Here is a 59,006-nt window from a genome sequence, read left to right as displayed (position 1 = left end):
GGCTAGGACTATAACAAGGTTTAAAAGAGAACTAGATAAATTCATGGAGGTTAAGTCCATTAATGGCTATTAGCCAAGATGGGTAAGGAATGGTGCTCCTAGCCTCTGTTTGTCAGAGGGTGGAGATGGATGGCAGGAGAGAGATCACTTGATCATTACCTGTTAGGTTCACTCCCTCTGGGGCACCTGACATTGGCCACTGCCGGCAGACAGGATACTGGGCTGGATGGACCTTTGGTCTGACCCAGGATGGAAATTCTTATGTTCTTAACTGGGGTTATTTAGTCTGCAGAAGAGAAGCGTGAGGGGGGGATTTGACAGCAGCCTTCAATTACCTGAAGTGGGGGTCCAAAGAGGATGGAGCTAGGCTGTTCTCGGTGGTGGCAGATGACAGAACAAGAAGCAATGGTCTCAAGTTGCAGTGGGGGGGCCTAGGTTGAATATTAGGAAACACTATTTCACTAGGAGGGTGGTGAAGCACTGGAATGGGTTACCTTGGGAGGTGGTGGAAACCCTAATATTCTATGATTCTAAGATGAAAGTGTCCCAGATCTGGAGGGGGAAATAAATGAACCCCAAAGCTCTGTTTGAGCTTTCTGAATTTAAATCCCTGTTTCCATCTATTGGTAAAATGGCTTCTGGACTTTTTCCAGCCAAGTCCAGAACATTTGGACATGGGCATATTTTGGCTTTGGTTTGTTTTTGTTTGTTTGTTTCTTTCTTGCATTATGACGCTGCTAAAACTTTTGTAAATGACACAACCAAGTAATGAGGACACTGAGAGAATTTCTCTCCTGTGTGAAGGAGTCTCTGATGTCCAATGTGGTGTTAGCTCCAACTGAAGCATTTTCCATGCGAAGGATATCTGAAAGGGCTCTTTCCTGTGTGTATTTGCTGCTGCTTGATGCCATGAGAGCACCAAATGAAGATACCCCCACATTCAAGCTCTTTCTTCTGTGAATTATCCAATGCGGAATAATGTATGAGTTCAGACTGAATTTTTTCCTGCAGTTATTGAAGCTTTTCCCACAATCCAAGCATTTATGGGTTCTCTCTCTTGTGTGGACTGTCTAATGCAGAGGTGGGCAAACTATGGCCCGCGGGCCACATCCAGCCCGTGGGACTGTCCTGCCTGGCCCTTGAGCTCCCGGCCATGGCGGCTAGCCCCCGGCCCCTCCCACACAGCCTCAGTTCGCCGTGCCGTCAGTGCTCTGGGAAGTGGGGCTGCAACCTCCTGCTGGGCAGCGCGGGTGCAAGAGCCACCAAGTATAGTGTATTAAATTGTTCCCTGTAGGAACGTGCTACTTACGGAGCACCAGGACTGACAGCCATAAATAGTACACTATAAATAGCACATTCCTACAGGGAGCAATTTAATACACAACACCCAAGTAGGGAAAAAGCTGTGCCTCCCCAAACAGCCTGGCCCCTGCCCCCATCCACTGCCTCCCACTTCCCGCTCCTTACTGGCTCAGACCCATCCAACCCCGCCCCAACTTTCCCCCGGGACCCCACCATCTATCCAACCTCCCCTGGCCCCTGACTGCCCCCTGGGACTCCGTGCCCCTTATCCAACCCCGCTGCTCCCCATGCCCTTACCATGCCACTCAGAGCACCACGACTGGCAGCCGTAAGTAGCACATTCCTATGGGGAGCAATTTAATACACTACACCTGCCCTCCATACAGTTTCGGAACCCCGATGTGGCCCTCGGGCCAAAAAGTTGCCCACCCCTGGTCTAATGTGAAGCAAGGTTTGATCTTCAAATGAAACTTTTTCCACTGTTGAGGTATTTATAGATTCCGTACCATGTCAATTCTCTGATGACCTGGGATTAAAGCTTTTTTCCCACCATCCAAGCATTTATGGGGTTTCTCTCTTGTGTGAATTGTCTGATGTCTAATGAGATGTGAGTTCTGACTGACACTTTTCCCACAGTGGATGCATTTTCACAGTTTCTCCCCCTTGTGGGTTCTCCCATGCTTAATAAGGTCTGTGCGCTGACTGAAGCTTTTCCCACAGTCCAAACATTTACAGGGTTTCTCTCCCATGTGGCTTCTCCGATATACAATAAGCGTTGATGAGTCAGTGAAACTTTTCCCACACTGAAGGCATTTATATGGTCTGTGTCCAGTGTGGATTCTCTCATGGCTAATAAGGACTGAGCACTGGCTGAAGCTTTTCCCGCTGTCCAAGCATTTATATGGTTTCTTTCCTTTGTGATTTGTCTGCTGGGATGTGGTTTCCTTGGGATCCTTGCCTCCATCCCAACATTCAGTGGATTCATCCACTTTCTTTCTTGGGAAGTTTCCCAGCTTTCTCTCTGAACTGTGCCAATTACTCCAGATTTTTCTCTGTTCCAAGCACTGGGGAAAAATTCCCTTCAGCTGTTCTCAAAATGGTGCCATGCAATTCCACTTGCTCAGGACCTTGCTGCTGTGGATTCCCCTCCTTGTTCTCACTCACTGTCTCATTATCTACTGGGGGAGAAAGAGAGAATCGAGGCAGGAGTCATTGCCTGGGCTGGTGAAAAGGACAGAAAGGGGAATAGCACAGAGGAAAAACACAACACAATAACTGTTGGAAGACTGAGAAATTGGATTCTGCCTCCACATCCCATCCTAATGCTCACAGGGAAGTTGCATCAGGGAGAAAACTCCTGAGAGCTAAAAGGGTGGGTGGGAAGCCATGAGCGATATCTGCCATGGTGACATGACACCTGCTGACCACAGCCTGACCTGGGTGGGATGAGGCAGAACTGAGGGTGCTCACACCACATTTTGGGGATTTTCAGTTTTTTCCGTCATTTGCCATATAGTTTGTGTCAGTGTCACTGACTCTTCACCTGTGCGGGTGCTTTTTGGGATCTTCCTTTCCTCAGAGGCCTGGAGATCCTGTGTGACAGATTTTTGCTACCAGTCTGCCTGGGGCCACAGTTGATCAGGCTGGGGCCACAGGATCTTTTTTTGGGGAGGAGATGACAAGGCACACCAAGTGTCTAAATTTTAAAGCTTTATTGATAAAATAATAAAATAACAGCAGAAAGCAGTAATGCCCAAAGCCCTAACCTACTTTCATACTCGCCCACATACAACGCAGACTGGCCAAGTCTGAGTGTGAAGTTAGAAGAAATGGTGGGGAAAGGTGGACAGGAGTGCTGTCCTGGGCCCAGGCCGTCCAAGGATCTGCTGTGCTCTCCAAATTGTTCCAGCTCTCAGGAAGGTTTTAAGCCCTGGGCTCCTTTGGGGGTGTTCCATTCCGCGCCCTCTGTTCCTAGTGCTCTTTGTGCCAGTCCAAACTGGCTTTCTGTGGTCTCCTTGACTTTCTCCAAAACACACCAGCTAGACTTTGTTGTGGCAACAAAAATGATTAGGGGACTGGAACACATGAGTTATGAGGAGAGGCTGACGGAACTGGGGATGTTTAGTCTTTAGAAGAGAAGAATGAGGGGGGATTTGATAGCTGCTTTCAACTACCTGAAAGGGGGTTCCAAAGAGGATGGCTCTAGACTGTTCTCAGTGGTAGCAGATGACAGAACAAGGAGTAATGGTCTCAAGTTGCAGTGGGGGAGATTTAGGTTGGATATTAGGAAAAACTTTTTCACTAGGAGGGTGGTGAAACACTGGAATGCGTTACCTAGGGAGGTGGTGGAATCTCCTTCCTTAGATATTTTTAAGGTCAGTCTTGACAAAGCCCTGGCTGGGATGATTTAGTTGGTGTTGGTCCTGCTTTGAGCAGGGGGTTGGACTAGATGACCTCCTGAGGTCCCTTCCAACCCTGATATTCTATGATTCTATGATTCCTCTGTGCTGGTCTTCACTTGCCTCGCTTGTTATGGGCTGGCTTTACAGGTCTGTGTCTGTTCAGTTGAATCTTCCTTTCTCACAATTGGTCTGTGGATTCCAGGCCCCCCTCTTTCTTGGCCGGCAGCAGAGAGTCAGATGTGTGCTGTGGCCTTGAGCTAGCTGGAGTTAGCGTCTTATCTTCGGACTGAGCTTGTTAGTTGCACTATTGAGTTAACCCGTTCTCTGCTTTCTTCTTTCTTCTCCCCCTCTCTCGGCCTCTCGTACTCCTGCAAAGGAATCTTCCGTTCCCCACTCACACACCTTTGACCCTCCCCAAAATGCTTTGCAATGGTAGCAACAGCGTTAGCAATATACAATGCTGATCTCTTTCCCAGGGGACTCCCTGAGAGAGGGGACCTTGGGGTGTAACACCAGGATCCACAGCTCTTCCCCTCCTTCCAGCCGGGAGGTCAGGTCAGGTTTTGGAATGGGGAGTACTGCTCAGGGGTGAAATCGGGCATGATCAGAGTGCACTGAGGATTGGTGGAGTATTTGTCACAATGGGCACATCTTGAGTTTAAACTGACCCAGCTGGGAACATGGTCACTGAGCCCCCTTGGGAGAGGCCAATGACTGGACAGGGGGAGTTGTCACACCCTCACTAGGAGTTTCCAGGATCTGTGGGCTCTGGGGAACTTGCTGAAGCACACACAGCTCTAGTGTTAAACCCCTGCCTATGTCTAAACCTCCAGAGCCCTCCTCACAGATGGCGCTAGTCCCATGAAGGGAGGTGCACAAAGATCCTGTCTGAGTGAGAATTAATGCAGAGAGGATAATACACTGCTTCTGCCCCGGTGAAAGCTGGAGGGATGGGGTTGAATTAGCATGTCCATTCGGTCCATGACTCCCCTCTCCCATTGAACAATGTATGGAGGTGAACGGCTCTCACACTGGAGCTGTGGAAAATGAGACCCATTTCCCCTCTAATCTAACTGACCAGGGAAGAACCTGACCAGATGCAGAAATGAAGGCCCTATGGCTTCAAACAGCTGAGGGGTCAGGAATCCTTACCCAGAGAGGTCACAGTCTCATAATTCTCCTGCATGATGTCCCTGTAGAGGGCTCTCTGACCGGGGTCCAGCAGAGCCCCCTGCCCCTCAGTGAATACATAGCCACCTCCTCAAAGGTCACTGGCATCTGAAACGGGTGTTCCCCACTCAGTGACTGCTGCCCCAGCCACAATCCCACTATTCATGGGGGGAAGAAGCACAAAAATAGGACAGCTCTGGGAGGGCCAGAGGAACAGAATCCCATCCTGCTCTGTTCCAGGGAACAGAGAGAAGACAGAGGAGGGCAGGGTCTTCTCATGTACCACCCAACTAGTAGGCACAGGCTGATATGGGAAGCAGAGCTCTGCAAAAGGAAACAAGGACAGGAATCCCAGCACCTTCCCTTTGTATTTCACTGCAGTCTCTGCCTAGTGGGTTCAGGCTCCAGCAGTCTGGTCTGTTTTCCCAGCCCTGTCCAGGGGGGTTGTTTCCTCTTTCAGAAATGGGGGAATGTTCACCTCCCTCCTCAATGGGCCTGTTCATAAATCAGGCCCTCGGCATGTCCCAGCGGGTTAATCACACTCTGTCCCCCTCCATGCATCACCCTGTGTATTTCCTGCTCCTCCTCTTCTACAGCAACCTTCTCCGGCAGCTCCAACCAAAATCCTCTACCTGAGCTGGATCCACCACAGCCATTTCCCTTGCCCATCCCCTAGGAAGATGGGATGATCTGGAGGAAAACGTGGTCGTTATTCTGCAGCCTGTCAGAGTGAGAAGAGCAATCGGGGAAGTTTCTGAATTAGCGTTAGTCCATTTCACACCCTGATTCCCTCCAGGCTCTTTCCCTGCAGACAGACACTCCAGAGTCTGCCATGCCGGGAAAACCCTCAGTGATGTTATTACAACACAGACCTGACCCCTCCCATCGGGACACTTTTATTGCTCCTCCTGCCTCTTCCAGTCTCTACTCTCTCCCTTCTGCATGGAAGAACTGGTTACTGTCCTGCTATTCCTGTGAACGTTTCCTCTCCAATAGCTACTGCCACTGCTAACAGGAGTGTGAGTCTGGGCCCTGGTCTACACTACAGGGTTAGGGCGAATTTAGCCCCGTTAGGTCAATTTTATAATGAATGCGTCTACACAAGCAACCCTGTTCTGTTGACCTAAAGGGCTCTTAAAATCGACTTCTGTACTCGTCCCCGGCGAGGGGAGTAGCGCTAAAATTGACCTTGCTGGGTCGAATGTGGGATAGTGTGGATGCAAATCGATGTTATTGGCCTCCGGGAGTTATCCCAGAGTGCTCGAATGTGACTGCTCTGGCCAGCACTTTGAACTCCAATGCACTAGCCAGGTACACAGGAAAAGCCCCGGAAACTTTTGAATTTCATTTCCTGTTTGGTCAGCGTGGCGAGCTCAGCAGCACAGCTGACCATGCAGTCCCCCCAGAATCACAAATGAGCTCCAGCATGGAGCGAACGGGAGACACTAGATCTGATTGCTGTATGGGGAGAAGAATCTGTGCAGGCAGAACTCTGATCAGAAAGAAGAAATGCTGATATATATGCCAAAATCTCACAGGGCATGTTGGAGAGAGGCTATAACAGGGACACGCAGCAGTGCCGCGTGAAAGCCAAGGAGCTCAGGCAAGCCTACCAAAAGACAAAGGAGGCAAACGGTCGCTCTGGGTCAGAGCCACATACATGCCACTTCTATGATCAGCTGCATGGCATTCTAGGGGGGGGACCCTACCACTACCCCACCACTGTCCATGGAAGGGTAGTGGGGGGAATCTCACACAACATGGAGGAGGATTTTGAGGAGGAGGAGGATGCGCAGCAGGCAAGTGGTGAATCTGTTCTCCCCAGCAGCCAGGACGTTTTCATCACCCTGGAGCCAACACCCTCCCAAGGCGGGATCCCCGACCCTGAAGGTGGAGAAGGCACCTCTGGTGAGTGCACATTTGTAACTACAGTACAGGGGTTAAAAGCAATTGTGTTTAATGTTTGATTTGCCCTGAAGAATTGGGATGCATTTGCGGTCAGAACAGCTACTGGAAAAGTCTGTTAACAAGTTTGGGGATGGAGCGGGAATCCTCTAGGGACATCTCCATGAAGCTCTCCTGGAGGTACTCCCAAAGCCTTTGCAGAAGGTTTCTGGGGAGGGCTACCTTATTTCGTACTCCACGGTAGGACACTTTACCACGCTAAGCCAGTAGCAAGTAGTCTGGAATCATTGCAGCACAAAGCATGGCAGCAAATGGTCCTGGGTTTTGGTCACATTCAAGCAACATTCAGTCTTTATCTTTCTGTGTTAGCCTCAGTAGAGTGATATCATTCATGGTCACCTGCTTGAAATAGGGGAATTTTTGTAAGAGAACAATAAAAGGACCCCATTCACGCTGGGCTGTTTGCGCTTGGCTAAAAGGGATCATCCCATAGCCACGTGGCGGGGGGGAGGGGTGAAGGGATCATCCCAAATAGCCACGTGGAGGGGTGGGCGGAGGGGTGTGCTGCACATCCACCTGAAAACCGCAGCCACTCCTTTTAAATGGCAAATCCAACCAGCATTGCTTGCTATGGGAAAGGAGGACGCTGCAGTTTGAAAACATTCCCACATGTTATGAAGGCATTAGAAGCCCAACCCACGTATCCTTTGGCTTACCATGGCTGCCTGGAAACCGAATTCTGTTGCCCAGCCGTGTGTGATGTGCCACCATACTGGCAGGCGCTCAATATAAAAGGCAAAATGCGACCTTATACCTAAAGCACATGTGCTGTCTACTGTGAATTGCTTGATTCACTGTGAAAGAGTCTCCCTTTTGTTCTCAGGAATGTATCATCTTAAATTTTATTCTCCCTTTTTATCCCCCTGCAGGGGCAAATGTTTCTATGCTCCTCCTATCATCTCCGTCCCTGAGGTTATCGCAGATTAGAAGGCAAAAAAATGCACTCACAATGACATGTTTTCCAAGCTCATGCAGTCCTCCTGCACTGATAGGGCACAGCTGAATGCATGGAGGCATTCAGTGGCAGAGTCCAGGAAAGCATTAAGTGAGCACGATGAGAAGAGGCAGGGTGCAATGCTGAGGCTAATGGGGGAGTAAATGGACATGCTCAGGCATCTGGTGGAACTGCAGGAAAGCCAACAAGAGCACAGACCGCCACTGCATCCACTGTACAACTGCTTGCCCTCCTCCTCACCCAGATGCCTAAGAACACGGGGCGGAGCTCTAGCCACTCCACTCCAGAGGATGGCCCAAGCAACAGAAGGCTGTCATTCAAACAGTTTTGATTTGTAGTGTGGCTACAATAAGCAATGTGCCCTTGTCCTTCCCTCCTCTCCAACCCCACCCAGGCTACCTTATCAGTTATCTCCCTTTTTTTTTTAATTAATAAAGATAGATGGCATGGTTAAAATGCCAACTGGAAATATCAAAATTCTCTTCTCACTTTACTGAATCCTTACTAGCTTCAATGAAAAAATGGGGCAAAAAATATCTGTCCGAACTGATAACTTTCTCATATATATGTACACACACATATACACACACCCTGATCCTAGATATCAATTCCCACTGTCAGAATTTTTCCCCATGAATGCTCCAACCCCGGAGCACCCACACAGTCGGCACCTATGAGTACAGAGATCCCAGACTGTCTCCCCTTCCCCCTGTTACTAGGAACCAGAGCTCTGCTCCCAGGGAGTGGCACACATGCAGAGACAGTGAGACCTGCCGCCATCCCTCTCCCCAGGGAACGATGCTCCCTGTTGCAGCCTATGGGCAGGGGCAGGGGGATGCCCCAGGCTGCTCCCAGCTGGGCTGGCTGCAATTCCCTGCATTGGGAAGAGGGAAGCTGGCTGCGAGCTCCCATGGTTTGCAGTAAGTGTGAGGGATTGTGGGTGGGACAGCAACACCTGGGTAGAGAGAGGGGGGTGGGACCCGGAAGAGGGCTAAAGGGGGCATGGGGCTCTGAGAGCCAGAGGGCAGTGAGGGGAGAACAGGGATGTGTGAGGGGCAGAAGGGGGTGAACAGGGATCACAGAATCATAGAATCAGGGTTGGAAGGGACCTCAGGAGGTCATCTAGTCCAAACCCCTGCTCAAAGCAGGACCGATCCCCGACTAAATCATCCCAGCCAGGGCTTTGTCAAGACTGACCTTAGAAACTTCTAGGGAAGGAGATTCCAGTGTTTCACCACCCTCCTAGTGAAAAAGTTTTTCCTAATATCCAACCGAAATCTCCCCCACTGCGACTTGAGACCATTACTCCTTGTTCTGTCATCTGCTACCACTGAGAACAGTCTAGATCCATCCTCTTTGGAACCCCCTTTCAGGTAGTTGAAAGCAGCTATCAAATCCCCCCTCATTCTTCTCTTCTGAAGACTAAACATCCCCAGTTCCTCAGCCTCTCCTCATAAGTCATGTGTTCCAGTCCCCTAATCATTTTTGTTGCCCTCCGCTGGACTCTTTCCAATTTTTCCACATCTTTCTTGTAGTGTGGGGCCCAAAACTGGACACAGTACTCCAGATAAGGCCTCACCAATGTCGAATAGAGGGGAACGATCACATCCCTCGATCTGCTGGCAATGCCCCTACTTATACATCCCAAAATGCCATTGGCCTTCTTGGCAACCAGGGCACACTGTTGACTCATATCCAACTTCTCGTCCACTGTAACCCCTAGGTTCTTTTCTGCAGAACTGCTGCCGAGCCATTCGGTCCCTAGTCTATAGCAGTGCATTGGATTCTTCCGTCCTAAGTGCGGGACTCTGCACTTGTCCTTGTTGAACCTCATCAGATTTCTTTTGGCCCAATCCTCCAATTTGTCTAGGGCCCTCTGTATCCTATCCCTGCCCTCCAGTGTATCTACCACTCCTCCCAGTTTAGTGTCATCTGCAAACTTGCTGAGGGTGCAATCCACACCATCCTCCAGATCATTTATGAAGATATTGAACAAAACCGGCTCCAGGACCGACCCCTGGGGCACTCCACTTGATACCGGCTGCCAACTAGACATGGAGCCATTGATCACTACCCGTTGAGCCCGACAATCTAGCCAGCTTTCTATCCACCTTTATAGTCCATTCATCCAGCCCATACTTCTTTAACTTGCTGGCAAGAATACTGTGGGAGACCGTGTCAAAAGCTTTGCTAAAGTCAAGGAACAACACGTCCACTGCTTTCCCTTCATCCACAGAACCAGTTATCTCATCATAGAAGGCAATTAGATTAGTCAGGCATGACTTGCCCTTGGTGAATCCATGCTGACTGTTCCTGATCAATTTCCTCTCCTCTAAGTGCTTCAGAATTGATTCCTTGAGGACCTGCTCCATGATTTTTCCAGGGACTGAGGTGAGGCTGACTGGCCTGTAGTTCCCAGGATCCTCCTTCTTCCCTTTTTTAAAGATGGGCTCTACATTAGCCTTTTTCCAGTCATCTGGGACCTCCCCCGATCGCCATGAGTTTTCAAAGATAATGGCCAATGGCTCTGCAATCACAGCCACCAACTCCTTTAGCACTCTCGGATGCAGCGCATCCGGCCCCATGGACTTGTGATCGTCCAGCTTTTCTAAATAGTCCCAAACCACTTCTTTCTCCACAGAGGGCTGGTCACCTTCTCCCCATGCTGTGCTGCTCAGTGCAGTAGTCTGGGAGCTGACCTTGTTCGTGAAACAGAGGCAAAAAAAGCATGGAGTACATTAGCTTTTTCCACATCCTCTGTCACTAGGTTGCCGCCCTCATTCAGTAAGTGGCCCACACTTTCCTTGACTTTCTTCTTGTTGCTAACATACCTGAAGAAACTCTTCTTGTTACTCTTAACATCTCTTGCTAGCTGCAACTCCAGGTGTGATTTGGCCTTCCTGATTTCACTCCTGCAAGCCCGAGCAATATTTTTATACTCATCCCTGGTCATTTGTCCAATCTTCCATTTCTTGTAAGCTTCTTTTTTGTATTTAAGAGCAGCAAGGATTTCACTGTTAAGCCAAGCTGGTCGCCTGCCATATTTACTATTCTTTCTACACATCGGGATGGTTTGTCCCTGTAACCCCAATAAGGATTCTTTAAAATACAGCCAGCTCTCCTGGACTCCTTTCCCCCTCATGTTATTCTCCCAGGGGATCTTGCCCATCAGTTCCCGGAGGGAGTCAAAGTCTGCTTTTCTGAAATCCAGGGTCTGTATTCTGCTGCTCTCCTTTCTTCCTTGTGTTAGGATCCTGAACTCGACCATTTCATGGTCACTGCCTCCCAGGTTCCCATCCGCTTTTGCTTCCCCTACTAATTCTTCCCGGTTTGTGAGCAGCAGGTCAAGAAGAGCTCTGCCCCTAGTTGGTTCCTCCAGCACTTGCACCAGGAAATTGTCCCCTACATTTTCCAATAACTTCTTGGATTGCCTGTGCACCGCTGTATTGCTCTCCCAGCAGATATCAGGGTGATTGAAGTGTCCCATGAGAACCAGGGCCTGCGATCTGGTAACTTCTGAAAGTTGCCGAAAGAAAGCCTCGTCCACCTCATCCCCCTGGTTTGGTGGTCTATAATAGACTCCCACCACGACATCACCCTTGTTGCTCACACTTCTAAACTTAATCCAGAGACTCTCAGGTTTTTCTGCCATTTCATACTTGAGCTCTGAGCAGTCATACTGCTCTCTTACATACAGTGCAACTTCCCCACCTTTTCTGACCTTCCTGAACAGCTTATATCCATCCATGACAGTACTCCAGTCATGTGAGTTATCCCACCAAGTCTCTGTTATTCCAATCACATCATAATTCCTTGACTGTGCCAGGACTTCCAGTTCTCCCTGCTTGTTTCCCAGGCTTCGTGCATTTGTTTATAGGCACTTGAGGTAACCTGCTGATCTCCCCTCTTTCTCAGTATGAGGCAGGAGCCCTCCCCTCTCACGTGCTCCTGCTTGTGCCTCCTCCCGGTATCCCACTTCCCCACTTAACTCAGGGCTTTGGTCTCCTTCCCCTGGTGAACCTAGTTTAAAGCCCTCCTCACTAGGTTAGCCAGCCTGCTTGTGAAGATGCTCTTCCCTCTCTTCATTAGGTGGAGCCCGTCTCTGCCTAGCACTCCTCCTTCTTGGAACACCATCCCATGGTCAAAGAATCCAAAGCCTTCTCTCTGACACCACCTGTGTAGCCATTCGTTGACTTCCACGATTCGACTGTCTCTACCCAGGCCTTTTCCTTCCACAGGGAGGATGAACGAGAACACCACTTGCACCTCAAACTCCTTTATCCTTCTTCCCAGAGCAACGTAGTCTGCAGTGATCCGCTCAAGGTCATTCTTGGCAGTATCATTGGTGCCCACGTGAAGAAGCAGGAAGGGGTAGCGATCCGAGGGCTTGATGAGTCTCGGCATTCTCTCCGTCACATCGCGAATCTTAGCTCCTGGCAAGCAGCAGACTTCTCGGTTTTCCCGGTTGGGGCGGCAGATAGACGACGACAGTCCCCCTGAGCAGAGAGTCCCCAACCACCACCACCCGCCTCCTTCTCTTGGGAGTGGTGGTCGTGGAACCTCCAACCCTAGGACAGTGCATCCCATGCCTTCCAATCGGCAGAGTCTCCCTCTGCTCTCTTCCCTCAGATGTATCATCTGGTCCACTCTCCGCATTGGTACCTGTGGGGAGAACATGAAAACGGTTACTTACCTGTATCTGCCCTGCTGGTACATGGACGTTCCCCTTTTTTCTTCTGGAGGTCACATGATGCCAAATTTCTTCACCATCCTTCTGTCCCCGATGTGCAGCCTGCTCTGAATCTTCAGAACTTTGTGCCAGTAGAAGCCTATCCTGACATCCGTCCAGGAAATCTTCAGTTTCTCTTATGCAACGCAGGGTCGATACCTGTTGCTCCAGACCTTGAACCTTCTCTTCCAATATGGAGACCAGCTTGCACTTTGTACAGACAAAGTCGCATCTGTCCTGTGGAAGAAAGACAAACATAGCACATCCAGTGCAGGTCACAACAGCTGAACAACCCCCATCCATATTACCTTCCTTCTACGAGCTTCCTCAGGAGTTGTAGTAATTACTCAGAGAATCCGGCAAGATGCAAGCCTCAGTGGGCTCTCCCCAGGCAAACTCCTTTTGTTCGCTGCTCTGCTGGTTCACAACTGACTGGCTTTTTATACAGTCAGGCCCACTTAAGGCTCACCTGGAAAAAAGCACACCCAGTTCCCGCCCTTTTCAAACAACCAATCAAGCACACATGTGTGAGGGGGTGAACAGGGATGGAGGGGATGAGATGGGGCCATGGGGATGTGGATCTGCTGAAGGGAGGCTGAGGGAATACATAGAAATCAGGGAGCGGGGGGAGAATTCCGGGGCTCAGGGGAACAGAGCTGGAATAGAGGGAAACTCTGAGTGGGGGGATAAAGAGAAGGAAAGGGGGGATGTGGGGAGAGGGGACTGTGGGGAGGCTGGAGGGAGAATATGAGAGCAAGCAGAGACTGGCTGGGGAAGGGAGAGCCAGAGGGTAGGAGAAAGAGAGGGATCATAGAATATTAGGGTTGGAAGAGACCTCAGGAGTTCATCTAATCCAACCCCAGGCTGGGGAAGGGAGAGCCAGAGGGTAGGAGAAAGAGAGGGATCATAGAATATTAGGGTTGGAAGAGACCTCAGGAGTTCATCTAATCCAACCCCTGCTCAAAGTAGGACCAACACCAACTAAATCATCCCAGCCAGGGATGGCAATGTTCCTACTAATACAGCCTAACTTGGATTGCACAGCAACAGAGTCACTGCAGCGACTGCAATTCACTTTCTGCTGCCAGGCCTTAGTGACCCCCAGGATCGCTCCACCCCGCGCCTCCTTGGTCCTAGTGAGATCAATTGCACTGGGCTTTGGCTGTTTGTGTTTGTCTTCTATTGCTATTTTTAATTAATAAAGATAGATGGCATGGTTAAAATGCCAACTGGAAATATCAAAATTCTCTTCTCCCTTTATTATCACAAGTTCACTGCCCAGTACTGTATATGAACTTGGTAAAGTTGTTGCTAGTGTACTAGGCACTAGAAATTGATGTGAATATATTCCAGTTATTATAGAGCATAGGTGCCAAGTTTCTAATCTGCTGGAGGGTGCTCCCCCCGGCTCTGTCCAGGCCTCGTCCCACTCCACCCCTTCCCCCAAATCCCCATCCCCACCCTGCATCTTCCCCCCCCCCCGCCCCACCTCTTCCCCGCAGAGTTCCGCCCCCTCCCTCGAGCGCGCTGCACTCTCGCTCCTCCCCTCCTCCCCTCTTCCCCCCAACGCCTCCTGACACCATGAAACAGTTGCTACGCAGCAGGCAGGAGACAATTGGAAGGAGGGGGAGGCGCTGATTGGCAGGCCCCGGGGGCAGGCAGGAGGCACTGAGAGGAGGGAGAGGCATCCACCATTTTTTCCCATGGGTTCTCCAGCCCTGGACCACCCACGCAGTCGGCACCCATATTACAGATACATCCCAATCTAGTACATAGAATCATAGCATCATAGAATATTAGGGTTGGAAGAGACCTCAGGAGGTCATCTAGTCCAATCCCCTGCTCAGAGCAGGACCAGCCCCAACTAAATCATCCCAGCCAAGGCTTTATCAAGCCAGGCCTTAAAAACCTCGAAGGATGGAGATTCCACCACCTTCCGAAGGAACCCATTCTAGTGCTTCACCACCCTCCTAGTGAAATAGTGTTTCCTAATATCCAGCCTAGACCTCCCCCACGGCAACTTGAGACCATTGCTCCTTGTTCTGTCATCTGCCACCACTGAGAACAGCTGAGATCCACACTCTTTGGAACCCCACTTCAGGTAGTTGAAGGCTGCTATCAAATCCCCCCTCACTCATCTTTTCTGCAGAGTAAATAAGCCCAGCTCCCTCATCCTCTCCTCATAAGTCATGTGCCCCAGCCCCCGAATCATTTTTGTTGCTGTCCGCTGGACTCTCTCCAATTTGTCCACATTCTTTCTGTAGTGGGGGGCCCAAAACTGGAAACAATACTCCAGATGTGGCATCACCAGTGCTGAACAGAGGGGAATAATCACTTCCCTCGATCTGCTGGTAATGCTCCCACTAATGCAGCCCAATATGCTGTTAGCCTTGGCACACTGTTGACTCATATCCAGTTTTTCGTCCACTGTTATCCGCAGGTCCTTTTCTGCGGAACTGCCTCTTAGCCAGTCAGTCCCCAGCCTGTAGCAGTGCATGGGATTCTTCCGTCCTAAGTGCAGGACTCTGCACTTGTCCTTGTTGAACCTCATCAGATTTCTTTTGGCCCAGTCCTCCAATTTGTCTAGGTTGCTCTGGACCTTCCAGCATATCTACCTCTCCCCCCAGCTTAGTGTAATCCACAAACTTTCTGAGTTGCAATCCATCCCATCATTGAGATCATTAATGAAGATGTTGAACAAAATTGGCCCCAGGACTGATCCCTGGGGCCCTCTGCTTGATACTGGCTGCCAACTAGACATCGAGCCATTGGTCACTACCCATTAAGCCCGACGATCTAGCCATCTTTCTATTCATTCATCCAATCCATACTTTTTTAACTTGCTGGCAAGAATACTGTGGGAGTCTATATCAAAAGCTTTGCTAAAGTCAAGATATATCATACCCACAGCTTTCGCCATATCCACAGAGCCAGTTATCTCATCATAGAAGGCAGTCAGGTTGGTCAGGCATGACTTACCCTTGGTGAATCCATGTTGATTGTTCCTGATCACCTTCCTCTCCTCCAAGTGCTTCAAAATGGATTCCTTGAGGACCTGCTCCATGATTTTTCCAGGGACTGAGGTGAGGCTGACCGGTCTGTAGTTCCCCCAAATCTCCTTCTTCCTCTTTTTAAAGATGGGCACTCTGTTTGCCTTTTTCCAATTGTCAGGGACCTCTCCTGCTCACCATGGGTTTTCAAAGATAATGGCCAATAGCTCTGCAATCACATCAGCCAACTCTCTCAGCACCCTAGGATGCATTAGATCTGGACCCATGGACTTGTGCATGTCCAGCTTTTCTAAATAGCCCATAGCCTGTTCTTTCACCACTGAGGGCTGCTCACCTCCTCCCCATACTGTGCTGCCCAGTGCAGTAGTCTGGGAGCTGACCTTGTCTGTGAAGACTGAGGCAAAAAAAACTTCAGCTATTTCCACATCATCTGTCAATAGGTTGTCTCCCCCATTCAGTAAGGGTCCCACACTTTCCCTGACCTTCTTGTTGTTGCTAACATACCTATACAAACCCTTCTAAATATTATGGTACATACAGGCAGAGTTGAGCTACATAAGCATAGTTTTCTTTCAAGTCACAAAGCGTATTCATTAGCTAATCAGTATGTTTACATCTCATGCCACTGTAGCTCCATAAGCAGCTGTTGGCCAATGTCAGTCGACAAGATCACTGGGTGATGTTTGGGTAAGTTTAGATTGTTCATGGCAGAAAGTGAAAGAGTTAAAAGTGCAAATGGATATCTGAAATTTTTTGAAAAAATCAGTGCCAGAAAATGACCCTGAATGTGATACAGAGATGGTTCCGGAGGAGCCACTTGCTGCTAAGAAAAGCAGAACATGGAAGAGAGAAAAACAAACATTGCAGGATCAGTGGGAAACTCAGTTTCTTGTGTTTCTGAAGCCATCTGATTCCATTTCTGAGCAAGTTGCAGTGTGCCCTCTGTGTAAGAAAGAAATTCATCAAATTAAAATTTACGTAACACAACATCACTATAGCACTCATGCAGGGGAAGTGGAACAGAATTCCCATGGTGAGTTTCAGAGGCAAAAACTGTTACGTGATGCAAAAAACGAACTCGAAAGACAACAGAGATGACTCAGAGATTTTTGGAAGAAAGCAGATCAGATGATACTATTGTCATTGTTATTACTTCTTTGGACTGATTTTTTTTTCTATGTTTGTGAATGAGAAATAAATTTTGAATATATTTCCATATATGTTTTTTCATTATTATTTGGACATTTATTATGAAAAAGCATTTTTAAATTAATTCAGAATTGTTGTACAGACATCCACCTTTTACCACAAAAGCAAAAGAAACAACTATAAAAAAGACAAGAATACGTGTAAGCCTTCTGCCTGTTGGAATTGGCAGCAACAAGGGCCGAGTTCAATATCTAGGGGTTTCTCTTCAACAATACAACACAAAACCACCCAGTAACCTGGGACAATTACATACCACCCTTTGGATACCTCTAAGAGGCAATACTTCCCCTCTCGCAAGCAGAGTCTGAATGTAGAAAAGAAACTTTTAATAAAAAGAGGGAAGTAACTCGGCATTAATTTGGGAAAACACCGCAAAAGGGTTCATAACATAAACAATGAGCAAAAGACCCACTTCCAGGTAAGTTGGGTAGTGTCCTTTTTCCTCAGGTTCTTAAGGCCAGCAACCAAAAGTACTTTTAACGTGCCCATCCCTTCTCTGCACCCTACTCACAGTTGTTGTCCTTGGTCACTGCAGACTCAGAGTCCAGAATGGCATCTGCAAAGTTCACCTCCTACCCTGGGTGGAGCGGGGTTGGGGAGGGGGGGAAGACGGCCCTTTACTCGCTTCACTGCCCAGGCACTCACTTGCTGCTACCCTTTTCCAGCTGCCCTGCTCAGCACTCCACTCCTCTTCACCAGCCAATCAGAGCTCCACTCCTCTTCACCACTTGCCCTGCTAGCCAAGCACTGCACCATGCCTCCCTGCTGGCCAATTACTGCCAATGTCAACTGTTAGTGAGGGAGCCTCACTGCTGGTGCACAATGGGCAGTCTCTTATATTAGACACACTGTCCCAAAGCAGGTCTAACACTGAGACTTAGGTATCGCTGATTTCAGCTCTGTGGTAACTAACAAGACTCTCAGTTGAGCCTAAATTAGCTCTGTTATTACACATTGGAAAAAGGACCAAATGGTATCTAAAACCCACACCATCAAGTACAAATACCTATCCCCACCTTTCCTGCCTCACTGGGCTTGTCTCCTGCCTAGTGAGTGTTGTTTAGTTGAGAGTGAGTCCCTCAACTGAGATATGCCAAGTACAGTTCTGCTGCCCTTGATTCACACAACAAGAATAACAACACTTTATTACTCCTTCCCCAATAACAAGGAGACTGGGGATCCAGCACCAGCTAAAAGTGATCATTTGGGCAAGCAATCCCATCATGCTGAGCCCCTAGGCAGGGTGGGTGTGACCATGCAAATGAGATCAGCTTCTGAAGTCCTCTTCCACTGCTCATCACTAGACATCAGGGGAGAGCTCATTCAAACTCTGCTTACACATGCAAAACATTTTATTTGTGTTTCTATTGTGTTTAGGTTCAGTAAAGAATAGAGACATCACATTACATTACTTTTACGTTATAATAATGTACTTTTGTATTTTTATTATTGAGTCTGCAAAAAAAACCCACTCCATAAATAAATTACAATGATTTGGACATGTATATGTGCATATTTATTTGTTTTCCCGAAAAGTAATTAAATATTTTAAGAAAAATTGTCAGAGTGGCCACCAACAAGAGCTGGTGGCTGCATTCTGAGGCCACCAAAATATTTGTTGTTAGAACCGCTGCACTAGGCCATGCTCCTTCCCCAGCAGCACCTTGCCCTGATGAAGTAAGGACATTAGGAGGGAAAGACTCCGTGGTAAGGATCCCAGACCCAGCAGGAAGATGAGGTTTCCCATGGGATTCTGAATTCCCATGTTGCTCCATGAGGGATTAAAATCTGATGCCAGCCTGCACTAGAGGAGATCACTGCAAGACATCTTGAGTCACACATAAAAGGGCTCCAGACAGCACAGGTCCATGCCAAAGACATGAGGGATTAGACTGGATTGCAGCAAAACTAACCTCTGGACGGTGCTGACCTATGTAAATGTGAACTGTTCTAGTGTGTATGTGGGCAAGGACCAGCCAACGTGGATCTATTAGTCCTACCATGCAGCCTTTGGAAGCTCCCCAAATTCACTGCTCCTGGAAGCTTTGCTAGGAACTGTGGGGTAGCTACACAGAGGCATTGCCACTGAAAGAGTTTAGGATAGCACTTGGTCAAACCTTAATCATTCCGAACACAAATCAGCACCTCTAATGGAGTTTTCCCCAGGGTTTAATCCAGTTCAGAAAACTACCTAAGGCTAAAGTTCAATGGGAGATGGACCCCTTTGAGATTCCCAGCCCATATTTTCAGGCCTGGTGGCTTCAGGGATTTGTATCACTTTGTAAATTAAACTTTCACAAAAATAGGTTAATTGATTCCCCACTCTCACCCTTAAATCAAACCACTCAAATAATTTCTGTTTCTTCAGGAAAAGATCCAGGCCCATTTGAAGATGTGATGAAGTGGGAGATTTTCTTGTTTTTTTTCTTGTTTTTTTAAATGGTTTGCATGTTGAGGGGGTGGGACTCAGTTTCCCTGAGTATTACTGGTTTAACAAGGTGATGGGGGAGGGAGTTTGTTATTACAGAGGACCAGCAATAGAACTTGGGACCCCAGCCAATGGCCGGGAGAATGGATACCCCAGCGACTGGTGACCTGGTGACCAGGAGGCCCAGCTCGGGAATCATAGCCGGTTCTGGCCAGTGGGAGGGCAATGGACTGTGGAGAGAGGACCTCGGTGACCTGATCAGCCTGTTCCAGTCAGAGAGGAACAAAGGACAGCTGGGGGGAAAGGAGGCCCAGGCGACCCTTTTTATCTGGACAGAAGACAAAGGAGAGAGGTGGGGCTTGGGTGCCGGTGATATCGGATGGCCAGCTGGAAAGCACGGGGTCTCTGGACTGGAGAGAGAGAGCAGACAGAGCCCACCTGGATGAAGGGGAGACTTAGATGGACTGTGCTGAAGGAGGCCAGGCCTGAGGGCCCTGAGAGTTTTCTATGCTTTGTTCAGACGCTCAATAAACTCTCCTGTTTTACACTGGCTGAGAGTTGCTCTGGCCTAGAGAACAGGGTTGCATTATTCCCTCTAGGAGTGGAAGCCCCGGGGGTCCAAAGCGAGTGGACTCCCTGAGGGGACCCATGGCAAGAAACAGGTGTGCTAAAGGCTCAGAGAGGTGCTGTTCTAGGAGGCGGAGGAGCTTACCCCCCCCCAGAGAGAGAGTGGACCCCCAAGAAGGGCTGTCACACTGAAGGGGGTTCCCCCCAGGGACTGTACGGGGCCAAGAGTGGGCACAACCTGTGAGTCCATGACAACATGGTAGCAGAGGATGGTTCGTGGATGTACCCTGTAGACAGTTGGCTACGAGTGCAGGTGCTTTGCAGTGAGTGGCTGCCAGGGATAAAATGAGGGAATTGAAGGAACCAACATAGAAATGGCCTATAAGCAGCTCCGTAAGAGGGAGGGCTGAGCGTCGGGAGGCTCACTAAGTAGCAGCTGATGGCTCAGCTTGTAGAGAATGACCAGTCTGAGGAACAGGCTGCAGATCCTAGGGGGGCTCCCAGGATGCCCGGAGAGCCGGGGAGTAATCATGGGGGCAGTCTGTGAAGCAGCTGGGAGTCTATCAGACCCAACTCCCAAGTCGGCAGTGCAGGCCCCCAGTCAGGTTTCTCCTTGGAGGAGTTGCAGAGACTGGAGCTGGAGCTGAAAGCGAAGGAGCTGGAGAAAAGTGAAAGCACAAGTTAGAGTTGGAGGAGAGGCAGTTCAAGAGGGCCTGCCGTGGGAGTGAGTGGGGAAGGGCTCCAAGATGCCCGTCCTGTGGGGAATCTAGACACCAAACTGCTGCCCCAGTTTAAGGAGGGGGGAGGGATATTGATGCCTACCTCACAGCCTTTGAGAAGGCTTGTGATCTGAACCAGATTGACACCGCAGACAGACTCTGCTGTCTAATCCCCCTGCTGGGTCCCAAGGCCATGGAGCAGGGGTGGGCAAACTTTTTGGCCTGAGGGCCACATCTGGGTGGGGAAATTGCATGCAGGGCTATGAAAGTAAGGCTGGAGCAGGAGGTTGGGGTACAGGAGGGAGTGTGGGTGTGGGAGGGGGTGCGGTGTGCAGGAAGGGGCTCAGGGCAAGGCGTTGGGGTGCAAGAGGAGTGCAGGGTGCAGCAGGGGGCTCAGGGCAGGGGGTTGGGGTGCAGGACAGGTTCAGGGTGTGGGCTGTGGCCTGGTGCTGCTTACCTGGAGCAGATCTGGGGTGGCAGCGGAGCGCAGCAGGGCTAAGGTGTGCTCCCTGCCTGCCCTGGCCCAGTGCCACTCCCGGAAGCGGCCGGCACTGTGTCCCTGTGGCCCCTGGGGGAGGGGGAGGGCAGAGGGCTTCACGCGCTGCCCTCGCCTGCAACTACATAAGAACATAAGAATGGCCATACTGGGTCAGACCAAAGGTCCACCCAGCCCAGTATCCTGTCTACCGACAGTGGCCAATGCCAGGTGCCCCAGAGGGACTGAACCTAACAGGTAATGATCAAGTGATCTCTCTCCTGCCATCCAGCTCCACCCTCTGACAAACAGAAGCTAGGGACATCATTCCTTACCCATCCTGGCTAATAGCCATGAATGGACTTAACTTCCATGAATTTATCCAGTTCTCTTTTAAACCCTGTTATAGTCCTAGCCTTCACAACCTCCTCAGGCAAGAGTTCTACAGGTTGCCTGTGCTCTGAGTGAAGAACTTCCTTTTATTTGTTTTAAACCTGCTACCCATTAATTTCATTTGGTGGTCCCTAGTTCTTATATTATGTACCTAGTACCTCCCCTGAAGCTCCCATTGGCTGCGCTTCCCCATTCCCAGGGAGTTGTGGGGGCGATGCCTATAGGCAAGGGCAGCATGTGGCACCTTCGCCCCCCCACCGCCCCTAGGGGCCACAAGGACATGGTGCTGGCTGCTTCCGGGAGCGGCGCGGGGTACGTGGCGCCATGGGGGTGTCAATCCCGTGGGCTGGATCCAAAACCCTGACGGGCCGGATCTGGCCTGCGGGCCATAGTTTGCCCACCCCTGCCATAGAGGCATTCAGCCAAATGGATGGTATTGAGATGGGGGACTATGACCTGGTCAAACAGGGTTTGCTGCTGAAGTTTGAACTGATCCCCGAGGTGTACAGGAAACGATTCTGGGGTATATGCAAGACCTCAGGTGTCATCTACAAGGAGGTCACCAACCTTCTGGGGGAATATCTCCGTAAGTGGGGGAAGGGTGCAGGGGCCACTACTGTCAAGGACGAGTATCACCTGGTGGGGTTGGAGCAGCTGTATGACATCTGCCCTCCAGACCTTATGATGTGGTTAGTGGACCCGAAGCCTAAAGATCTTCCCCGTGCGGGGGCACTGGCGGATGAGTTTGTGGACAGCAGATCAGGGGAGGAGGGAGACCCACACTGGGGACTCAGAAGGATCCAGAGACCTCTCAAAGGTGGGACTCCAGGAAGTCCAACTCAGGGGTGCCTGTGAAGGCCGGGTGGAACCTAAAATGTAATTACTGTAGCCAAAAAGGACACAAGGTGGCACAATGCCTGAAGATGAAGGAAATGGCAGCCAAGCAGAACCCGCAGAGTATCAACTGGGTACGAGCCCACCCTGAGGAGCCACCAACAGTCCATGGGGGTTCAGTTGACCCAGCTGTGCCAGGGGGAGGGGACCGCCAGGCCAGGCCAGCAGGGGAAGGTGGAGCTCCAGGTTCAGAGCACCAGTACTCAATCCACCAGGTGAGCGTGTGACAGACCATTGAGGTGGTGGGGCGGGGGAAGGAGCGTCCAGGGGTTCTGGAACATGGGCGCAGAGGTGACACTGATGCGGCCTGAGGTGGTGGACCCAGACCAGCTAGTGCCCAGTGCATACATGACCCTGAGGGGAGTGTTTGGGCCACCCGTCAAGGTGCCTGTAGCGAGGATACACCTGAAATAGGGGGCTAAAGAGGGACCCAAAGAGGTTGGGATGCACGACCACCCACCTACCAAGGTGCTAATGGGTAATGACTTGGAGGACTGGCCAAGTGGCACTCAGAGCACCCTGGTCCTTACCCGGAGCCAGAGCCAGTGGGAGATGTGGGACCTCCTGAAGTGGGGGGACCAAAGCACCGAGGGTAGGGCTGGACAGGACTGGGTCGGAGCCTCCGTCCCAAGGTGGGAAAACTGAGGCACCACCAACCAGGGCTGTACCCTCATACCTAGCAGCTGAATTCCAGCTCCTTAGAGAAGCTGAGAGCCCTTGCTGCCCACAGCGGTGCAAGATCCCAGGAGAGAGATCTCAGCCGGGAGAGATTCCTGTGGGAGAAGGGATTCCTGTACCGGGAAAGGGCTGGTTCGGGGCAAACTGAACCTTGGAAAGCCAGGAGGCAGTTGGTGATTCACCAGAGGTACCGCCACAGACTGTTGTATTCGGCCCTTGATATTCCCTCTTCAGGGCATCAGGGCATCCGGCGCACCAGGCAGAAGGTTGCTGCAGAACTTTTACTGATCCGGGGTCTTTGATGGAAGAAAGGTAGGTAGCAGAATACGGACCCTGGACTTCAGGAAAGCAGACTTCGACTCCCTCAGGGAACTCATGGGTAGGATCCCCTGGGGGAATAACATGAGGGGGAAAGGAGTCCAGGAGAGCTGGCAGTATTTGAAGGAATCCCTATTGAGGTTACAGGGACAAACCATCCCGATGTGTCGAAAGAATAGTAAATATGGCAGGAGACCAGCTTGGCTTAATGGTGAAATCCTTGCGGATCTTAAACATAAAAAAGAAGCTTACAAGAAGTGGAAGATTGGACAGATGACCGGGGAAGAGTATAAAAATGTTGCTCGGGCATGTAGGAATGAAATCAGGAGGGCCAAATCGCACCTGGAGCTGCAGCTAGCAAGAGATGTTAAGAGTAACAAGAAGGGTTTCTTCAGGTATGTTAGCAACAAGAAGAAAGTCAAGGAAAGTGTGGGTCCCTTACTGAATGAGGGCGGCAACCTAGTGACAGAGGATGTGGAAAAAGGTAATTTACTCAATGCTTTCTTTGCCTCTGTCTTCACGAACAAGGTCAGCTCCCGGATTGCTGCGCTGCGCAACACAGCATGGGGAGTAGGTGGCCAGCCCTCTGTGGAGAAAGAGGTGGTTAGGGACTATTTAGAAAAGCTGGACGAGCACAAGTCCATGGGGCCGCATGCGTTGCATCCGAGAGTGCTAAAGGAATTGGCGGCTGTGATTGCAGAGCCATTGGCCATTATCTTTGAAAACTTATGGCGAACGGGGGAAGTCCCGGATGACTGGAAAAGGCTAATGTAGTGCCAATCTTTAAAAAAGGGAAGGAGGAGGATCCTGGGAACTACAGGCCAGTCAGCCTCACCTCAGTCCCTGGAAAAATCATGGAGCAGGTCCTCAAGGAATCAATTCTGAAGCACTTACACGAGAGGAAAGTGATCAGGAACAGTCAGCATGGATTCACCAAGGGAAGGTCATGCCTGACTAATCTAATCGCCTTCTATGATGAGATTACTGGTTCTGTGGATGAAGGGAAAGCAGTGGATGTATTGTTTCTTGACTTTAGCAAAGCTTTCGACACGGTCTCCCACAGTATTCTTGTCAGCAAGTTAAAGAAGTATGGGCTGGATGAATGCTCTATAAGGTGGGTAGAAAGTTGGCTAGATTGTCGGGTTCAATGGGTAGTGATCAATGGCTCCATGTCTAGCTGGCAGCCGGTATCAAGTGGAGTGCCGGTATCAAGGGTCGGTCCTGGGCCGGTTTTGTTCAATATCTTCATAAATGATCTGGAGGATGGTGTGGATTGCACTCTCAGCAAATTTGCGGATGATACTAAACTGGGAGGAGTGGTAGATACGGTGGCAGGTAGGGATAGGATACAGAGGGCCCTAGACAAATTGGAGGATTGGGCCAAAAGAAATCTGATGAGGTTCAACAAGGACAAGTGCAGGGTCCTGCACTTAGGATGGAAGAATCCAATGCACCGCTACAGACTAGGGACCGAATGGCTAGGCAGCAGTTCTGCGGAAAAGGACCTAGGGGTGACAGTGGACAAGAAGTTGGATATGAGTCAACAGTGTGCCCTTGTTGCCAAGAAGGCCAATGGCATTTTGGGATGTATAAATAGGGGCATAGCCAGCAGATCGAGGGACATGATTGTTCCCCTCTATTCAACATTGGTGAGGCCTCATCTGGAGCACTGTGTCCAGTTTTGGGCCCCGCACTACAAGAAGGACGTGGATAAATTGGAGAGAATCCAGCAAAGGGCAACAAAAATGATTAGGGGTCTGGAACACATGACTTATGAGGAGAGGCTGAGGGAACTGGGATTGTTTAGTCTGCAGAAGAGAAGAATGAGGGGGGATTTGATAGCTGCTTTCAGCTACCTTAGAGGTGGTTCCAAAGAGGATGGTTCTAGACTATTCTCAGTGGTAGAAGATGACAGGACAAGCAGTAATGGTCTCAAGTTGCAGTGGGGGAGGTTTAGGTTGGATATTAGGAAAAGCTTTTTCACTAGGAGAGTGGTGAAACACTGGAATGCGTTACCTAGGGAGGTGGTAGAATCTCCTTCCTTAGAAGTTTTTAAGGTCAGGCTTGACAAAGCTCTGGCTGGGATGATTTAATTGGGGATTGGTCCTGCTTTGAGCAGGGAGTTGGACTAGATGACCTCCTGAGGTCCCTTCCAACCCTGATATTCTATGATTCTATGATGCTGTCTAATAGTATTGCAGGTCCTGTGACTCCTGCCAGATGGTGGGCAAGGCCTGGGATAAGTGTAAAGCAGCTCTAAGACCTTTGCCCATCATAGAGGAGCCTTTCCAGAAGGTGGCTATAGACATAGTGGAGCCCCTCAGCAGGACGACTTGGTCAGGGAAGAAATACATTCTGGTGGTGGTGGATTTCACTATACGCAACCCCAAGGCGGTGGCCTTGTCATCTATTGAGGCAGACACCGTGGCAGATGCACTTCTGACCATTTTAAGCAGAGTGGGGTTCCCCAAGGAGGTCCTTACAGACCAGGGGCCCAACTTCATGTCAACCCTGCTCCAGTGCTTGTGGGAGAAGTGTGGGGTCCGACACACCTGGGCTTCGGTGTATCACCCTCAGTCCAACGGGCTGGTGGAGAGGTTCAATGGGACCCTAAAGATGATGCTGAAAACATTTATGGACCAGCACCCGCAGGAGTGGGACAAGTATTTACCCCACCTGCTGCTTGCATACAGGGAAGTGCCACAGGAATCCACAGGGTTTTCCCCATTCGAGTTGCTGTATGGGAAGAGAATGAGGGGACCCCTGGACTTGATGAGGGACGAGTGGGAGAGTAAGACCTCTCCCAATGGAGAATCAGTGGTGGAGTATGTACTGGCCTTCCGGAAAAAGCTCACTGAGCTCATGGGCTTGGCCAGGGAAAACATAGCCAGGGCACAAAGGAAGCAGAAGGTCTGGTATGACCACTCAGCATGCGCCCGCTCCTATGTTACCAGGGACCAGGTGATTCTTCTCATCCCCATGAGGAAGAACAAGCTGCAGGCTGCCTGGGACGGCCCATTCAAAGTCATCAGACCGGTAAATGAGGTGAACTATGTAGTGGAACTGTCCAACCGGGCACACTACCACCAGGTGTACCATGTCAACATGATGAAGCCATACTGGGACAGGGAAAAGTTGGTGCAGGCTGTGTGTGGGCAGTGGTAGAAGGGAGAGGATCCCCTGGTGGGTCTCCTCCCTGAGGTTGGGGCTGACCCCTCACTGGAATCAATTCACCTCTCAGACCAGCTAACCTCTGCCCAGCAGGCTGAGATCAGAGGAATGCTGCATTCATACCGGCAGCTGTTTTCCAACTGACAGGGGCTCACAACAGGAGCCAACTCTCTCATCAGGTGTTCCCCATTCAGGGTCACTGGTAAAGCAGCCCAGGACCTGGAGAGAGAGGTCAGAGACATGCTGGCTTTAGGGGTGATCCAGCCATCCTCCAGTCCTGGGGCCTCTCCCGTGGTGCTGGTCCCAAAAAAGGATGGGTCGATCCGGTTCTGGGTGGACTATCGGAAGCTCAGTGCCATCACCGTGTTTGATGCCTATTCCATGCCTAGGACCGACGAGATCCTAGATAAGTTAGGGACTGCCGGGTACCTCACTACCATGGGTCTCACCAAAGGCTACTGGCAGGTGCCTTTGAACCCAGAGGCCGGGGTGAAGTCTGCCTTCACCACCTCAATAGGGATCTTCAAGTTCCTGGTCCAGCCTTTTGGCCTCAAGAGGGCACCTGCCACCTTCCAGTGCCTGATGAATCAGTTACTAAGTGGGATGGAGGACTTTGCTCTAACATTGATGATATCTGTGTATTCAGCCAGACCTGGGAGTGTCCCAGGTGAAGAGGGTGCTGGGTTGCCTCCGGGATGCAGGACTGACTATAAAAGCTGGAAAGTGCAAGGTGGGGATGGCAGAGGTGTCATACCTGGGCCACAAGTTGGGGAGCGGCCATCTGAAGCCAGAGCTGGCCAAAGTGGAGGCAATCAAGGAATGGCCCGCTCCCCAGACTAAAAAACAGGTCCAGGCTTTCATTGGGATGGCGGGGTACTACCAGAGGTTTGTGCCACACTCTAGCTCCCTGGCATCTCCCCTGATGGAGTTTTGTAGGAAGGGCAAGCCAGACAGTGTGGTCTGGACCGAGCAGCCAGAGGGATCTCTGTGCACTGAAGGAGGCACTCATCCAAAGCCCAGTGCTGGTAAACCCAGATTTTAACAAACCCTTCCTGGTGTTCACAGGTGCCTCCTTCCCGTGGGTCATCATCCTGGCCACCATGGATGGAGAACACCATCCTGGTCACCATGGATGTAGAAGCCCTTTACACCAATGTTCCACATGAGGATGGACTACAAGCTGTCAAGAACAATATCCCTGATGAGGCCACAGCACACCTGGTAGCTGAACTTTGTGACTTTGTCCTCACCCACAACCATTTCAGATTTGGTGACAACTTATACCTTCAAGTCAGTGGCACTTCTATGGGTACCCACATGGCCCCACAGTACGCCAACAATTTTATGGCTGACTTAGAACAACGCTTCCTCAGCTCTCGTCCCCTAGCGCCCCTTCTCTACTTGCACTACATTGATGACATCTTCATCATATGGGCCCACGGGAAGGAGGCCCTTGAGGAATTCCACCAGGACTTCAACAATTTTCACCCCACCGTCAACCTCAGCTTTACCAGTCCACACAAGAGATCCACTTCCTGGACACGGTAGTGCAAATAAGTGATGGTCACATGAACACCACCCTATACCAGGCACGTACTGACCGCCATACTTACCTACATGCCTCCAGCTTCCATCCAGGACACATCACATGATCCATTGTCTACAGCCAAGCCCTAAGATACAACCAAATTTGCTCCAATCCCTCAGACAGAGACAAACACCTACAAGATCTTTATCAAGGATTTTTAAAACTACAGTACCCACCGGGGAAGTGAGGAAACAAATTGACAGAGCGAGACGGGTACCCAGAAGTCACCTACTACAGGACAGGCTGAACAAGGAAAATAATAGAACACTACTTGCCATCACATACAGCCCCCAGCTAAGACCTCTCCAGCACATCATCAACGATCTACAGTCTATCCTGGAAAACGATCCCTCACTCTCACAGACCTTGGGAGGCAGGCCAGTCCTCGCTTACAGGCAGCCCCCCAACCTGAGGCAAATACTCACCAGCAACTATACACCACACCACAGAAACACTAACCCAGGAACCAATCCCTGTAACAAACCCTGTTGCCTACTCTGTCCCCATATCTATTGTAGCGACAGCATCAGAGGACCCAACCACATCAGCCACACCATCAGGGACTCATTCACCTGCACATCTACTAATGTTATATATGCCATCATGTGCCAGCAATGCCCCTCTGCCATGTACATTGGCCAAACTGGACAGTCTCTATGTAAAAGAATAAATGGACACAAATTGGACATCAGGAACGGTAACATACAAAAGCCAGTAGGAGAACACTTCAATCTTCCTGGACATTCTATAACAGATTTAAAAGTAGCCATACTTGAACAAAAAAACTTCAGAAACAGACTTGAAAGAGAAACTGCAGAACTAAAATTCATTTGCAAATTTAACACCATTAATTTGGGCTTGAATAGGGACTGGGAGTGGCTGGCTCACTGCAAAAGCAGCTTTGCCTTTCGTGGAATTGACACCTCCTCATCAATTACTGGGAGTGGACTAAATCCACCCTGATCAAATTGGCCCTGTCAATACTGGTTCTCCACTTGTGAGGTAACTCCCTTCTCTTCATGTGTCAGTATATTTATGCCTATATCTATAATTTTCACTCCATGCATCTGAAGAAGTGGGTCTTTTACCCATGAAAGCTTATGCCCAAATAAATATGTTAGTATTTAAGGTGCCAGCAGACTCCTTGTTATTTTTGTGGATACAGACTAACACGGCTACCCCCTGATACTGGAGAGGGAGTTTGTTGTTACAGATGACCAGCAGCAGAACTCGGGACCCCAGCCAATGGCCGGGAGAATGGATACCCCAGCGACTGGTGACCTGGTGACCAGGAGGCCCAGCTTGGGAATCACAGCCAGTTCTGGCCGGTGGAGGACAATGGACTGTGGAGAGAGGACCTCAGTGACCTGCCCAGCCAGTTCCAGCAGTGGGGAACAAAGGACGGCTGAGAGGAGAGGAGGCCCAGGCGACGCTGTTTACCTGGACAGAAGACAAAGGAGAGAGGCAGGGTTTGGGGGCAAGTGATATTGGATGTCCAGCTGGAAAGCACAGGGTCTCTGGACTGGAGAGAGAGAGAGCAGGCAGAGCCCACCTGGATGCAGGGGAGACTTAGATGTACTGTGCTGAGGGCCCTGAGAGTTTCCTATGCTGTGTTCAGACGCTCAATAAACCCTTCTGTTTTACACTGGCTGAGAGTCGCTCTAGCCTAGAGAACAGGGTTGCATTATTCCCTCTGGGAGTGGAGGTCCCAGGGGTCCAGAGTGAGTGGACTCCCTGAGGGGGCCCACGGCGAGAGACAGGCATGCTAAAGGCTCAGAGAGTTACTGTTCCAGGAGATGGAGGGACTTAACCCCCTGAGAGAGAGTGGACCCCGAGAAGGGCTGTCACACTGAAGGGGGTTCCCCCCAGGGACCATAAGGGGCAAAGATTGGGCACGACCTGTGAGTCCTTACAGAAGACTCTGAGGGAAGAGAGAGACAAGCTCCTGAGATTTAAAGTGACTGGAGAGGGGAAAAGCCAGGCGTACCTGGTAGGTGCCCATCGTTATTAGTCTGCAGGGACTTGCAGTGGGACATCTGTTTGTAGACGGATTCCTCTGTGGCCTAGGGGAATGTGGGTTTCTATGTTTTTTGTGTTTTTCTGTGATCATGAATTGCTGTCTTAAATTTGTGTGTGTGAGAGAAATCCTCCCCCAGGAGCAGGACTACATCATCTTCTGCAGAATCTAAGCTTCCATGAGTTAATTCCTAGCCCTTGTGACTTTCACAAAACTCCTCCCAAGGTGAGCAGACTATATCCCATGCAGTACTGTCTGCCCAGGTCTGCAGGCATTTCTGGGGTTGTTTAATTCTTTTTTCTCCCCTGGTGCCTCTGTCAATGTGCTGCCGAGTCCTGCCTGCTGCTGCTCTGGATCAGGATAGGCCTCTGATAACACAGTGTGCTGACCATGTCATACATGGAAACGTCACATGAAGAGATACTGGGACCAAATGGGAAGGTCTTAGAAAATCCTCTCCCTAGTAACCACAGGGTATAGTCAAGAGTTAGATGTCTTAGAATTTGCAAAAAAGAATTCTCCCTCCTGCACACTCAGCACTTCATGAAAGGACCCCAGGGTCCATACATGTCCCTGACTAGCCCTTTCCCTATTATTTTACAGAAAAAGACACAAACCAAGAGGCAGAAGATTGTGTAGGAAATTCAGCAAGTGTGACAAGGTCTGGAGGAACAAGAGCGACTCCTGTTGGCCCAGCTGAAACAGCTGGAAAAGAAGATTTTGAAGATACAGAATGACAATGTCACTAAACTCTGTGAGAAGATTTCCTGTTTCTGCGACTTGATCAGTGAAATGGAGGGGAAGTGTCAGAAGCCAGCAAATGAGTTCCTGCAGGTGAGACTGAGTTAGAAAAATTCCAGATCCCAGCAAAGGGACAGGACAGCACCTGAATCATGGGCACTGGAGTTCTGCAGTCAGAGATCACAGTGTAGCTCAGTGAGTGCATTGCTGGGAATTATTCTTGCTCTTTGAAAAGTTACGGACTCATTTATGCCAGGGATGACATTAACTCAGCAGATCCATGGCCAGGGCAGGGCCTCTATTCCCCATATCTGCAAAATCCCTTCCCTGGGATCCCCAGTGTGTGGCATCATGGCATGTGGGACTAAGGTTGTTTTTCTGTCTCTTTCACCCTCTAGGATTTCAGAAGCACCTTGAGCAGGTATGTGGCTCTCTCTCACCCCCACCATGTTTCTCTATGCTGTGAAGGGGCTGGGAGAGTATGTTAAGACCATATCTCCCCTGGGATCTACAGCAAAATGTGTGGGGCAGAGTCACATTTTGGATACAAATCACTCTGATGAACTTAATCCTGAGGTTCTCATCCTTTAATATAAGACTCTGGAATGATCTATTCAATAGTGACCTAAAGTATTTCCTGGAGATCTGACATCCCTGGGGGACTGGCTGCCTCAGGATTCTGGGGGCACAATATGGGTCTTTCACCCCTAGGGCACTGGTTACAATTGTGCCCTGTTCAGCAGTAACTGAGCGTCTTTCACAATTGAGGACTGTTTGGAGACTTGTGTGGAATGAGCTGGTGTGGGAGGAGTGAAGGTCTCAGTCAAGTTCCTGGAAGAAAGATCACATAACACTACACACACAAGAAACATGGGAACATACCAGTATTAGTGCAGGGAGATAAAGGGGTGAATTGGCCATGAAGACTTGGTTCCCCTTTGATGGACAGATCTGCTCTGTCCAGGCCAGAGTTGAAGAATATTAACAGGGCTTTTAGGGGAAAGTTGCTTGGCCATGGCCTGTGCTGCCTGCTCTAAAGCTGGGAGAAGTAGAGGAATTCTAACTCTGGGCCCCTTAGAGCAAAAACTTCCTCTAGCAAGGAATTATAATGAGTTAGCAAATGAAATGTAATAATGTGAAATTCTCTCTTTCCAGGTGTGCGATAGGGAAGTTTCAGCAGCCCGTGGAGATTTCTCCTGAACTGGAAAACAGACTCAGTGATTTCTCCCGGAAAAATATTGCTCTTATGGAGACTCTGAGGAAGTTCACAGGTACTGAGAAGGGATCTAGGAGAGGAAATGAGGGCGTGTCTCAGAGACTGTGGGAGGAGATGGACTCTGGCCAGTTGGTCTGTCAGTAGGTTATGTATCAATGTAATGAAAAGTGGAAAACTGACAAACTGAGCAGTGGTAGCAGGGGCCCAGGTGCCAGAATGTCTCACACTTATTCGCTCTATGAGCTTTGGTACAATAATTAAGATAAAAATATAGCAAAATGTGGGGTACCTCGGTTTCTCTTTCCCAACTAGAGAACTGTAGGGCATGTGCTCCAGAGCTATGTAGCATCCACAGCTGCAGCTGGAGTCAATAGGAGCTGCAGGTGCCCTGTGCCAAGGAGATCCATGCTCAGGTGCCTAAAGATCGGTACCCAAAATTTACACCCTAAATTAAGGGGCACTTTTGAAATGTGGACCCAGCCCATCCTTGTGCTCTGTCCCTGTCAAGGTTCCTTCCCCACTCTGAACTCTAGGGTACAGATGTGGGGACCTGCATGAAAGACCCCCTAAGCTTATTCTTACCAGCTTAGGTTAAAAACTTCCCCAAGCTACAAACTTTGCTTTGTCCTTAAACCCTGTACTGCCACCACCAAGCGTTTAAACAAAGAACAGGGAAAGAGCCCACTTGGAGACATCTTCCCCCAAAATATCCTCCCAAGCCCTACACCCCCTTTCCTGGGGAGGGCTTGATAAGAATCCTCATCAACTTGTACAGGAGAACACACCTTGGATCTTAAGAACAATGAAAAAGCAATCAGATTCTCAAAAGAAGAATTTTAATTAAAGAAAAGGTAAAAGAATCACCTCTGTAAAATCAGGATGGTAAATACCTTACAGGGTAATCAGATTCAAAACATAGAGAATCCCTCTAGGCAAAACCTTAAGTTGCAAAAAGACACAAAAACAGGCATGTACATTCCATGCAGCACAGCTTATTTTACCAGCCATTAAACAAAAGGAAATCTAATGCATTTCTAGCTAGATTACTTACTAATTTAACAGGAGTTGTGAGGCTGCGTTCCTGATCTGTTCCCGGCAAAAGCATCACACAGACAGACCAAACCCTTTGTCTCCCCCCCCCTCCAGATTTGAAATAATCTTGTCCCCTCATTGGCCATTTTGGGTCAGGTGCCAACGGGGTTACCTTAGCTTCTTAACCTTTTACAGGTGAAAGGATTTTGCCTCTGGCCAGGAGGGATTTTATAGCACTGTATACAGAAAGGTGGTTACCCTTCCCTTTATATTTATGACAGCCCGCAATGCCAGCTCATGTAGGCCCATGAGCTGCAGGGAAGGTGTAAATCCAGAGGAATCCCCCCACCACAGGAGCCTCCTGTGCTTCCTGCACAGCAGCTGCAGGCACAAAGAGTGTTCCTGAGTGGGCTCAGAATGGAGTGGAGTTGACAAGGACAGGGCAGAGGAGGCAGGGGTGGAGCAGGAATAAAGGGGTGTGGCCAGGGTAAAACTGTGCCTCTGACATTCTGCCCCCTGGCAAAGTCACACAGGGGGCTGCTGAACCAGGGATGCAACTCTGGCTGAACCTCACGACTTCTCAAGCCTATGCCAAGGTCTGCACCAGCCCCTGCAGCCACTGAATAGGGGAATCACAAGGTGCTACCCCCCCCATCCCTTTACCAGTTTGAGGTGAATCACACTCACTGAACCAACTGTCTCCCTGCCTCAGTTTCTACATCTATAAAATAAGTGTATTATTATTCCTATTTCAATCTATGGAGGACGAGAGCCCCACTGTGCTGAGCTCTGTGCAGATACTGAGTAAATAGACACAAAGAGCTTACAGTTCAGGGCCCTAATCCTGCAAAGTCTTAGCTTCCCATTGATCTCAAAGGAACCAAAGCATGTGAAGTTTTATTCATGTTAAAATCTTTGCAGGATCTGGGCCTAGGTTATGATGAAATGCAAAAGGAGAATGAGACAAACCGACTGGGGTCTGAAGGGTGAGGGAACAGGAAATCCATCTTTCACATAGTACCACCTTGGGTGGTTCTGAGTCTTAATGGATGTTGCTTCTATTGATTTGAGATGCCCGAATTAAAGAGAAAATAGGTGGTTTCAGATTAGCTTTTATTAAAGATCCGAGTGTGTCTCTCTTGAACAGTTTCTCTCTCATAATTAAAACAGTTATTTCAGGTAAGAGAGGGCATGTTGTTATAAATATCGCAGCCTGAAATCTCATCTCTTTTTTTCCTTTCCCGCTCCAGATAGTCTGGGCTTGGAGCTGGAGACAGAAAGAGGAGAATCTCTAGGATCACACAGACACGGTAAGATTTTACGTGGAGAAATTAAGAGAAAATTCCCATGAAAACATTTTCATGAACATGTAGCGAAAGGTACAAACCAAACCAAAACCGACGATGACACACACCCCTGAAAAATAAAAACATAAGCATGAAATACTGAGGATATCCCAAGCTGAAGTCACACAAACGATTCTGACACCAACCTTAGTGCTGAGTCTATGCACCCACCGATAAACAGAAACACTCTGACTGAGCAACATACAAATGTCCTTAACATTGACCCTGGCATTTCCAAACACGTCCATGTGCCTTTGAAATATTCAATTCAGAGGGTTGCAACATTCCTCTGCTTTCCCCTGTGTGAGGGGCTCTCTCCCATTGCTCTTCACCGGGATCCTGCCTTTCTCTTCAGCTAGGCTGGGCGGGGCTATCCCATTTGAGCTGGTTCCTTCTCCCTTTGTTAGAGGTAAGGTCCCCCTCTGATGCTGCCACCTCCTCCCTTCTCTCTGGGCTGGGGAAGGGGCTACTCCTCCAAATACCACCTCCTATTTACCACTCGTTGGTCTTGACTGGTTCTTCCCCAATGCTGCATCCTCTACTCTTCTCCCAGGCCAGGGAGAGAAGGATGGGCTCAACATACAGCTTCCCCTGGGTTTATATCTGTTGCCTCCCTCCTCTCACTCCCCTCCCTGCAGCTTCAGGTTCTGACCTTCCTCTCTAACCCTCAGAGGAGCAGCCTCAGCAGGGAGACGCAGCTGGGACGGAGGGGGAGAGGCAGTTTCTGCAGCTCCCACAGCAGCTCCCAGCAGCCAGGGGGAGGAACTGCCAGGACATCGCTGCTTGGTCTCAGGCACTCAGGCCAGAGAAGCAGTTCCCCAGCCTGGTGGTGTAAAATCAGAGACCATGTGCTCTAATCTCTATGACCCTTTCCCCCTCCAGACTCTTTGCCATTTGAGTTAGAGCAGGAAAGGGGGAATCTCTGGGATCACACACCATGGGTGAGCTCTGGAGGATATTTTCCTTCAATTAACAGAAAATTCCCATGAAATCAACTCTCACCCACACCGGTACCCAGACACACTCTTATTGCCCAGCCCCCGAGACATCTTAATTGTAACCTGAGAATTTGTATTGTCATTGACACGCCTTTCCAATAGTAAATTCAAGGCAGTCAGTCAAGAGATCTCTCTCCTCATGGCTGTCGCATCCTTCCCCTTTTCACCTGCGGGAGAGATTCTCCCCCAAGACTCTTCTCCAGCATCCTACCTTTCCTCTGGGCATGGCTGGGCTCTGCCATTGGAGCTGCTTTGTGGATTGGGGAGATGGTGTCTCTCTAGTGCTGCCACCTGCAGTCGTCTCTTCTCTCTGGGCTGGGGAATGGGCTACCCCACCCATTACCACCTCCTACTTCCTGCTCACTGGCCTTGAACTATTGGCTCTTCCCCAATGCTGCATCTTCATCTCTGCTCCCAAGCATGGGAGTGGAGGAGGCATTCAGGAGAGGGAGCTTCCCTCTGGGGTTCAAATCTGGTACTGTGGAAAGGGATCTGGGGATCATAGTGGACCACAAGCTAAATATGAGTCAACAGTGTAACACTTTTGCAAAAAAGCGATCATCATGCTGGGATGTATTAGCAGAAGTGTCGTAAGCAAGACACAAGAAGTAATTCTCCCGCTATACTCCACTCTGATTAGCTCCTCAGCTGGAGTATTGTGTCCAGTTCTGGGTGCCACATTTCAGGAAAGATGTGGAAAAATTGGAGAAAGTCTAGAGAAGAGCAACAAAAATGATTAAAGGTCTAGAAAACATGACCTATGAGGGAAGATTGAAAAAATTGCATTTGTTTAGTCTGGAAAAGAGAAGACTGAGAGGGGACATGATAACAGTTTTCAAGTACATAAAAGGTTGTTACAAGGAGGAGAGAGAAAATTTGTTCTTCTTAACCGCTGAGGATAGGACAAGAAGCAATGGGCTGAAATTGCAGCAAGGGAGGTTAAGCATTGGAATAAATTGCCTAGGGAGGTTGTGGGATCTCCATCATTGGAGATTTTTAAGAGCAGGTTAGACAAACACCTGTCAGGGATGATCTAGATAATACTTAGTCCTGCCATGAGTGCAGGGGATTGGACTAGATGACCTCTCGAGGTCCCTTCCAGTTCTATGATTCCTGAGAGGTGGAGGATGCTGGGCTGTGGGGGTGTCCAGAAAGCGGATGGAGGAAGGGATGGATCATCCACAACCCTGAGGATGCTTCTGCCCCCTCTCTCTCTGCAGTCCCAGGGATGGGAGTGGGAGGGGTGAAGAACCCCTGAAGCTGCAGGAGGAGCAGAGGGCGCGCCCCGAGGGGCATGTCAGGATCAGAACTGATGGAGGGGCTGGGGCAGAAGTGATGTGAGGGTTGGGGAGCAGAATTCCTAGGTGGGCTGGGTGTCCAGCAGATGTGGGGGTGGCAGGGACACAGAATTAATTAATTGGGATTTGGGAGGTTTGGGAGGAAGGTGGATACTCTGCACCAGGAGGATGGCTGGAAGATGGAGACCCAGGGACTGGTGAGTGTGACCTCCAGGCCACTGGGGAAGGGAGGCTATGGTGGGAAGGAGCTGCTGGAAAGTGTGTGTGTGTGGGGAGGAATGTCATTTGGATGAAGGTGAGCTGGCTGTGGGGATGGGAGATGCAGGTACAGAGCAGGTTTAACCAGAAGGGAGAAAAGAAATGAAAGAGGAAAAAACCAGGCAATAATGAAGTAAAACAAGAGTAAACAGAGAAGCCTGGGGAAAGGGATCATCAGTGATCCCTCGAGGTCAAGGATGATCTCTTTCACAGGTTTTATTTTTCATGGGTCCTTTGGTGACTGAAGAGTCTGATCCTTGAGCCACAGGCTCGTTGGCAGACATTGCAGGTGATGTTGGAATACAGGGTTGGGCCGTGATTGCTGCATAACCGTTGTCTTTCCTTTCTTTTCTGGTGTTTTTCTGCAACCAGGGCAAGGCGATTTTCCTCAAAAGTGGATGTTCCCTCTCTGACAAGTCTTCACCAGTTATCTCTATCCTGGGCTGCTGTCTCCCATTGTGCAGTGTCGATGCCACATCTCTTGATGTTTATCTTGAGGGTGTCTTTAAAGCGTTTCTTTTGGCTTCCTCGTTTCCTTTCTCCTTTGGTGAGTTGGGCATACAACAGTTGTTTTGGTAAGCATACATCAGGCATGTGCACACAGTGCCCGCTCCACCTCAGCTGATGCTGGATAATCAGGGCCTCAACACTGAAGATGTTGGCCTCTGTGAGGACACTAACATTAGTGCGATGATCCTCCCACTTTAAATGGAGGATCTTCCGAAGAAAGAGCTGGCGCTGGTGTTCCAGGTTTTTCAGGTGTTTTCTATAGGTCACCCAAGTCTCACAGCCGTAGAGGAGAGTTGGGATTACCACTGCTTTATAAACTAAAAGTCTAATATATGTTCTGATGTTGTGACTGTTGAACAACCGGCAAAACAGTCTGCCAAAGGCTAGGCTGGGACAGTGAATTCTGTGCTGAATCTCGATGTCTATGTCTGCCCTCTGTGAGAGATGGCTTCCAAGATATGCAAAGTATTCTACATTTTCCAGTTCTTTTTCAATATAAATCTTCCTTGCTGGGTCTGATGATTGACCAGGGACTGGCTGGTGGAGAAATTTTGTTTTGCTGATGTTCAGAGTTAGCCCTAATCTTTTGTAAGCTTCAGCAAAACAATTAAGGGCTGTTTGTAGATCCTCCTTTGAGTGTGCAACTACAGCACAATCATCTGTGCACTGGAGTTCAGCTATTGTTGCCAATATTACTTTAGTTCTGGCACGGAGATGAGAAATGTTGAAGAAGTTACCATCAATCCGATATTGGATGCCAATGCCCTGTGGCAGATGGTCTTGGTTTAGTGTTTTCATAGCTGCTAAGAAAATGGAGAAAAGGGTGGGTGCCAGTACACAACCTTGTTTTATGCCAGTTCGGATGACAAAGGCCTTAGAGATAAAGCCACTGCACAGGATGGAGGCAGTCATCTGGTCATGGAGGAGTCTTACAATGGTGATAAATTTTCTTGGGAAGCCAAACTTTGACATGATTTTCCACAGAGCGTCACGGTTGACAGAGTCGATGGCTTTGGTCAGATCGATAAAGGTCATATACAGCTCCTGGTGTTGTTCTTGACATTTTTCCTGGATCTGCCTGGCTGCAGAAATCATGTTGGTGTGCCTCGTGATGGTCTGAAGCCACACTGGGACTCTGGAAGTACTTCCTCTGCAACAGGAAGCAGGCGATTCAGTAAGATTCTAGCAAGAATCTTCCCAGCAATAGAGAGGAGGGCAATGGCTTGATAGTTGCCACAGTTGGCCCTGTCTTCCTTTTTGAAAATGGTGACGATGTTAGCGTTACGTAAGTCAGCAGGGATTTCTTCGGTGTGCCAGATTTTGAGGAGCAGCAAGTGAAGCTTGTTAGTCAGTGTTTCTCCTCCCACTTTCAGTACTTCAGCTGGTTTGCAGTCAGGACCTGGTGTTTTATTGTTCTTCATTTGTTTAATTGTTTTACAGACCTTCTCAGATGTTGGTGGGTTGGCAAGAGTTTCCCAGATTGGGTGCTGAGGGATGGAGTCAATGGTGTCGTCAGTCACAGTCGATTCTTGATTTAGAAGCTTTTGGTAATGTTCCTTCCAGCGCTCTTTGATGGATTTGTTATCTTTAAGAAGGGCACTACCACCTTCTGATCTCAGAGATGTGAGGCCACATGAGCTTGGTCCATACAGGGTCTTTGTCTCACAAAAAAAACTCTGCATATCATGTCTGTCAGTGAATGTTTGGATTTCTTTTGCTTTGTCCTCCCACCATTTGTTTTTGATTTCTTGAATCCTCCTTTGGACTTCAGCTTTGAGCTGATGGAAAGTGCTCTGCTTCTCATAGAATCTCAGGGTTGGAAGGGACCTCAGGAGATCATCTAATCTAACCCCCTGCTCAAAGCAGGACCAATCCCCAATTTTTTCCCCAGATCTCTCAATGGCCCCCTAAAGGATTGAACTCACAACTCTGGGTTTAGCAGGCTAATGCGCAAACCACTGAGCTATCCCTCCCTCCACCTCTGACTGGATAGTGGTTGGTTTTGCCAGTTGCAGAAAGCTTTTCTCTTCTGGATACGGTGGCAGGGAACTGATATGAAAAGAGTGAAAACAAAGCAATCCTGAGAAGGGAAAATGTCAGGGGGAAGCAGGAGGGGAAGGAATAAGATTAGGGCAGAAAACTGGGAACCCAAGTTGGAATGATCTATGATATTTAGGGGGAGACAGAGAAATAAATGAATGGCAAACACATGCTAGAGACAATGATATGCAAAACTGGATTAAATGAAATAAAATGGAGAAGGAAAGAGAATGCAAGGGTGAGAGGAATCTCAGTCCCACCTGATACACACAGGATCCCTGGAAAGGATTTTGCTAATATGGGGGGGTGGGGGGAGGCCCTGCTGAGCTAAAGGGCTAATTCCATCTCCAATATCTATGTGTCTGTAATTCTTCAAAGAACAATAGTAATTCACATTTCAGGAATGCCCGCACTGAGTTACACTGCAATCTCGGACTGTCTTGTCCCTGTGTTGGGATCTGGGATGTTTCTAACACAGTCTCACCTGCAGGAATTTGCTCACGGGCTTCTGATACTTCTCCCTTAGCTCACTGATCAGCTTCCTGAGACAAGAAATCTCCTCAGAGAGTTTAGTGATTTATTTTTATTCTGGATCTTCAGAATGAGTTTGGCCAGCATGAGTAGCTCTTGTTCCTCAAGACACAATCTTTCACCTCTGGTTTGTTTCTGTTTCAGTAAATAAAAATAGGGAAAGGGGAAAGGGCTGGTCAGGGACATGGAGGGAGCTGGAGTCCTTTCATGGGAGTGCTGAGTGTGCAGGAGGAGAATTTATTTTCAAACCCTAACATTTCGGACACTTAACTATACCCTGTGGATTCTCTCACATCATTCTGTTTGACCCCAAGCGTTTTTTAGTCTAATTAGCTAAAACTTGGAAACACAAAGCCATTTCAAACTGGAAAGCTGGTATCTTTGGGTTTGACCAGGTTGATACAAAACATTTAAACAATGTCAAAACTTAAAAATTGAAATCAGGCGATTTGTCAAACTCAGTCCTGTTGTTTGAACAGTTTGGTTTTGATTTATCAGCATTTTTTAACAACAAAACCAAGTTTCATTAAAAGATTCCTGCTCAGCTCTACCCCTGATGACCCTTTCCTTGGTCTCTTCCAAGCCCTGTTCCTGGGTTTCAATGGCTGGGGCCTGGACAGACCAGAAGGAGCTACAGAAAAGAGATTCACTTCGCCTCTGATCCACAGAGAGGAGCCCTCACACAGCCCCTGTACAGCAGCAGCAGGTCAGGACAGGCACTTCTGGTTGCGGGATCTGAGAGGATGACAAGCTCCTTGTCTTGTGGGGTGCGGGAAGGGGAGAGTTTGACAGCAGGGAGCTCATGTCCCTTGTCAATGATGGTGGGTGTGAAATGAGGCACTGAGAGGAGGAGGAGGAGCTGGTTCTCAGACATTCACCTGCCTCATCCTCACTCTCTATGGATGGGGTCTCACTGCACATGCTCTGCAATTCAGCCACCCATCTGCTCTTCTTTCTCTGAGTGTGGGATGCTGTCCCTGAACTTAGCTGTTTTCTCAGCCCACAGCTTCCCCAACACCAGCTCTGTCTTTTCACCCCCAGAGGCTGGGTTCTAGGTTATTCATGGCTGCTGTTCCCCCTCCCCTCCCCCCGGGAATGCAGAATGTCCCAGTGCAGCCTGGGAATGGCAAGGTCAGTGTTTCCCTCACAGTGAAAAGGGAACCGTGTCCCTATCGGGGTTTGGGTCACAGATTCCACCCCCCAAAATAAATCAGGAGATACAAATGACAGAAAATGCCCTCCACGTAGAAAGGGAACTTTTAACAACTGATTTATTTATGACCAGAGAAACTGAGGCTTAACCCAAGTGGACAATGAGTCTTGACTATTTGTGTGAATTTTGGTGGCTATGACTCAGTTGTTCCTCTCGACACCGGAATCACAGACAGTGAGACCATTCTGCATTAACATCTCGCTGCACTGACACAGCGGAAACTGTGCTCACAGGCTGTGCGCGCTGGATTATTGGAGAGCTCCAAGCAAAGGGAGCAGATCAGTTGAGCGTGGAGGGTTTTTTGCTGGATTCTCAGCTGCCCCAGTGCAGAGAAGAGAGGAGCTGAGTTTCATTTTCCTTTTTCCACAAATGGGCTGCACCTGAACCGTGACCAGCAGCATTTGGGGATTTCTGGGTGAGGGAGGTGGGAAGGGCCAGATTCACAAAGGGGACTCAGACCCAGCATTGCAGCACCTACTTTTAGCCTCAAGTTAGGCACCCAGGCTCCCTGTACAATGCATGGGGAGAGTTAGGGGCCTAAGAATGGGATCCACAAAAGACAGTGCTCTGAGTGGGAAGCTGCCTCAGCCAGACAATAGGACATCCCCAGGACAGTGGTGTGGCCTAAGCCCCGTCCATCAAAGGGTCTTAGGTGCCTGGCTCTGGACAGGAGGAAGACAGCTCTCCGCGCTTGGGATTCACAGCCATGAACCCTTTTCTGGGACGAGCCAGGTTAGCCCCTTCTCCTAATAAATGAGAGGGATCTTACCATTGCCTGCCTTGTTGTCTATGGCCCAGCGGTGAGGACACTCAGCCAGGCTGTGGAATGCACAGCTTCAAATCCCTTCTCTGCCTAGCCTGGAGCAGGGGCCTGAGCCCAGGTCTCCCATCTGTGAGGGGAGTTCCCTGGCCACTGGGCTCTGGAAGCTGGGGCTCGTGCAGTCTCTCCTTTTGGAGCTGTTCCACTTTTTAGAAAATAGTCATTGGAGCAGGGCCTGCAGCCATGGTCTCCCCGGAGAGAGGACTAACCACTAGGCCAGAAATCGGTTTTATTTGCTTCCTGTTCTGCTTGTCTTTAGACACAGGAACCATAAATATCTCAGATATGACAGTAATGAAATACCAGCTGCTCTTCAATTAAAGGCTTGGGTACTGCTAGTGTTAAAGGTGCTTTTGCTTGCTGAGAATTATTACCCTTGTGTGTAGAAATAAAAAATCCAAACTGGCTTTTCTTTTCTTTAATCACAGTGATAGAAAACAGCAGAGTTTTTTTTTGCTGAAACCGTTTGCAAAAAACTCTCTTCACCACCCATCGTCATTGCCCTTAGTCTAAGCTGGCCACAGAGAAACTTCCCTGAGTCACCAGCAGAGAGCCCTGGAGCCTCCACGTGTCCCCTGCATTGCACAAGCCTGCTTCTGAGACTCCTCTCTGTGGCGACATAGGGGCCAGTGCAAACTGCCTCTGAGGTTCTAGTAGCACAGCCTCTGCACAGACCTTCTCCTCAGGTCAGTCAGCAGATCAGAGGAAAGGACCTCAGCAATGATCTCCATTCATTGCCTCCAGCATATCCCTCTTCCCCCAACACAGATCGTGGAACCCATGGGTTTGGGACAGTGGGACAACGTCTGTGACATACCCATGGAGCAGAAACTCCTATCTGTAAGAATAATTCCAAGGAAACGCTTTGATGTAAAGTTTGCCGAGTTTCATTTCCCTGCTGTATCTGGGAATAGACCATAGTATGGTTTACATTGTCTCAGTGGGCTCTGAAATCTTTGCTGAGGGAGAAGTCCCAGCGTAGCCACTTCTCTCTTATCCCACATTTAGTGTCAGGGGACGGGAGGGGTGAAAGGGGGCACTAGTATGTGTGCTGACTCCTGGCTGTGATGTGAAGTAAGAATAAATAAATGCAAAGTTGCCAGATGCAAGTTCTCATTTTTTTTTAAAGTGACCATTCAATTCCTCCCCCCCCAAACCCTTCTCCATGTGTGTAAATTTGAACTCAAAAAGGATAACTCACACACACAAAGATCAGCATGTTCTTAAGAGGTTTCAGGATCCTTATGGTCAAAATGAAGCTCCCAATTAACTACTGAAATTTTCAACAGTACCTAAGGGAGTTAGGAACACAAATCCCATTGACTTTGAATGGAACATATGCACCAAACTCAATTAGGTGTTGTTGAAATCCCACCCTAAGTACTTAATTAACCACAGACAAAAAAAAAAATAGTTTGGAGTGAAGGTTGTTGCTACATTTCTATGGTTTGCTTCCTTTACATGAGTTACAGAAACAGTGAGAAGGCAAGGACATTCTGGTGATTTGGGTGTCCAAAGCCCTTAGGACGGGAGGCTTTGAAAATCTCATTTTGCCACATGGGACACATAAGACTAACAAACCATCAATGGATCACCACTGAGAACATGCTCGCCCATTGTGAGCTATGAAAGGAAATGGAAATGCTTGGCAGGCCTACATAATCTATGGAAAGGTTCATGTGATGGTCCTATGAGTAAGGCTGGTTGAAATTTTTGTATAAAAACTGATTTTTGATAAAATTTGGGTTTTGATTAAACAAAATTTTACACTAAAAGTGTCTGCTTTCCATGAAATTTTTTTGATTTTTCATCAAACAAACAAATGTCCCAAAACTGAATTATTTCAGCAGAAAAACAAAATACTCTGATGGGGGCATGCCACCATGACTGAGTCTGTTCAATTGTTCTACAACTATCTCTGATTACATTGGGACTGTCCAGTAGGAAAAGAGTCTCCACTGATCTGACTCATGACTGTGTCTTTACGTTCAGATGTAATAGAGTGCATCAACATTAACATGTTCTCTGAAGGACTTTTCTATGATGCCATGCTAATCCAGGCAGATCCCATCTCTGTGTGCTGTCTGTTTCTACAGGCAGAATCCTAGCTGTTGGACCTCATATGTTACCAGAGCCTTCCACTCAGTGATCACGGTGAATTTTATCCCAGACAAGTGAAATATTCTCCCGTGAATTGTAATTACCTCCAAAATAATATCTGATATCTCAGTCTCTCTTCTGGATTTCTTACCATTGAACATAGCGTCTCTCCTGTATTTCTCATGATGACATTTCCTGAGATCACAAACAGGACAGCAGGACTTTCAAACGTTTGTTTTTATTTGAAGTTCATTTGGACAAAAAGTGTACAAGCTCCTGTTTCTGATACTGGTCACAAAAGATGCGCTCTGCAGCAAACCAGAATTTTTGTATTTTTTTTTTTAAATCTTGTTCAAATTCAAAAAATGCTGCCCCCAATTGCCAGCAGCAATGATGCTGAAGAGGTTGATCACAATGGCTGAATTTGGCCCCCTATGTTTATATTATGCCATGCCTTGTGGGGGGGGGGTATAGGGGGAAGGAGTTATTGTCAGCTGAAAGTGAAGTGGAGCTCTCTGGATCTTAAAGCATGAGCCACAACTGCCTGAGCTATGAGACCCAGCTCTGTTAGCTAAGGATGTAACAGGATCATCAATCTCTCCTGCTACTGCTAGAAGTGGACAGAGCACCATGCTGAATGGGGGTGGGTGACAGTCAGAGTCAGACATGCCAGCTACTAAAAGGCAGAGTGTTTATTGAACTGCCAGAACTTATTTTGACATTAAGATCTGTTGCAGTGATACAGACAAAGCAAAGTACAGTGAAGATAAAATTGGCTCAAAGAAGGATTTTCTTTCCTAATTTCTCCCTTAAAACATTTTCTATTCCTTTCTGCATGAGACTTACATTTATTCCATATTGGTTTCCCCTTCTCCAATGCATGTTAAGGTTTGTGTATTTTGTTCTGAAGGGTAATTGACCCTCCCCTCCTATCTCCTTAGCCAGCTTCACCTCTCCACTCCCAAACATCTTCTCTGTAGGTTTTCCCCGCTCCAAACTCCACCTTCACACTCCCCACAGCACCTTCTCTCCCTGGGCTCCACCTCTCTCTCATTTTCTGCCACTGAAGGCTGCTAGAGTCCTCCACCCTTGTGACGTTCTTGAGAGTCATTGGGATATTTTCCCCCATGTCTCAGGGACACATTGTGATATGTGATGGCCCACACAAGTATGAGAAAGATGTGTACATTCCTCTTTCCCCAACTGAGAAGAAAGGGCGGATTTTGTCCCCAGAGAAAGAGGCCGGTGGGAAAGTGAAGATCAGGGCCTCATTATCAACATCAAAAAATGTCACCTGCCCCCGTTCGTAGTCCAGACAGACCCGCATCCTCCTGGGTTTATCAGGAAGAGGGAGGTGGGTCCCCTCAGGGGAAGTGTAAGCTACCAACCACCCTGCCCCACTCCGCCGCAAAGCCCAGAAGCCCTGCTCAGGGCTAACACTGATCCTTCCCTTCCTGTTCACAGACTCTCTGGCAACCCCCAAAACCCAGCTTCTTGCTTCCCCCACCTCCACCTCCCAGCAATGTCTCCCTGAGGTGAATCCCTCACAACCCAGTACAAAGGGATCATTGTCAAATCTCTCCAGATTGTTGGGCAGATTCTGCCGTGTGAATCCCCATCTCACACTTTTCTGATCCTCAGACATCACAAGTCGGGGATGAGCCGTGTCTGGATCCAGAGTCACATTCACTGGGGAGAGAGAGAATCAGACCATTAGAGGCAGAGCTCAGCCCTGGGGGGAGGCTGGGGGGCCATTTCTCATACTCCCCAACAGCTCTGTTCCAACTGGGACACTCTCTGATTTTCTGCCTCTGTCGCAGGGAGCTGCCTCCCTGGTGGGCTGGGCAGGGATCTCACTGCAGCTCCCATCCCACAATCACTAGGGGTACTGTTGTAGCTGCTGCTATGAGTGCAGAACCCTTCCAAGCTGCTCCTTATTCCCCCTGTGGGGCTGCTACACTCCTAGCTGCAGAGACAGAGCTGGGAGGTAGCAGAGCTGGAGTTGCCTGCAATGTTCAGTGAAGCCACCAGCGATACCTGGGGCAGGGAAAACAGCCGAGGAAGTGGCACAGGGGAGAGATCCTTTCCCCACCCCAGAAAGCAGTGACCCCAAGCTCCTCTCCCTATCCTAAGGAAAAGAGAGAGCAGGAAGAGAGAGCAGGAGAGTCCAGGAAGGGATAGAAGGATGTAGCAGACCTGAGAAGCAAGACTCTGTGCTCATTTACCCCAGTGCTCTGTCAGAAGCAGAGGGACAGAGTTAAGGTTGTTTGTATGCTAGTTGAGTCTGTTATTGTGGGAATTTAACTGATGATTGCCTTAGATTTAATTTTTTATGTTTTCTTTTTAATTTCAGTGGGGTGTTTTGCTCTGTTTAAGTTTAATTTGTATTTGGGGAATTTATAAATTAATTAGGATTTTTGTGAGAATTTTACCAGATTTTGAAGAGAAAAATCCACATGAGGACTTACCTTTCTCATCTGGTCCCATAGACTGAAATATTTTTTTCTCTAATTCAGATGTCAGATTATCCAGAGAAAAAAGTGGTGACAGAAATTAGATGTTATGATGATACATTTGTAATTATATCCCCCCTATTAATTAACAAACTTGTCTTTTGGAGGCCCATAGATAGGAGCATAGAAAGAAACAGACAGAGACTGAGAAATGAAGAAAGACACAAATTTTTTTCTAGTGAGGCCAGATTAAAATTAAACAATTTTTCTATTCTATTTCCCCATTCATCCTAGCATCCCATAGATTTAAAATGCCAGAGGGGCCCATTAGGATGATGCCCAGTGATTTCCACTTGGGGTTTAATAACTTGTGGCTGAACTAGAGCATTCTCTCTTCTGCTGATGGAGAACGCACCCCACCCCCATGTTAAATTGTTCCACTGAGGAAGAACATTGGATTATTTTTAGAGCTGTCAAAAGATTAAAAAAATTAATCGCAATTAATCGTGAGATTAAAAAAAAAATCGCAATTCATCTCAGTTTTAATCACACTGTTAAATAATAACAGAATACTATTTATTTAAATATTTTTGGATGTTTTCTACATTTTCAAATATCCTGATTTCAGTTACAACACAGAATACAAAGTGCACAGTTCAATTCACCTCATACAAGTACTGTAGTTCAATCTCTTTATGGTGAATTGAAAAATACTATTTCTTTTATCTTTTTACAGTGCAAATATTTGTAATAAAAATAATAATATAAAGTGAGCACTGTACACTTTGTATTCTGTGTTGTAATTGAAATCAATTGACAGAACAAGGAGTAATGGTCTCAAGTTGCAGTGGAGGAGGTTTAGGTTGGATATTAGGAAAACCTTTTTCACTAGGAGGGTGGTGAAGCACTGGAATGGGTTATCTAGGGAGGTGGTGGAATCTCCTTCCTTTGAGGTTTTTAAGGTCAGGCTCGACAAAGCCCTGGCTAGGATGATTTAGTTGGGGATTGGTCCTGCTTTGAGCAGGGGGTTGGACTAGATGACCTCCTGAGGTCCCTTCCAACCCTGCTGTTCTATGATTCGAAAATGTAGAAAAACAACAAAAAATATTTATAATAAATTTAAAGTGGTATTCTATTACTGTTTAACAGCGATTAAAAGCTGCAATTAATCACAATTAATTTTTAATCAAGTTAACTCAAAACAAATTAATCCCTTGAGTTAACTACGATTAATTGACAGCCCTAATTATTTTACAATTATGTCTTATTTTGCTTTATCGCTAGTTATTTGTTAATATAGCAGAAGTGAAGCACGGCATGTTACAAACAGAGAGAAGCAGATAGGGACAAAATACACAGAGAGACTCTGGAGCAAAAATGGAGACAGCTTTGGTGAGGGGAAGCATGGCCCAGTGGTTAGGGCAAGAGCCTTGGACTTGGGAGATCTAGGTTTAATTCTCTGCTTCGCCCTAGACTTCCTGTGTAGCCTTGGGCCACTATGGGTACATGTGCACTGCAAATTAAGGTATAACTGTAGCGTGAGTAGGCTAGCTAACATGGACAACAACAGTAATTAAGATGTGGTCGCATGAACTTCAGCACGGGCTCCCCACCCAGTACAAGCCTGCTAGGTATGTACTCAGATTGCTGGTCCATGGTGCTGTGTTTTCACTGCTATTGTTACCTGCGCTTGGCAGATTAAGGGCTCATGGTGCAGCAATGCACACTACAGGGGTGTAATTTCTAAAGTGAACTAATGTGTGTTGCACAATAACTGGTGTGTGCAGACCCTGCTGGTGCATACTAAATGTTCCCTAGTGTGCTTCAAACTGCACTACATTAGAGTTCTCTAGGGAGCGTTTAGTATGCACCAGCAGGGTCTGCATGGACCAATTAGTGCACAACACAGCATTGGTGTGTTTTAGAAATCACAGTCCCCTTCTTCGCATTGCTGCACCATGTAGACATGCCCTGAAGCTAGCACAGATATGCCTGCCCACGCTATAGTTCCACCTTAGTTTGTGGTGTAACCATACCCTTAGTCACTCTGTGTCTCAGTTCCCCATCTGTACAGAAGAAGATAATAGCGCTTTCCTATCTCACAGGAGTGCTGTGAGGATAGATACACTGAACTGTGAGGGGCTCAGATACTAGGATCATGGGGGACAAACAAGTGTTAACTACCCTGACTGGAGTAGTTAACATAAGAACAGCCATACTGGGTCATACCAAAGTTCCATCTAGTCCAGTTTCCTGTCTTATGACAATGGCCAATGCCAGGTGCTTCAGAAGGAATGAACAGAAGAGGTAATCATCAAGTGATCCATCCCCTGGTGGCCCATTCCCAGCTTCTGGCAAACAGAGGTTAGGAACACAATCCCTGCCCATCCTGGCTAATACCCTTTGATAGACCTATCCTCCATGAATTTATCTAGTTCTTTTTTGAACCCTGTTATGGTCTTGGCTTCACAACATCCTCTGGCAAAGAGTTCCACAGGTTGACTGTGCGTTGTGTGAAGAAATACTTCCTTTTGTTTGTTTTAAACCTGCTGCCTATTAATTTCTTTTGGTGACTCCTAGTTCTTGTGTTATAAGAAGGAGTAAATAACACTTCCTTATTTACTTTCTCCACATCAGTCAAGATTTTATAGACCTCAGTCATATCCCCCCTTCGTTGTTTCTTTCCAAGCTGAAAAGTCCCAGTCTTATTAATCTCTCCTCATACGGAAGCTGTTCCATACCCCTAATAATTTTTGTTGCCCTTTTCTGAACCTTTTCCAATCCCAATATATCTTTTTTGCAATGGGGCAACCAAATCTGCATGCAGTATTCAAGATGTGGGTGTATCATGGATTTATAAAGAGGCAATATGATATTTTCTGTCCTATTATCTTTCCCTTTCTTAATGATTCCCAACATTTTGTTTGCTTTTTTGATTGCCGCTGCACATTCATAGAATCATAGAATATCAGGGTTGGAAGGGACCTCAGGAGGTCATCTAGTCCAACCCCCTGCTCAAAGCAGGACCAACCCCCAACTAAATCATCCCAGCCAGGGCTTTGTCAAGCCTGACCTTAAAAACCTCAAATGAAGGAGATTCCACCACCTCCCTATGTAACGCATTCCAGTGCTTCACCACCCTCCTAGTGAAAAAGGTTTTCCTAATATCCAACCTATATCCTAATATCCAACACTGAGTGGATGTTTTCAGGGAACTATCCACAATGCCTCCAAGATCTCTTTCTTGTGTGGTAACAGCTAATTTAGACTCCATCATTAGATTCTAACCTGTTAGAATCACCATTATATACTGTGAATATATAATCCAGCTTCTTTCCAAATAAAGAACAGAAATATTTACTGAATACATCTTCCTTGTCTGTATCATAGAATTATAGAAATGTAAGTCAGGAACGGACTCAAGAAGTCATATTGTGCTGAGGAAAAATTAAGCAATAGACCATTCCTGAGAAGTGTTTGTCTAACATGTTCTTAAAAACCTTCCAGTGTTGGAGATTCCACAACCTCCCTAGGTAACCTGTTCCAGTACTTATCATGAAGTATTTTACCATCTCCATTTGGTTATAGACTTACACCATTGTTATGAACCCATTTGTTCCTACTTTTTTTTTTAAATCCTCCGTATTGTCATTAACCCTAATGGTCATAGATTTTTCATGAATATTTGTAGCTTCCCTTATCAATTGACTGCATCTCTCAACTAATTTAAAATCACTGATATCAAGTTCCTTCCCCCATCCCATTTATTATATGCTCTTTTCTTTAACTTGTTGCTTTCACTTGACCTCTTAAAAGGATCTTTTCTTTTTAAGCTCATGACATTATAACCAACATTCTTTAAGGGCTTCTCTACACGGAATTAGAACACATTGAAATGACTGACACACACAATTCAAACCCTTAACATGCACTAAATCTCCATTAGCTGCACAGTCTGTACTACAATTTCATGATATTATCATCCCTGATTTAAAGATGTGGGCATCAAGATTCCAAGGTTTCAAGATTCGGCACAGAGAGGCTAAGGTCCAAAATTTCCAGCATAATTTCTAAAGAGGAGATCTTGCTAACTTGTATGTGTGCCTAACTTTAAGTACATGAGTAGTCCCACTGAATCCTTCTAGCCCCCCTTCTCAGTACCTTTGAATTTCCTCTGAGTCTCCATTAGAGCATCACTTTGGTTATAAGTATTGAGGCTCTCAGCCAGTTCAGGAGAAATCTCCACTTGGTGCTGGAGCTTCACCTCCATACGCCTAGAGAAAATAGTAAGATTGTTATTCAAGTTAGGGAAAGTTATTGGCCTAAGGAGCCTAGAGAATGAATTACTTTGTTTATGCCACCCTCAGAGCACATGTAGCTCAGGCAATGACAGTGTAAGCTTCCCCCCATGGTGTCCCATCATGGTGCTTCAACCTTACCCAGGAGAATCCAGGTATAGGGATAAGAAAGAAAAGGAGTACTTGTGGCACCTTAGAGACTAACAAATTTATTTGAGCATAAGCTTTTGTGAGCTACAGCTCACTTCATCGGACGCATTCAGTGGAAAATACAGTGGGGAGATTTATATACATAGAGAACATGAAACAATGGGTGTTACCATACACACTGTAACCAGAGTGATCACTTAAGGTGAGCTATTACCAGCAGGAGAACGGGGGAGACAGGGGGGACCTTTTGTAGTGATAATCAAGGTGGGCCATTTCCAGCAGTTAACAAGAAGGTCTGAGGAACGGGGGGTGTGGTCTGGATGAAAGCTTGAGGCATGTAGGTAGGAATAGCGGTCAGTAGGTTTCCGGTATAGGGTGGTATACTGTGGGGCCATGTGGGTACCCATAGCAGTGCCGCTGATTTGAAGGTATACATTGTCCCCAAATGTGAAATAGTTATGGGTGAGGACAAAGTCACAAAGTTCAGCCACCAGGTTTGCCGTGACATTATCGGGGATATTGTTCCTGACGGCTTGTAGTCCATCTTTGTGTGGAATGTTGGTGTAGAGGGCTTCTACATCCATAGTGGCCAGGATGGTGTTTTCAGGAAGATCACCGATGGCTGACTTAGAACAACGCTTCCTCAGCTCTCGTCCCCTAATGCCCCTACTCTACTTGCGCTACATTGATGCCATCTTCATCATCTGGACCCATGGAAAAGAAGCCCTTGAGGAATTCCACCATGATTTCAACTATTTCCATCCCACCATCAACCTCAGCCTGGACCAGTCCACACAAGAGACCCACTTCCTGGACACTATGGTGCTAATAAGCGATGGTCACGAAAACACCACCCTATACCGGAATATTGTCTACAGCCAAGCTCTACGATACAACCGCATTTGCTCCAACCCCTCAGACAGAGACAAACACCTACAAGATCTCTGTCAAGCATTCTTACAACTACAATACCCACCTGCTGAAGTGAAGAAACAGATTGACAGAGCCAGAAGAGTACCCAGAAGTCACCTACTACAGGACAGGCCCAACAAAGAAAATAACAGAACGCCACTAGCCATCACCTTCAGCCCCCAACTAAAAGTTCTCCAACGCATCATCAAGGATCTACAACCTATCCTGAAGGACGATCCATCACTCTCACAGATCTTGGGAGTCAGGCCAGTCCTTGCTTACAGACAGCCCCCCAACCTGAAGCAAATACTCACCAGCAACCACACCACACAACAGAACCACTAACCCAGGAACCTATCCTTGCAACAAAATCCGTTGCTCACTGTGTCCACATATCTATTCAGGGGACACCATCATAGGGCCTAATCACATCAGCCACAATATCAGAGGCTCGTTCACCTGCACATCTACCAATGTGATATATGCTATCATGTACCAGCAATGCCCCTCTGCCATGTACATTGGTCAAACTGGACAGTCTCTACATAAAAGAATAAATGGACACAAATCAGTCGTCAAGAATTATAACATTCAAAAACCAGTTGGAGAACACTTCAGTCTCTCTGGTCACTTGATTACAGACCTAAAAGTGGCAATACTTCAACAAAAAAACTTCAAAAACAGACTCCAACGAGAGACTGCTGAATTGGAATTAATTTGCAAACTGGATACAATTAACTCAGGCTTGAATAGAGACTGGGAGTGGATGGGTCATTACACAAAGTAAAACTATTTCCCCATGTTTATCCCCCCCCCCCCCCCCATTCCTCAGACGTTCTTGTCAACTGCTGGAAATAGCCCACCTTGATTATCACTACAAAAGGTCCGTCCCCCCCCGCACTCTCCTGCTGGTAATAGCTCACCTTAAGTGACCACTCTGGTTACAGTGTGTATGGTAACACCCATTGTTTCATGTTCTCTATGTATATAAATCTCCCCACTGTATTTTCCACTGAATGCGTCTGATGAAGTGAGCTGTAGCTCACGAAAGCTTATGCTCAAATAAATTTGTTAGTCTCTAAGGTGCCACAAGTACTCTTTTTTTTTTGCGAATACAGACTAACACGGCTGCTACTCTGAAACCAGGGATAAGAAAGAAATTCAGTCTCCAAAGCCAATTTACTTTTGAGCTCTGTGTTTTTCTGAACAATATGAGAGGACCTCTTCACAGGCAGCAAAGATAATTTGTTGCCTATTTCCCCCTTTTATCCTTAAAAATCTCTCACTCTCTGTTATCATATTTCTGGTACTCTTTTTTCTGTGGACACCTGCCCACCGGGAACTGGAGTAAGACCCCTGACTCTGCTCCCTAGTATACTTCACAATTCTCTGAACACTCATCAGATGGTAAACATTCTGGATCCCTGCTGACTTTGGCAGAATCCAGTGGCCTAGAGGTGAAAAGCCCATATTCCATCCCTGGAATCCCAAGGAAAACAGGCCTCCAAGGATGAACTTTACTGGGAAAATATTTCAGGTTAATAACTCTTTCCATCCTATTGAAATTTGAGGAGATGACACCTACGTGCTCAAGATGCTGCTGTCCTCCTAGAGGAGAGAGAAAGAGAGGGGGAAGCTCAATACACATGTTGTAGTTAGCAAAAATTTAGTTCTTAAAATCAGATCTTTGTGATTATTGTTATGGTAAAGATTTTTTTATGGATGGATACAGTGCTCTGAGTCTCTCAAGGCATCATGAAAAGTGCAGAGTTAAAGTCGTTTGTGTTTGCTGTGACTTTCCAGACTCTGAGTAGCTTCTTTACATTTAACACTGTATTTCTGGTTGTTTAATGTTTTTGTTTGTTTCTCACTTACAATGTTTTTGAAGGATTTTTACTCTTAATTGAGAAATCTGTAATATCAACTATGACTTCACCTTAACACATATGTTTGTCTGAGGATCATTGGTTGAATAAATAATGAAGTCTGGTAGAAGGTCAGATCTTCATCGTAACTCTCATTGTCTTTTCTATTTGGTGATTTTATCCATGAAAAGAGTATAATTGATTTCAGGCTGTAGCAGTCTATTTCACATTTGGAGCAGAAATTGGTGATGTGGAGCCAGGTATTTTGGGGATGTAATTTATTTACCAAATGTACACAAGCCCCGTTTCTTCAAGCTCAGGTGGTGACAGGCTATATCTACACTTAAAATGCTACAGTGGCACAGCTGCAGCTCTGCAGCTGCACTGATGTAGTGCTTCAGTGTAGACATTTACTACAGCAATGGAAGGCTTTCTCCTGTCACTGTTGTTAATCCACCTCCCTGAGAGGTGGTAGCTAGGTTGATGGAAGAATTCTTACATCGATCTAGCACTGTCTACACAGGGGGTTAGGTCAGCTGTGGATTTTTCACACTCCTGAGAGACGTAGCTATGCCAGTGTAACTTTTCAGGTGTGGACCAGTCCACAGAATGTGCACAGACACCTCCCTTTAGAAAGACAAAGACAACTCTGGCCTGCCTCCATCAGTAGTTTTCCTTGCCTTTCTCTCTTTCGGGCCTCACATGAGACTCAGCCAAACTTTAGCTATGTCTACACTACAGAGTCTATCCTGGCATAGCCCCCTCGTGTAGACTCAGCGTACAATGACAGAAGCAGTTTTTCCACCAATGTATGAATAACACCTCCCTGAACAACATTAGCTATGCTGACAGAAGCACTCTTCTGTCAGCATAGCTGTATGTACACAGGAGACTTGTTGACATAGGTATGTTGGCTAAGGCTGTTGCCCTGGATTTGAAAGAGGGGATGTTCCCCAGTATGTGATCAAGCTAATTGGAACCATATTATGTGCATTCAGCCACCATGAATTAATAAAATGTAGTTAAGGGTTAATTTGAAAGCAGGCTTTTAGAGGCAAGGTCAAAGGAGAGGAGAAAAAAGTAAATAACTGAGACTGAAAGTAGATAAGTGGATGGAAGACCTTGAGTCTGGGCACCTCTGATATTAGAAGTTTATCGAAAGCTAGGAAAAGTGATGATCTCTTAGGGGTCATTATGACCTATGTGTTTTGTAGAAGTTACTTATAAAAAGTCTAGATAATAGAGTGTACTTTGGAGGAGTCCTCTGAAGCCATCTTAAGAGAGATGTTTTTCCTGACACATTTACTCCTTGGAGCGTGAGCAACTGGCCACTGCATATCAGCTGTTAATTACTCAATACCGTTCCAGATTGTAGGTAAGTATTTGGATGTTCTAAACCTATTGCTTATGTCAGTGCTCAAGTCTAATAAACTGCAATTTTAGATAGAACACACTTACTTGCATTAATATTTCATCACACGGAATTGCTGTGTTCCTACTGATTTATTCCTGACAATGCCTGGAGTGAAATAGTTAAGTTACCCCTGCTATGGGTTCTGAAAACCCTGGGTAGCAAGGGGGAGTGGGTTTTTTCACATCCCTGATTGACATAGCTATCTGGTATAAATTTTAAGTGTAAACCAGTGCTTAACTCACACTAATTTTATCTCAACCACATAAGGAAAGTCCGAGTCTCAGGTTTGGTCTCCCTTAAAAGTTATGTGTGCATAGATGTGTCAGCTGGGGAATGAAAGAAAAACCACACCCCTAACCAACACAGCTATGCCGATAAACCCCCAGTGTAGACACAGCTATGCTGATAGAGTGCTTCTCTCAAAGTAGCCAATGTGTTGGGGAGGTGGCATTCCTACGCTGGCAGAAAAACTCCTTCTACACCAGGGGGCTCTGCTGGCATAGGTATGCTGATATTGCTATGCCAGCATAAACTCTGTAGTATAGACATAGCCCTAAACTCCTTCTCTGGGGCCACATGGCCTTTTCTTTACACCCACTCTGGGCAGCTTTACAATACAAAGAAGCCTCAAAAGTGTTTACTGTGTGAGCTTGCCCACATGGGGAAGTTAATCTGGAGTAATGTAGGCTGTGAATTTAAAGTGCAATAGATATTCGAATAGCATCCTGGGTGGATATTCCTATTCTGGAATAAGAGTGCCTTTTTCTGGTTTAGCTTAATCCACTCTTATTCTAGAAGAAGTATGTCTGTACATGAAATTATTCTGATATTGCACTTTAAATCCACATCCTATCTACGTACCTTAATCTGAATTAACTTTTAAGCGTAGACAAGGCCTCTGAGTTAACTGCTCAATCTCACTAACAACCTCCTGAGTGTGGTTATTGTGTGGCACATTAACCTTTAGTACAGGGAGTTTTGTCCTGAATGCTGATACAGAGGTTTGGAAGGATTAGATTTTTATTGGTAAATATTGATTTCACTGTACACACGCAAACTACAAAAAATATTTCCATCAATAATAATTGACATTTAGATATAGGCAAAGTAAGAAAAATGCTGCTTGAGAACTTATTTTATTTTAGAATATTACTTTGTATATTTTGACATGTGATGTTGAAAATTTGTATTTGAATGGTTATAATGCTTTAAATTTTTGAATCTACATGTCAATTGTCATTAAATAATTCTTGTCTAACCTTCCATTGTTTGATCACTCTATCATTCCCAAAACTCTGAAAATTGAAATTAAAAAATTAAAAATTATTAAAACAATATTTTGCACAACCGTGAAAATGTAAGTCGATAATAGAAAAATACTTGAAAATAAACACTGAAATTACAAAATAATAAAAATTGAATTCTGCCAAGCCTAGTTATACTTCAGAGATCTCCAGTCAGCAAGCTATTAGCACCAATGACCCTCTAACAGACAGGACAGGACAGGACCATATATTTTCAAATTTATCTCCAAGTTATCTGTTAGCAGTGTTTTGTTTGAGGAGGTAAAATTCAATGGATCGTCTTCCCTGCTGTGTTTTCTACTTGTGCCATTTCCCACAGGTCTCTGACATTAATCTACATGCCCATGGGTGGCGGGTGAAGCTTCCCCTTGGGGAGTTTAGCCCCCTCTCCCGCCTCTTCCAGCGGAGGCCCTGTCTCTTCCGGCTGAGGCCTGCCGGCTGCTCTCAGCCCCCCAGTGTCCCCAGCTGGAACAGGAGGGGAGCTGGAAGCTCGGCCCCTCCCCTCCATGGCCCCGGTCAGGGGCTAAGAGCTCAGTTAGGGCTACTGGGAGGGGGCTGAGAGTTCAGCCCCAGCTGGGGTCGAGCTCTCAGCCCTGCCTGGGACTGTGGCAGAGCTCTCTCTGCCCTGGCTGGAGCGCTGAGCCCAGAGCCCTGCCCTCATTCCGCCCCTTCCACCCACGGTCCTGCCCATGTCCCCACCCCATTCCATCCCTTCCCTGCAGCCCCGCCCTTGTTTCGCCCATGGCCCCACTCCGGTTCCGCTGCTTCCCCCACAGCCCTGCCCCCATTCCACCCCCACTCCACCTTTCCCCCCCAAAGGACCGCCCCCACACTTGCTCCTTTCTGCCCCCTCCCCACGCTGCGGCCCTGAGACTGGAAAAACTCTGTGGGCTGCGGCGGAGAGCAAGAGCTCCTCCAGCGCCAGGGCTGTGGTGGGGGAGATTTTTCTGGGGGCCCCAAACTGGCTGCCACTGGCCCCCCTCCCACCCATGACATGAGGTTTGGGGAGGCTTATCCTCTCCCAGCCTCCATTACACGCCATCCATGTACACGCCTGAGGCAGGAGAGTGGTGGATACTGTTGTTCTCTTCCATCTCAATGCCCTGTCTGTCTAAGTAGGAACATTCCTTGCATTCATGGCCTGGTAGATCATGTGCTGATCATGATCTTTAGAGGACAAGTGCCACCCATTTACCTGCAGGGACTGCTGAGCATAGTTAACTGTAGGGTGCTGACAATCTAGGGTGGCAGGGCTGAAAAGAGGTCAGTCCATAATTCAGGACTATGGACGGAGCCAGCTTCCAGGAGAAGAAATCTGTGAAACTGGGAGAATCTGGTGTTTCTGAGAAATACTCAAGAGAAATTTCACCTCCTTGGGGGGAAAAGTATATCATTAAAAGGTTAAATCAGCCAAGCTCATTTGTTTCCTACCTTGTCCTTCTCGGCAGAATCCTTTATGGGAACCACAGCGTGAGCTCTGTGTTCCTTGGACTCTCTGCAGATCACACAAATGGCTTCTCTGTCATCCTCACAGAACAACTTCAGCTTTTCCTTGTGTCTTGCACATAGATTCACTTTTTGTTCTCTCTCTGCTTCAAAATGCAAGTGTTTAACTTGCTCTACTCTATTTGCCAGCTGCCAGTTCAGCTGGAAATTCTGTCTCTGGATCTGGGCTCTGCAGCTGGGGCAGCACAAAGGGTCACAGTCCCCCTCTGTGCATTTCTCACTGTGCTTAGTGATGCAGGCGAGGCAGAAGTTGTGCCCACAGTCTAAAGTCACAGGCTCCGTCAGGTACTCCAGGCAAATAGGACGTACGGCTTCATCTTGCACCCTCCCTGCTGAAGTTCTTGAGGCCATGTCTGCTGGACTCACCGGTGTTTTGCTGATTGCTTATTTTTAGTCTGTATGGGGAAGACAGAATGAGAAAAAAATCAGTGAGAAGTAAAGGGGGGAAATGAAGAGTAAATGGCTAGGGGAAGGTATGGAAACACACTGTGAGAATGGAGAAAGGACAGCAGAGGAGATGAGTACTCCAGACAGGCTTTGGACGGGGTAGACATATTGTAAGTTATTTGTACTCCCAGGTACAGGCCATGGTGAGCTAACTCTGATATTGGACTTGCTCTATTACTCTAGCTAACAGCACTTTTCCTCTAGATGCCCTCCTTCAGTTCACATTTGACTGAGTGATTTCTGTTCTTTTGCTTCTGCTCTTTAAGACTTTGGCCAGACCATGTGGAGGATCAGGGATTTATTCACTTTTTAAAAGCCACACACCTTGCAAATAATCATTCTGTTACAATCAGTGACCCAGGAGGTGGCTCTGCTTTACCCTGGCTTGACCACACCCATTGGGCCAGAGAGTCTGGGTCTGTCAGTGATTCATAGTCCATAGCGAGGTGACGGTGAGGAATTTATACAGAGAAGAATCCATTCTGCCTTACTTCAAAGAACAGCAGACAGGTATATTAGAATTCAATCACCTAGACTGGTGAGGATTGAAGGCCGTAAAAATC

At 47.7% G+C, this 59,006-nt stretch overlaps 1 protein-coding gene and 1 long non-coding RNA gene across 2 annotated transcripts; both read right to left on the bottom strand.

Moving 5' to 3' along the window:
- Window positions 1-3,959: 3,959 nt before the first annotated feature.
- On the bottom strand, window positions 3,960-5,615 carry LOC122466760. Its single transcript, XR_006292531.1, has 3 exons — window positions 5,507-5,615; window positions 4,857-4,982; window positions 3,960-4,282 (listed from the first exon to the last, which is right to left on the bottom strand). It is a non-coding gene; the product is annotated as an uncharacterized LOC122466760 (long non-coding RNA).
- Window positions 5,616-44,469: 38,854 nt separating this feature from the next.
- On the bottom strand, window positions 44,470-58,347 carry LOC102931430 (E3 ubiquitin-protein ligase TRIM41-like). The gene is made up of 5 exons (XM_043551770.1): window positions 57,922-58,347; window positions 53,493-53,515; window positions 50,711-50,821; window positions 46,563-46,624; window positions 44,470-45,783 (listed from the first exon to the last, which is right to left on the bottom strand). The coding sequence occupies exons 1-5, from the start codon at window positions 58,345-58,347 to the stop codon at window positions 45,227-45,229; spliced, it is 1,179 nt and encodes a 392-aa protein (XP_043407705.1). The 3' UTR covers window positions 44,470-45,226.
- Window positions 58,348-59,006: the final 659 nt, after the last annotated feature.

Source organism: Chelonia mydas, chromosome 7 (genome assembly GCF_015237465.2).
Source record: "Chelonia mydas isolate rCheMyd1 chromosome 7, rCheMyd1.pri.v2, whole genome shotgun sequence".
Classification (NCBI taxonomy): Eukaryota; Metazoa; Chordata; order Testudines; family Cheloniidae; genus Chelonia; species Chelonia mydas.
The sequence above is the reverse complement of the archived record's forward strand: the minus strand, read 5'-3'. Positions and strand labels throughout refer to the sequence as shown.

Excerpts from the sequence above, each read along its gene's own strand:
- LOC102931430 (XM_043551770.1), bottom strand. The coding sequence starts at position 58,347 with ATGGCCTCAAGAACTTCAGCAGGGAGGGTGCAAGATGAAGCCGTACGT. Across the intron at positions 53,516-57,921 it reads ATTCTGCCGAGAAGGACAAG|GAGGACAGCAGCATCTTGAG; the intron begins GTAGGAAACAAA and ends TCTCTCCTCTAG. Across the intron at positions 45,784-46,562 it reads TATGGGACCAGATGAGAAAG|TGAATGTGACTCTGGATCCA; the intron begins GTAAGTCCTCAT and ends CTCTCTCCCCAG.